This window comes from Bombina bombina, chromosome 1 (genome assembly GCF_027579735.1).
Source record: "Bombina bombina isolate aBomBom1 chromosome 1, aBomBom1.pri, whole genome shotgun sequence".
In the NCBI taxonomy this organism is placed as follows: domain Eukaryota; kingdom Metazoa; phylum Chordata; class Amphibia; order Anura; family Bombinatoridae; genus Bombina; species Bombina bombina.
In genome coordinates, this window is record NC_069499.1 from 1,092,855,738 (window position 1) to 1,092,927,826 (window position 72,089).

Sequence of the window (72,089 nt, forward strand, 5' to 3'; positions counted from 1 at the left end):
ATTCTTGCCAGTAAGTGAGCCCATTAGTAAAACAAGCAGGGGGCACTGCATTGCTTTCTGCTTACTTTGTTCAGGGGTTCATGGCTTTACCTTTTCTCCTCTCTTTTCCCTTTCCTTTACCCATTACACCTGGCCAAGCTCCAGAGCCTGCACTAAACAAAGGCAGCAATTCATGGTTGTCACACTCTAAACACAGCTGTGGAAAATGAAAGGTCCTGCACAAATCACAATACTGACTTTTTGTTTATAAGATGTTTTAACAGTGTCTGGCATTTTTAAATAGAAATAAAACCCAGTTTTTTATTTCACAATTCAGATAAACAATACAATTTAATTTTAAACAACTTTCCACTTTACTTCTGTTATCAACTGTGCTTCATTATCTTGGTTACCTTTGTTGAAGAAGCAGCCATGCACTATTGGGAGCTAGATGAATACACTGATGGAGCCACAGACAAAAGTGCAGCCATCAATCAGCAGCTATCTCCCAGTGGTGCATTGCTCCTTCAGAGCCTACCTAATTATGCTTTTAAAAAGATACCAAGAGAATGAAGCAAATTAGACAGGAGTCTAACTAGAAACCACAGGGCCCAGGTGCAAGAATCTAAGAAGGGCCACCCACCCCCACCCCAAAAAAGGGGATTTGATACATTTTTTTTCAACATAATAATGTCAAAATTAAACTTTCATGTTTTAGATAGAGCGTGCAATTTTAAACAAATGTCTAATTTACATCTATAATGTAATTTGATTTGTTCTCTTGGTATCCTTTATTGAAAAAGGCTCAGAAGCAGCAGCAGTGCACTGCTAGAACCTATGTGCTGATTGGTGGCTGTTCATATTGTCCATAAATTTGTTTTGCCCAGGGCTCCATGAATCCTAAGGGTTGCCCTTCCAGCTAGCTACCTTAGGCCTAGATTTGGAGTTTGGCGGTAGCCGTGAAAACCAGCGTTAGAGGCTCCTAACGCTGGTTTTAGGCTACCGCCGGTATTTGGAGTCATTCAAAAAAGGGTCTCACGCTCACTTTTCAGCCGCAACTTTTCCATACCGCAGATCCCCTTACGTCAATTGCGTATCCTATCTTTTCAATGGGATCTTTCTAACTCCGGTATTTACAGTCGTGTCTGAAGTGAGCGTTAGAAATCTAACGACAAAACTCCAGCCGCAGAAAAAAGTCAGTAGTTAAGAGCTTTCTGGGCTAACGCCGGTTCATAAAGGTCTTAACTACTGTGCTCTAAAGTACAATAACACCCATAAACTACCTATGTACCCCTAAACCGAGGTCCCCCCACATCGCCGACACTCGATTCAATTTTTTTAACCCCTAATCTGCCGACCGCCACCTACGTTATACTTATGTACCCCTAATCTGCTGCCCCTAACACCGCCGACCCCTATATTATATTTATTAACCCCTAATCTGCCCCCTTCAACGTCGCCTTCACCTGCCTACACTTATTAACCCCTAATCTGCCGAGCGGACCGCACCCCTATTATTATAAAGTTATTAACCCCTAATCCGCCTCACTAACCCTATAATAAATAGTATTAACCCCTAATCTGCCCTCCCTAACATCGCCGACACCTAACTTCAATTATTAACCCCTAATCTGCCGACTGGAGCTCACCGCTATTCTAATAAATGTATTAACCCCTAAAGCTAAGTATAACCCTAACACTAACACCCCCCTAAATTAAATATAATTTTAATCTAACGAAATTAATTAACTCTTATTAAATAAATTATTCCTATTTAAAGCTAAATACTTACCTGTAAAATAAATCCTAATATAGCTACAATATAAATTATATTTATATTATAGCTATTTTAGGATTAATATTTATTTTACAGGCAACTTTGTATTTATTTTAACCAGGTAAAATAGCTATTAAATAGTTAAGAACTATTTAATGGCTAAAATAGTTAAAATAATTACAAATTTACCTGTAAAATAAATCCTAACCGAAGTTACAATTAAACCTAACACTACACTATCAATAAATTAATTAAATAAAATACCTATAATTATCTACAATTAAACCTAACACTACACTATCAATAAATAAATTAAATACAATTCCTACAAATAAATACAATGAAATAAACGAACTAAAGTACAAAAAATAAAAAAGAACTGTTACAAAAAATAAAAAAATATTTATAAACATTAGAAATATATTACAACACTTTTAAACTAATTACACCTACTCTAAGCCCCCTAATAAAATAACAAAGCCCCCCAAAATAAAAAAATGCCCTACCCTATTCTAAATTACTAAAGTTCAAAGCTCTTTTACCTTACCAGCCCTGAACAGGGCCCTTTGCGGGGCATGCCCCAAGAAGTTCAGCTCTTTTGCCTGTAAAAAAAAACATACAATACCCCCCCCAACATTACAACCCACCACCCACATACCCTTAATCTAACCCAAACCCCCCTTAAATAAACCTAACACTAAGCCCCTGAAGATCTCCCTACCTTGAGTCGTCTTCACCCAGCCGAGCCAAATTCTTCATCCAAGCGGAGCAAGAAGAGGTCCTCCATCCGGTAGAAGTCTTCATCCAAGCGGGGCAGAAGAGGTCTTCCATCCGATTGAAGTCTTCATCCCAGAGGCATCTTCTATCGTCATCCATCCGGAGCGGAGCGGCAGCATCCTGAAGACCTCCGACGCGGAACATCCATCCTGGCCGACGACTGAACGACGAATGACGGTTCCTTTAAATGACATCATCCAAGATGGCGTCCCTCAAATTCCGATTGGCTGATAGGACTCTATCAGCCAATCAGAATTAAGGTAGGAATATTCTGATTGGCTGATGGAATCAGCCAATCAGAATCAAGTTCAATCCGATTGGATGATTGGATCATCCAATCGGATTGAACTTGATTCTGATTGGCTGATTCCATCAGCCAATCAGAATATTCCTACCTTAATTCCGATTGGCTGATAGAATCCTATCAGCCAATCGGAATTCGAGGGATGCCATCTTGGATGATGTCATTTAAAGGAACCGTCATTCGTCGTTCAGTCGTCGGCCAGGATGGATGTTCCGCGTCGGAGGTCTTCAGGATGCTGCTGCTCCGCTCCGGATGGATGACGATAGAAGATGCCTCTTGGATGAAGACTTCAATCGGATGGAAGACCTCTTCTGCCCCGCTTGGATGAAGACTTCTACCGGATGGAGGACCTCTTCTTGCTCCGCTTGGATGAAGAATTTGGCTCGGCTGGGTGAAGACGACTCAAGGTAGGGAGATCTTCAGGGGCTTAGTGTTAGGTTTATTTAAGGGGGCTTTGGGTTAGATTAGGGGTATGTGGGTGGGGGGTTGTAATGTTGGGGGGGGTATTGTATGTTTTTTTTTACAGGCAAAAGAGCTGAACTTCTTGGGGCATGCCCCGCAAAGGGCCCTGTTCAGGGCTGGTAAGGTAAAAGAGCTTTGAACTTTAGTAATTTAGAATAGGGTAGGGCATTTTTTTTATTTTGGGGGGCTTTGTTATTTTATTAGGGGGCTTAGAGTAGGTGTAATTAGTTTAAATTTGTTGTAAATATATTTCTAATGTTTGTGAATATTTTTTTATTTTTTGTAACTGAGTTCCTTTTTTATTTTTTGTACTTTAGTTAGTTTATTTAATTGTATTTATTTGTAGGAATTGTATTTAATTTATTTATTGATAGTGTAGTGTTAGGTTTAATTGTAGATAATTATAGGTATTTTATTTAATTAATTTATTGATAGTTTAGTGTTAGGTTTAATTGTAACTTCGGTTAGGATTTATTTTACAGGTAAATTTGTAATTATTTTAACTATTTTAGCTATTAAATAGTTCTTAACTATTTAATAGCTATTGTACCTGGTTAAAATAAATACAAAGTTTCCTGTAATATAAATATTAATCCTAAAATAGCTATAATATAAATATAATTTATATTGTAGCTATATTAGGATTTATTTTACAGGTAAGTATTTAGCTTTAAATAGGAATAATTTATTTAATAAGAGTTAATTAATTTCGTTAGATTAAAATTATATTTAATTTAGGGGTGTGTTAGTGTTAGGGTTAGACTTAGCTTTAGGGGTTAATACATTTATTAGAATAGCGGTGAGCTCCAGTCGGCAGATTAGGGGTTAATAATTGAAGTTAGGTGTCAGCGATGTTAGGGAGGGCAGATTAGGGGTTAATACTATTTATTATAGGGTTAGTGAGGCGGATTAGGGGTTAATAACTTTATAATAATAGCGGTGCGGTCCGCTCGGCAGTTTAGGGGTTAATAAGTGTAGGCAGGTGGAGGCGACGTTGTGGGGGGCAGATTAGGGGTTAATAAATATAATATAGGGGTCGGCGGTGTTAGGGGCAGCAGATTAGGGGTACATAGGGATAATGTAAGTAGCGACGGTTTACGGAGCGGCATATTAGGGGTTAATAATAATATGCAGGGGTCAGCGATAGCGGGGGCGGCAGAATAGGGGTTAATAAGTGTAAGGTTAGTGGTGTTTAGACTCGGGGTACATGTTAGAGTGTTAGGTGCAGAAGTAGGAAGTGTTTCCCCATAGGAAACAATGGGGCTGCGTTAGAAGCTGAACGCGTCTTTTTTGCAGGTGTTAGGTTTTTTTTCAGCTCAAACAGCCCCATTGTTTCCTATGGGGGAATCGTGCACGAGCACGTTTTTGAGGCTGGCCGCGTCCGTAAGCAACTCTGGTATCGAGAGTTGCAGTGGCGTTAAATATGCTGTACGCTCCTTTTTTGGAGCCTAACGCAGCCATTCTGTGGACTCTCAATACCAGAGTTATTTTAAAGGTGCGGCCAGAAAAAAGCCAGCGTTAGATACGCGGGTAGTTACCGACAAAACTCTAAATCTAGCCGTTAGTGTTGCTTCTGAGCCGATTGAGGCATGTCCTTTAACAAATAATACTAAAGAACAAAGAGAGCTCGATCTGAATCATAAACATTTTATTTTGACTTTACTGTCCCTTTAATACTTACATAACCGATATGTTTCTATAAAAAAAGACAATCTTCTGAACACAGTCATCAACTCACAATTCACAGAGTTTACCACAGAGGTATGTCTGATATAGGATCCCATTATGAATCAAGTAAAATCGCAAGACCAACGTCGTTGGTCTTTGAAAGCTGTGGAAGCGATCCTGATCCTTTCCAGCCACTTTCATGTTATTGCAGTAATGCCTCGATATCGAGGCATCCTGCAATAAAACTTTTTAGCCATCTGATGCAGAGAGAGACACTCTGTGGCACTCTCTACATCGGATATTGATGGCCGTGATCGTTGGTGGGTGGGAGCCGATTTGGGAGGCAGGGTGGCCATCGATGAGTTGCAGCATGAAGATGGGGGCTCGATCATGGACGGGGTCACCGGGGGTGTGCACGGATGCGTGCGCGTGCATGGGGGCGGCAAGCTGGCGGGCACGTGCACGGGGCGGGACTGGGTGGGAACCACTATACTATAGAACATTAACATTAAAACTACGGAACTAAAGTGGGAGAGAGGAGGGAGAGAATTGTGATCTAAGGCATCTAAGGGATCTGGGAGGGGGTGGGGGGTTGGTCTTTGGGGGGAGGGAAGCTACACTACAGAAAAATAGGGGGAACATTTTTTTTTTATTGTAAACTGGGTACCGGCAGACACAAGATGGCGCAAATTAGGTTGAGGGGGAGGGTTAGAGAGCTGTTTGGGGGGGGGGGATCCTACACAGCAGCATATGGCTTTTTTAAAAATAAAATAATAATAAAATAAAAAAAACTTTTATTTTAGTACTGGCAGACTTTCTGCCAGTACTTAAGATGGCAGGGACAATTTTGGGATGGGGGACGAAAGAGAGCTGTTTGGGAGGGATCAGGGGTTGTGATGTGTCAGGTGGGAGGCAGATCTCTACACTAAAGCTCCCTACAAGCTACCTAATTAACCCCTTCACTGCTAGATATAATACACGTGTGATGCGCAGCAGCATTTAGTGGCCTTATTATTACCAAAAAGCAATGCCAAAGCCATATATGTCTGCTATTTCTGAACAAAGGGGATTCCAGAGAAGCATTTACAACCATGTGTGCCATAATTGCACAAGCTGTTTGTAAATAATTTCAGTGAGAAACCTAAAGTTTGTGAAAAATTTTGTGAAAAAGTGAACGATTTTATTTATTTGATTGCATTTGGCGGTGAAATGGTGGCATGAAATATACCAAAATGGGCCTACATAAATAATTTGGGTTGTCTACTACACTACACTAAAGCTAAAATTAAACCTACAAGCTCCCTACAAGTTCTCTAATTAACCCCTTTACTGCTGGGCATAATACATGTGTGGTGTGCAGCAGCATTTAGCGGCCTTCTAATTACCAAAAAGCAATGCCAAAGCCATATATGTCTGCTATTTTTGAACAAAGGGAATCCCAGAGAAGCATTTACAATGATGTGTGCCATAATTGCACAAGCTGTTCGTAAATAATTTCAGTGAGAACCCTAAAATTGTGAAAAAATTAAAGTTTTTTTTAATGTTATCGCATTTGGTGGTGAAATGGTGGCATGAAATATACCAAAATGGGCCTATATCAATACTTGGGGTTGTGTACTATACTACACTAAAGCTAAAATTAACCCTACAAGCTCCCTAATTAACCCCTTCACTGCTGGGCATAATACACGTGTGGTGCACAGTGGCATTTAGCGGCCTTCTAATTGCCAAAAAGAAACAACAAAGCCATATATGTCTGCTATTTCTGAACAAAGGGGATCCCAGAGAAGCATTTACAACCATTTATGTCATAATTGCACAAGTTGTTTGTAAATAATTTCAGTGAGAAACCTAAAGTTTGTGAAAAACTTTGTGAAAAAGTGAACAATTTTTTTATTTGATCGCATTTGGAGGTGAAATGATGGTATGAAATATACCAAAATGTGCCTAGATCAATACTTTGGGATGTATTCTAAAATATATATATATATATATACATATCAAGGAATATTCAGGAATTCCTGAACAATATCAGTGTTCCAATGTAACTATCGCTAATTTTTAAAAAAGGTGGTTTGGAAATAGCAAAGTACTACTTGTATTTATTGCCCTATAACTTGAACATGTAAACCTTGGGTATTTCCAAACTCAGGACAAAATTTAGAAACTATTTAGCATGAGTGTTTTTTGGTGGTTGTAGATGTGTAACAGATTTTTAGGGTCAAAGTTAGAAAAAGTGTGTTTTTTTCAATTTTTTCCTCATATTTTATCATTTTTTTATAGTAAATTATAAGATATGATAAAAATAATGGTATATTTAGAGTCCATTTAATGGCGAGAAAACGGTATATAATATGTGTGGGCACAGTAAATAAGTAAGAGGAAAATTACAGCTAAACACAAACAACGCAGAAATGTAAAAATAGCCTTGGTCCTAAACGGACAGAAAATGGAAAAGTGCTGTGGTCCTTAAGGGGTTAAAGGGACACTGAACCCAATTTTTCTCTTTCATGATTCAGATAGAGCATGGAATTTTAAGCAACTTTCTATTTTACTTTCATTATCAATTTTTCTTTGTTCTCTTGCTATCTTTATTTGAAAAAGAAGGCATCTAAGCTAGGAGCTAGGGATGGGCAAATGTTTCACAACATTCAAAAAATGAAACTAGTTTTAACACATTTGTTCGTTCAAATCCAATTTCGAATGTTTACATAACATTCTAACATTCGATTTTCTAATGTTAGGTTTCAAATCTTACGATTACATTCGAAAATATTCATTTAGAAAAATTTGAATTTATATATTTGTAATAGTATTTCTAATGCTTTCTTTAAATGTAACATTCAAATTATGCAATATTCAAATTCGGAAAATTCGAATTTATATATTTGTAATAGTATTTTTATAATGCTTTATTTAAATGTAATATTCGAATTATGCAATATTCAAATTCGAAAAATTTGAATTTATGTATTTGTAATAGTATTTCTATAATGCTTTATTTAAATGTAATATTCGAATTATGAAGTATTCGAATTAAAAAAAATTGGAATTTATATGTTTGCAATAGTATTTATAATGCTTTCTTTAAATGTAATATTCAAATTATGCAATATTCAATCGAAATAGAAACATTCAAATTGATATATTTGTATCTATTATGTATCAATTTACTAGATTCTCTACCACATGATATATTTGTATCTATTATGTATCAATTTACTAGATTCTCTATCACATGAACTATTGAACTTCTGAATAGTATTTGTTAAATAGAATGTTAAATTCTAAATTTCGAATGTGGACATTCGATCTAATTATACACATTCAAATTCGAAAGTGACATTCAAAAACTGTAAATAGCATTCGATTATAGAATTTTTAAGAATATTCATTTGTATCAACATTCAAATTTCGGTAATAACATTCGTTTTAACATTCGAATTTGGAAATGTACACATTCGCCCATCTCTACTAGGAGCCAGCCCATTTTTGGTTCAGACCCATTGACAGCACTTGCTGATTGTTGGGTGAATTTATCCACCAATCAGCAAAAACAACCCAGGTTGTTCAACAAAAATGTGCCGGCATCTAAACTTACAATCTTGCTTTTCAAATAAAGATACCAAGAGAATGAAGACAATTTGATAATAGGAGTAAAATAGAAAGTTGCTTAAAATTGCATGCTCTGTCTGAATCACGAAAGAAAATTTGGGTTCAGTGTCCCTTTAATGTGAGGTATTTCTCAGGTATTCCATTAAAACTGGGACAATGAACGAATGGCTGATGGTGGTTAGGGTTCCAGGATGCAATGCACTGACTTATATTAGACATTATAATCTTATTTTACATGCCTATTATAAAAACAAGTAAAAAAAAATATTTGCTACAAATTAGTATTTGTATCTGTAAATTGAATATGTGGATGGACCCTCTATGGGTATAACAGCAAATAATTTTAGATGGATCAGTACAGTTTGTCTACTTTTGTAAATGTGCTTTTAAATTTTCAATATTAAGTATTTAACACAACCTGAAATGTATTTAATATTTCTTAAATGAAAAAACAGATATGATTAATGCCTATCACTTATCTTTTCAAATTATTGGTTAATAATGAGGTGTCATTGCCCAAAATATGTTAAGACTGCACCAGCAGCAAATTAACGGCTAGATTACGAATTTTGCGGTAAGAGCTGCTCTGTGTTAACTTGCAAGTTATTGCCACCGCTCACCTCCCTATAGCGCTGCTATTACAGGTTTTCATAAACCCGGCGTTAGCAGGCAATAAGTGAGCGTTGAGCAAAATTGAGCTCCATACCGCACTCCAATACCAGCAATAAAGGAGCGTAAAGCTCCATAACGCAGCCCTATTGATTCCTATGCGGAAACAAAATTTATGTTTACACCTAACACGCTAACATAAACCCCGAGTCTAAACACCCCCTAATCTGCCGCCCCTAACATTGCCAACACCTACATTACACTTATTAATCCCTAATCTGCTGCCCCCGACATCGCCGCCACCTACCTACATTTATTAACCCCTAACCCTAAGTCTAACCCTAACGTAACCCTAACCCTAACACCCACTAACTTTAATGTAATTAAAATAATTCTAAATAAAACCTACTATTAATAGCTAAATAATTCCTATTTAAAACTAAATACTTAAAATAAAAAAAAAAAAGTATAAAATAAACCCTAAGAAATCTACAATATAACTAATAGTTACATTGTAGCTATCTTAGGTTTTATTTTTATTTCACAGCTAAGTTTGTATTTATTTTAACTAGGTAGACTAGTTAGTAAATAGTTATTAACTATTTAATAACTACCTAGCTAAAATAAATACAAATTTACCTGTAAAATAAAACCTAACCTGAGTTATACTAACACCTAACCTTACACTACAATTAAATCAATTACATTTATTAGATACAATTAACTAAATTACAAAAAACCCACTAAATTACACAAAATAAAAAAGAAATTATCAAATATTTTAACTAATTAAACCTAATCTAATAGCCCTATCAAAATAAAAAAGCCCCCCAAAATAAAAAAAAAACCCTAGCCTAAACTAAACTGCCAGTAGCCCTTAAAAGGGCCTTTTGCGGGGCATTGCCCCAAAGAAATCAGCTCTTTTACCTGTAAAAAAACAAACACCCCCGAACAGTAAAACCTACCACCCACACAACCAAACCCCCCAAATAAAAACCAACCTAAAAAACCTAAGCTCCCCATTGCCCTGAAAAGGGCATTTGGATAGGCATTGCCCTTAAAAGGGCATTTAGCTCTTTTTCAGCCCAAACCCTAAGCTAAAAATAAAACCCACCCAGTAAACCCTTAAAAAAAACTAGCACTAACCCCTGAAGATCCACTTACAGTTTTTGAAGACCCGACATCCATCCTCAACGAAGCGGCAGAAGTCTTCATCCAAGCGGGCCGAAGTCTTCATCCAGACGGAATCTTCTATCTTCATCCATCCGGCATGGAGCAGCTCCATCTTCAAGACATCTGGCGTGGAGTATCCTCTTCTTCCGACGGCTCTTCTTGAATGAAGGTTCCTTTAAGTGACGTCATCCAAGATGGCGTCCCTTGAATTTGATTGAATGATAGTATTCTATCAGCCAATCGGAATTAAAGGTGAAAAAATCCTATTGGCTGATGCAATTAGCTAATAGGATTGAGCTTCAATCCTATTGGCTGATCCAATCAGCCAATAGGATTGAACTTGCATTCTATTGGCTGATTGTCTTGAAGATGGAGCCGCTCCGCGCCGGATGGATGAAGATAAAAGATAGAAGATAGACTTCTGCTGGCTTGGATGAAGACTTCGACCCGCTTGGATGAAGACTTCTGCCGATTTTGCTGAGGACTTCTGCCGCTTCGTTTAGGATGGATGTCGGGTCTTCAAAAACTGTAAATTGATCTTTGGGGGTTAGTGTTAGTTTTTTTTAAGGGTTTATTGGGTGGTTTTTATTTTTAGCTTAGGGTTTGGGCTGAAAAAGAGCTAAATGTCCTTTTAAGGGCAATGCCCATCCAAATACCCTTTTCAGGGCAATAGGGAGATTAGGTTTTTTAGGTAGGTTTTTATTTTGGGGGTTTGGTTGTGTGGGTGGTGGGTTTTACTGTTGGGGGGTGTTTGTTTTTTTACAGGTAAAAAAGCTGATTTATTTGGGGCAATGCCCCGAAAAGGCCCTTTTACGTGCTATTGGCAGTTTAGTTTAGACTAGGGTTTTTTTATTTTGGGTGGCTTTTTTATTTTGATAGGGCTATTAGATTAGGTGTAATTAGTTTAAATATTTGATACTTTCTTTTTTATGTTGTGTAATTTAATGGGGTTTTTTTTGTAATTTAGTTGTATTTAATAAATGTAATTTAGTAAGGTTAGGTTTTAGTGTAAGGCAGGTTAGGTTTTATTTTACAGGTAAATTTGTATTTATTTTAACTAGGTAGCTAGTAAATAATTAATAACTATTTACTAACTATTCTACCTAGTTAAAATAAATACAAACTTACCTGTGAAATAAAAATAAAACCTAAGATAGCTACAATGTAACTATTAGTTATATTATAGCTAGTTTAGGGTTTATTTTACAGGTAAGTATTTAGTTTTAAATAGGAATTAATTCGTTATTAACAGTAGGTTTCATTTAGATTTATTTTAATTACATTAAAGTTAGAGGGGTTAGGGTTAGACTTAGGGTTAGGTTTAGGGGTTAATAACTTTGGTCTAGTCTCAGCGATTTTGGGGGCAGCAGATTAGAGGTTAATAACAGTAATGTAGATTGTGGCGATGTTAGGGACAGCAGATTAGGGGTTAATAATATTTAACTAGTGTTTGGGATGCGGGAGTACGGTGGTTTAATATGTTTATTATAGTGGAGGCGATGTCCGGAGCGGCAGATTAGAGGTTAATAATTTTATTTTATTATTTGCGATGTGGGAGGGCCTCAGTTTAGGGGTTAATAGGTAGTTTATGGGTGTTAGTGTACTTTTTAGCACTTTAGTTATGAGTTTTATGTTACGGCGTTGTAGCATTAAACCCATAACTACTGACTTTCAGTTTACGGTATGGATCTTGACGGTATAGGGTGTACCGCTCACTTTGGCCTCCCAGGCAAGCTCGTAATACCGGCACAAAGGAAGTCTCATTGAAAAAGGACTTTTGGAAAACTGCGGTAGTTACGTTGCGTTACGGCCAAAAAGTGTGCGGTGCAGCTAAACCTGCAAGACTCGTAATACCAGTGGTAGTGAAAAAGAGCCTTAACACTGCTTTTTCACTCATACCGCAAAACTCGTAATCTACCCATAAGTTGTTTTTTTTGTTAAACAATATCTTGCTCTTCATCACAGTAGTAGATCTGCTCATACCTATCTATTTACTTGTGTCGTCCATATATTTACAGTTGTATGAGTTTTGAAATTTTGCTTGAACTCTTTACAGCATATATTGCACAGCAGAGTGCTTTCCTATATATATATATATATATATATATATATATATATATATATATATATATATATATATATATATATATATTTATATATATATATATATATATATATATATATAGTATAATATTAATTTTTATATATATATATATATATATATATATATATATATATATATAAAAATTGTTCATCTCAAGTATGGCAATACTTAGATGTGAATAATTATATTCTTTGGACACTAGGACAGTAGATGTGAGCAATGTTTTATGATTGATCAAATTAATCCAAATGTGAAAAATTGAAGAATAACTAAAAATGTGCAGCCAGACCCAGTCTCAATTTAATCCCCAACTGCTGATTTTGATAAAATAACTGCTTTATGCAATTTGTAGAGCATCTGTCAGCACCAGAGAGAAGATAGAGTGAGTGACAGGCAGCTGGCATTCTAGAGAATATTTACTTGTGATTGGCTGCAATAGACAATGTGCATTGCATTTCTAAAGCTTACAGGTCTTTTGTTTAGACATGGTCTGCATTTTCCCCCATCAGATCAGTATAGACGTATAGAGACCTGATATATTGAACTCCTTATTATGGGGCCTAATTATTATAGTGCAAGCGGACATGATCCGATATTGCGGATCATGTCGGCTGCACATAGATAAATGCCGACAGCATACGCTCTGGGCATTTATCATTGCGCCGCTAGCAGGGGGTGTCAAGAAAACCGATCATATCTGATCGGGTTGATTTCTGGCGATGTCTGTCCGTCGCCTCAGAGCAGGTGGACAGGTTGTGCTTCATAACTTCTGTTTCTGGCGAGCTGAAAAACGGGGCAACAGGCTCCGTATGAAGCTTGATAAATATGCCCCTATGAGTGTAAGTTTAGTGGTAGATTGTTGTGGCATTTGAAAAAAACAAAAATAAATGCTTAATACATTTGATCACAGGCTCAGAAATAATAGATTGTGTTATGGGTAATATCTAGACTGTCACTATCACAGTAATATTTAAGTGATGCTGTCATGCTGATTTCAGATGCCACTTTCCTGTCTCTCTCAGACGTTTGTTCATTGTCCCCATTTTAAGGGAATACCTGAGAAATACCTCACGTAATATCAGCTGTGCTACGGAGTTATGGGGTTGCAATGACCAAGTAGATTACAGCTAGGTTTAGCAATGCATTGCTAAACCTAGCTATAATCTTCTTAGTAATTGCGACCCCATATCTCCGCAGCGCAGCTGATATTAATGTGAGGTATTTCTCAGGTATTCCGTTAAAACTGCTGGGACAATAAATGAAAGGCTGATGGTGCCATGGTTAGGGTTCCAGGATGCAATCGCAATGCACTGACTTACCTCTTCCTGACTTCCTTCCACTTCACAGACAGTCCCTGTGTTACTGGCTACATTCACGCAGACAGCTCTTACCTCCTTCTTTCCTGTTCTGAACGCTCAGCAGCAAATGTTTCAGAGCGTTGCCATGGTAACCCGTGGCAACACTCTGATTTAAAACTGAAAAAAATTCTGAAAAAAATTAAGGTTGTTTGAAAAAAAAAAAGTTGTTAAAAAAAAAAGTTTGTTGTGCTGAAGATGGGACCCCCTTGAGGGTTGGACCTGCTGGGCCCGGTTGCAATTGAGACTTCTGCACCACCGGTGGTTACGTCCCTAAAATTAGATAATATAAGTAAATTGGAAAGTTGTTTAAAATTGTATTTTCTGTGGAATTAGGATAGACCCTGATATCAGCTTTTTACTTAACATAATAACATAGTAGATTATGTTAAAAGATGATAAAACCTCATTCAAGTTGACAGATCCTGCTTGATCCCTCATTTTTTCATAAAACTTTCAAGCAAACTGATGTCAATATCTTATAAATAGAATAGATGCAATGAAGTCTGAGCTTGCAACTAACCATTACTCTTAAGCTCAAAAGAGAAAGAGGCTGAATATAAGACTATGGGGCCTATCTATGAAGCTCCAAATGGAGCTTGATGCCCCGTGTTTCTGGCGAGCCTGCAGGCTCGCCACATACAGCAGTTATGAAGCAGTGGTCACAAAGACCGCTGCTCCATAACCTGTCCGCCTGCTCTGAGCCGCAATTAAACCCGATCGAGTACGATCGGGTTGATTGACACCCCCCCTGCTGGTGGCCAATTGTCCGCGAGTCTGCAGGGGCGGCGTATTGCTCTCCGTATTCAGCGAGGTCTGGCGGACCTGATCCGCACTGTCGGATCAGGTCCGCCAGACATTCATAAATAGGGGCCACTGTCTTCTGAGCTCAGTCTCAGAAACGCCATGAAATGGACTATAAACATGGAGATTTTAATTAAATGAAATGCTAAATTATGCATAGTAAAACAATTTTGAAGTACACATTCACTATTTATTTTCACCCTTTTTTGCAATTTAAGTCTGAAAATTGTGGAATTTCCAGTCCTGGAAATTGAAAGAGCACATGGCAGGCTTCACAAGCCTAAATTTGCCACATATCTCTCCCTAATTTGCAGTTTGATATCTTATCATTTCTGTTATTTAGACAATAGGGTCGATTTAACAAGGGCCGAATGGCCTCTGTTTCCCTTGAGCCTTCACGCTTGCCGGAAACAGGAGTTAAGAAGCAGCAGTCTTAAGACCTCATACACCACCTCTGAGGTACAGCAATCTGCATGATCCTAAACTATTTAGCTGATTGACACCCACTTCAGCGTATCATGTCCGCCAGGCATTGTTAAATCGGCCCCAGTGATTCCAGATAAGGAAAGTGGTGGGTGATATGTGACCATTGAAAAGAAATTGTGTCAAACAAGGTTTTGATCTGTTCTAATGATTTTCAGACTCTTCTGATATTTTAATCTATTGGAAGACTGCAAAAAAAGTTTAAATTACCAGATATTTACTGCCTTTTTAGGGGTTCAACTAGATTTTACTGGACCCCAGGCCAAAGGCTATTGCATCCCCCCTGCTTCAACTGCACCCTTTCTCCATTTGCAAAAGCTGAGCTGGCAGCCACATAGGATAAAGAGTTGCTTCTCTTTCACTATGAGTCGCCCTTGATGCCAAGGTATATGTGCATGCAAAGCCCTTCTGTATAAATATAGTGGCGTGTTTTTTGTTCAGTAACTCTATAATGGCCGTTTGGAAACCCTACAACTTTATTGTAAAGACAGATCAACACACTTTCCTTATATTGTGAGTTGTAGAGGGCATGCAGAGGGGCCAGGCATAATGCATAGTGCAACCCGAGCCCCACCAGGCTCACCTGATGTGATGCCACAACTGATTGCACTGCCAGATGGACACCTTGCATTGTGGGGCCAGTCTCAATTGCAACTTCAGAGACCCCTTTTGCTAAACATCTGTGTCCTTTCAAGCCTCCTACCCTTCATACCCTTCATACACCTTTAAGTTCCTATTATTTAAATTTATATACAAAACAAAAAGGGGGAATTTGTTAAACTATGAATGAATTTACAAACTATTTTTTATTTCTAATTATTATTAATATTATTATTATTATTTATATTATTAATATTACTATTCATTTTTAAAGTGCTGTAAATATCTTTGCACTGGGTACACAGGTATACAATAAAAAAGATTAGTGATATGATGCAAAAAACATTACAGACTAAATAAATTACAGGAGGAGGAGGGCCCTGCTCTGAAGGGCTTACAGTCTACAGGGGCAGAGACATAAGCTTTGGGATAGTTTTTCACATGGATTGTAATTGCAGCAGTAAGTCAAGGCAGTTCAAGACATAGGATGAAAAAAAAAAGAGTAGAGATTGTAAGCCTTTCTGAATAAATGGGTTTTCATAGAGAATCTGAAGCTATACAAGGTTGTAGACAGTCTGATGGGGTGGGGTAGAGAGTTCCAGAGGACAGGAGCAGCATGTGAAAATTCTTGAAGGTGAGAGAGGGAGGTAGAGATAAGAGGAGTGAAATGATGTAGGTCAGAGTTTGATCGAAGAAGACAGCTTGGGTAATATTTTGAGATGAGAGAGGAAATGTAATTGGGAGTGAGGCTGTTGAGTGCCTTATAAATTAAGGTTAATACTTCGATTTGTATTCTAGAGTGTATGGGGAGCCAGTGTAGAGACTTGCAGAGCAAAACAGTGGATGTAGATTGGTGTCTTAGGTAGATGAGTCTAGCTGAAATATTCTTAATAGATTGGAGGGAGGATAGGTAGTAGTGAGAAGGCCATTTAGAAGTAGATTTTTATTAAAAAAAAAAAAAAAAAAAAGCTTGACAAAATAAGGGAATGAATTAGTATTTTTAGAACAGCAAAAGCCAAACTTTTTGGAACCATAAAGGCACTTAAAGGGACAGTCTAGTCAAAATTAAACTTTCATGATTAAGATAGGGCATGCAATTTTAAACAACTTTCCAATTTACTTCTATTATCTAAATTGCTGAATTCTTTAGATATCCTTTGTTGATGAAATAGCAATGCACATGTGTGAGCCAATCAGCAGCTACTGAGTATATCTAGATATTCTTTTCAGCAAGTGATATCAAGAGAATGAAGAAAATTAGATAATAGAAGTAAATTAGAAAGTTGTTTAAAATGACATGCTCTTTCTAAATCACGAAATAAAAAATTGGGTTTCATGTCCCTTTAAAGGGACAGTCCAGTCCAAAAAAACCTTTCATGATTTAAATAGGGCATGCAATTTTAAACAACTTTCCAATTTACTTTTATCATCAATTTTGCTTTGTTCTGTTGTTATTCTTAGTTCAAAGCTAAACCTAGGAGGTTCATATGCTAATTTCTTAGACCTTGAAGACTGCCTCTAATCTGAATGCATTTTGACCACTAGAGGGCATTAGTTCACGTGTTTCATATAGATAACTGAGCTCATGCACGTGAAGTTACCCTGGAGTGAGCACCGATTGGCTTAAATGCAAGTCTGTCAAAAGAACTGAAATAAGGGGGCAGTCTGCATCGGCTTAGATACAAGTTAATCACAGAGGTAAAAAGTGTATTTCTATCACAGTGTTGGTTATGCAGAACTGGGGAATGGGTAATAAATGGATTATCTTTCTTTTTAAACAACAAAAATTCTGGTGTTGACTGTCCCTTTAAAGTCCCAGAGAGTTCAATAGCAGTTCTATATTAGGATCCAGATGAACAAAGTGAAGCTGCAGCAGCTTTATTCTATCTTCAAACAGAAATATTTAAAGAAATGCCTAGAAGACAGCAAGAAGGCACAGCATCATGTAATCCATATGCACATCAATGAATTGAGAATGGTAAGAAACACACAAGAATCTAAAAAGAAACTCCTGGTAGACCTATTATTGAAGAAATAAATAGTATTACAGATGAAAGGGGGTGAGAGAAAGCGCAAACAGAGTAGATTAAATACCTGGTAAGCTCCATGTACTTTTTACAAACTACTCACAAGATAGTAGGTGAAAATAAGCACATAAGTAAAGTTGTATCCTTGAGCAGCGTCCAATGAAGAGAACAGCTTCTGTGGTTATAAGCATTTTATTAATGTTTAAAACAAGCACTAGCTTTGTATATATTAGCAAGCCGGCTACAGCAGGTGGAACCTATAAATTGAGAACACACCTTGCCTAGCCGTATGGCAATACAATTTTAATACAATGTAAGCTGGTCAAGTATAAAGTACATAACACATATAAACCCCTTAGTTATATTGTTGCTGCAACACACTGCTAGCAAACAAAGCTTCACAGGAGATTATGTCTAAAAACTGTTAAAACTCAACGTACGTTTCATTGCATTACATAGGAACTTTTTCAAGAGTATGAACATGTGTTTGTATTCAATGTTTTTAAAGCCCTAAACAGGATGTGGAGGTATGGCTCAAAGGAAAGTTCTGATTGGGTTTCAACTGCCCAATCCGATGTTAGAAACATGATACAACATGATGACAGAGTGATTCACAATATACTGAACCTGCTAATAGCAAAAACAATAGTATGCCATTTACAATCCGGTTGAAATTTTAAAAGTGATTCGTTTTTTAAAAAACGTTGAAGCTATATTGTTAACATTATTATTGTATATTAAGAAATTGATATTACCATCAAGGCTAAAAACAACCAACCGTTTCTGTAGAATTCTTAAAAAACAATAATAAGCGTAGTCGTTAATATATAATAGTGATCAATAAGGAAATATTCTCCTGCACCCAAAAATTTTTTTACAGCTCAGCGGGTGTCAAGAGAATCATTGTTGCTATTATGAATGGACAAATTCTACCTAAGTAATATATATTGAATATGTGAATTATTACAACCTAAACGTAAATTGGAATCCCAATTATATTCAAGCTATGAAAAAATAACAATTAATACAAAAATATGTATATAACGCTTTTAAATAAACATATTTATATTTTCATGACAAATTAACTGATAATATATAAAATATGTGAACAAAATATAATAAAAATATGATACTAAGTTAAAATCTATATATGATAAAATATGTATTTAGTTATACTAAACTTATTGTTGTATAAAGGAATTAAGGGTTGAAATGTTAAAAATTAAAAAAACATTAGTTTATAGCAATATGAATTGTTTCCCCTTATGGTTTTTAACACTTAAAAAACTTTATCTGTATTAAGTAAAAAACGCTTGTATATCTAGGTCTACATTGAGACCATTTGGTTGGAGACTATTTAGTGTTTTTATCCAATAAGTTCTTGTTTCCTCAATTTTAACAATATATTGGTATCCCACTTGTCAATGGGAACCCATTCAACAACTTTAATTTTAAGACTTGTGGGGTCTTTATTATGAAAGAATTTAAAATGAGCTGATACACTATGGGTCTCTAATCCATTTTCTATATTATTTAAATGCTCTCTAAATCTATATTTTATTTTTATTTTTGTTCTCCCGATATAGATTAAATTGCACGAACAGGACAATTGATATACTACATGTGTTGTTATGCAAGTGCATCTATTTTTGCATTTAAATTCTTTACTTTTATTAAAATTATGGAAACTGGTATGATTGTTACTAATGTGAGGGCACATCACACAGTTTTTTACTTTACAACCATATAGGCCATGTACGCTTCCAAACCAATGAGTATTATTTTCTTTGGCTTTATTTTTTTAATTTTGTTGATGCCAAGTGGTTTATTTTCTAAAACAAACTTCAGGAGAAGGACCTAAAATATTCTTTAAAATTGGATCCAATAATAACACTTGCCAGTGTTTGTTTAAAATCTCTCTTATCTGGTGGTGTGCCATATTATATTTGGTTACAAATTTGGGTTTTGAATCTGTATATAAAGTGCTGGTGTTTTTCTTTTTATATTTAATAATACTGTCCCTATCCATTTTATCTACTTTGTCTTTAGGTTTGGACAAAAGTTGATTAGTGTAGCCTTTTTCACTAAATTTTCCTGTTCGTCTCCTTTGTGCAATTTCGTTTTTATTAGTTGATATTGGCCTGTCGGGATATTATTTTTCCAACATTTCAAATGGCCACTATGCACATTTAGGAGTCCATTGCGTTCTGTAGATTTCCTATAGTTTTTCACTGCCACTAAGTCATTTTCATTATTTACAAATAAGGTTAAATCTAAAAAATCTATTGATACATTTGAGAAATTATGTGTGAACTTTAAATTATAATTATTATTATTAATGTATTTGGTGAATTTTTCCACACTGTTAGTGTCTCCTTGCCAGATTATTACAATATCATCAATGCATCTATAAAACTTAATTATATGACTGCCATGGGGATTATTCGCCCATATATGATTTTCTTCAAAATCTGCCATATATAAATTGGCATACGAGGGTGCAAATGTAGTCCCCATGGCATTTAGAAAAAAAACAATTTTTCTAAATCCTCACAAACCAATTTATTATAAGTTTTTATATACTCACTCTGGCTGTTTTGAGGATAAAATTTGGATTTCCTTTTTAGGGAACAGTGTTGTTTAGTTCCATCAATGTCTTCATGAAGAGACAGATTAATTAATTCAGTATCATTTATCACTGTATTTTCATCTTCTAATTGTGATGGATTACTTACAATGAGATCCTGTAGAATTTGTATCGTACTAGAATTCTGTGTTCCTAAGGTTTTTAAATTTTTACAATTATTATATTCAAAGTATCGTTTTAGTGTAATGTTACGTATATATCTTTGGGGATCTATATATACTTCAAAATCATTTGGTCTTGTTTCTGGAGTGAAATTTAGACCTTTAGAGAGGAGCAGTACTTCAGTATCAGTGATTTTTTTACTTGATAAATTGAAAATTGGCACACTATTTTTTCTTAATTACATCTATTTCTGTTACTTTTGTCTATATTTTCTCCCCCTCTGTTCCCTCTATATCTTCTAGAGGACGCTTTGGTTTTCTTGGGGTCTCTAAAGTATACAGGGAGTGCAGAATTATTAGGCAAATGAGTATTTTGACCACATCATCCTCTTTATGCATGTTGTCTTACTCCAAGCTGTATAGGCTCGAAAGCCTACTACCAATTAAGCATATTAGGTGATGTGCATCTCTGTAATGAGAAGGGGTTGGGTCTAATGACATCAACACCCTATATCAGGTGTGCATAATTATTAGGCAACTTCCTTTCCTTTGGCAAAATGGGTCAAAAGAAGGACTTGACAGGCTCAGAAAAGTCAAAAATAGTGAGATATCTTGCAGAGGGATGCAGCACTCTTAAAATTGCAAAGCTTCTGAAGCGTGATCATTGAACAATCAAGCGTTTCATTCAAAATAGTCAACAGGGTCGCAAGAAGCGTGTGGAAAAACCAAGGCGCAAAATAACTGCCCATGAACTGAGAAAAGTCAAGCGTGCAGCTGCCAAGATGCCACTTGCCACCAGTTTGGCCATATTTCAGAGCTGCAACATCACTGGAGTGCCCAAAAGCACAAGGTGTGCAATACTCAGAGACATGGCCAGGGTAAGAAAGGCTGAAAGACGACCACCACTGAACAAGACACACAAGCTGAAACGTCAAGACTGGGCCAAGAAATATCTCAAGACTGATTTTTCTAAGGTTTTATGGACTGATGAAATGAGAGTGAGTCTTGATGGGCCAGATGGATGGGCCCGTGGCTGGATTGGTAAAGGGCAGAGAGCTCCAGTCCGACTCAGACGCCAGCAAGGTGGAGTTACAGTACTGGTTTGGGCTGGTATCATCAAAGATGAGCTTGTGGGGCCTTTTCGGGTTGAGGATGGAGTCAAGCTCAACTCCCAGTCCTACTGCCAGTTTCTGGAAGACACCTTCTTCAAGCAGTGGTACAGGAAGAAGTCTGCATCCTTCAAGAAAAACATGATTTTCATGCAGGACAATGCTCCATCACACGCGTCCAAGTACTCCACAGCGTGGCTGGCAAGAAAGGGTATAAAAGAAGAAAATCTAATGACATGGCCTCCTTGTTCACCTGATCTGAACCCCATTGAGAACCTGTGGTCCATCATCAAATGTGAGATTTACAAGGAGGGAAAACAGTACACCTCTCTGAACAGTGTCTGGGAGGCTGTGGTTGCTGCTGCACGCAATGTTGATGTGAACAGATCTAAACACTGACAGAATCCATGGATGGCAGGCTTTTGAGTGTCCTTGCAAAGAAAGGTGGCTATATTGGTCACTGATTTGTTTTTGTTTTGTTTTTGAATGTCAGAAATGTATATTTGTGAATGTTGAGATGTTATATTGGTTTCACTGGTAAAAATAAATAATTGAAATGGGTATATATTTGTTTTTTGTTAAGTTGCCTAATAATTATGCACAGTAATAGTCACCTGCACACACAGATATCCCCCTAAAATAGCTATAACTAAAAACAAACTAAAAACTACTTCCAAAACTATTCAGCTTTGATATTAATGAGTTTTTTGGGTTCATTGAGAACATGGTTGTTGTTCAATAATAAAATTAATCCTCAAAAATACAACTTGCCTAATAATGCTGCACTCCCTGTATAGATGAGTTTGTGATTTTTGGTGATTTTGATGTAAAATGGACTGTCTCCAAGGGGGAGTGGCTACAAATTTACTTCTATTACCAATACCTGTTTTTTTGGGGGGTTTGGTTTTATTTTTATATTGTTGTTTAAAGTAGTGATTAGTCTCTCTAGGTGGTTTTGGTTTTGCCCCTTGTTGGTACCAGCGAGGAGATTCTGAATTTTGATTCCTTAAAGGATCAAATCTATTTTCTGCATTATCAAAATTAAAATGTGTGTCATGTGAATTAATTTTGGGAGTATTTATCTTTTTGTCTGAGTAATCCTGAGTATTATATTGGTTTTTGTTATGATTTTTATTGTTGTTATAGGCATTTTGTTTTTCCTTTCTTTTACCTACTTTGGACGTTTCTATAGTGGTTGCTTGATGTTGAAAAGGTCCTGATTTTTTCCACTGAGTATTAGTATCTGGATTACTCTTATAATCAGGATGATTCTCAACTGAATGGTTTTGCTGTGTATTTTTGTTTTTATATGTATACACATGATATCTCTCCTCAATTTCTTTAATTTGTTAGTTTCCAATTTCTTATTGCTGATGTCAATTCTATTTTGAATATTGCTATTTAACTCCTTCCACTTTTCTATTGATTGAAAAGTCTGGAGAAACCTTGTGGATTTCAGAAACCTGACCTTCTATTTATCTACTAGAGACCGTACCAAAAACAAGTGTTTTACAATACAGATTGACTTTTATTTAATATTTTTCATATTAATGTGGTAAATGAGGTAAATGTGAATTGTTATATTTTATAACTTTTGATTTATTGCTCTTATTTCTAATATCTTTCGGCTAGATTACAAGTTGTGCGTTAGGATTAAAAAGCAGCGTTGAGAGGTCCCAACGCTGCTTTTTAACGCCCGCTGGTATTACGAGTCTTGAAATGACAGGCTCACCGCTCACTTTTTTGGCTAGACTCGGAAATACCGCAAATCCACTTATGTCAATTGCGTATCCTATATTTTCAATGGGACTTGCATAGCGCCGATATTACAAGTCTAACCAAAAAGTGAGCTGTAGACCCTCTCCTGTCAAGACTGATACCGCATTTAAAAGTCAGTAGTTAAGAGTTTTACACTACAATGCATAAAACTCTTAACTAAAGTGCTAAAAAGTACACTAACACCCATAAACTACCTATTAACCCCTAAACCGAGGCCCCCCCCACATCGCAAACACTAAAATACATTTTTTAACTCCTAATCTGCCGAACCGGACATCGCCGACATTATAATAAATATATTAACCCCTAAACCGCCACACTCCCGCATAGCAAACACTAGTTAAATATTATTAAACCTGAATCTGCCTGCCCTAACATCGCCAATACCTACCTACATTTATTAACCCCTAATCTGCTACCCCCAACTTTGCCGCCACTATAATAAAGTTATTAACCCCTAAACCTAAGTCTAACCCTAAACCTAACACCCCCTAACTGAAATATAATTTTAATAAATCTAAATAAAATTACTATCATTAACTAAATAATTCCTATTTAAAACTAAATACTTACCTGTAAAATAAACCCTAAGATAGCTACAATATAACTAATAATTACATTGTATCTAGTTTAGGGTTTATTTTTATTTTACAGGCAACTCTGTATTTATTTTAACTAGGTAGAATAGTTATTAAATAGTTATTAACTATTTAATAACTACCTAGCTAAAATAAAGACAAATTTACCTATGTTACAATTACACCTAACACTACACTATAATTAAATTAATTACCTAAACTAAATACAATTAATTACAATTTAAAAAAATTATCTAAAGTATGAAAACCCCCCACTAAATAACAGAAAATAATAAAATAATTACAAGAATTTTAAACTAATTACACCTACTCTAATCCCCCTAACAAAAGAAAAAATCCCCCCAAAATAAAAAAGCCCTACCCTACACTAAATTACAAATAGCCCTTAAAAGGGCCTTTTCCAGGGCATTGTCCCAAAGTAATCCGCTCTTTTACCTGCAAAAAAAAGTACAATACCCCCCCAACATTAAAACCCACCACCCAACCCTACTCTAAAACCCACCACCCAACCCTACTCTAAAACCCACCCAATACCCACTTAATAAAACCTAACACTAGCCCCTTGAAGATCACCCTACATTGAGAAGTCTTCACCCAACCGGGCCGAAGTTCTCAACGAAGCCGGGCGAAGTGGTCCTCCAGACGGGCAGAAGTCTTCATCCAAGCTGGGAAGAAGAGGTCCTCCAGACAGGCAGAAGTCTTCACCCAGGCGGCATCTTCTATCTTCATCCATCCGGCGCGGAGCGGCTTCATCTTCAAGACATCTGACGCGGAGCATCCTCTTCAAACAACGTCCAACTGAAGAATGAAGGTTCCTTTAAATGATGTCATCCAAGATGGCGTCCCTTCAATTCCGATTGGCTGATAGAATTCTATCAGCCAATTGTAATTAAGGTAGAAAAAATCCTATTGGCTGATGCAATCAGCCAATAGGATTGAAATTCAATCCTATTGGCTGATCCAATCAGCCAATAGGATTGAGCTGGCATTCTATTGGCTGATTGGATCAGCCAACAGAATGCAAGCTCAATCCTATTATCTGATTGCTTAGATTAGATACAGGCTTCTAAGAAGCATGCCCCCTTTCCCTATACTTGTCATTGTATTTTGCTAATAAAGTTGCACGGTGATGTCATCACGTCATTGCGTGTTACATCACCACGAAAAACGTGAAGCCCCAGTGATGCCTGTCACTGTAGAGGGCTGATCACCTGGGTAGGAGGCTCTGAGACGTCGTTAGCACCAGAGTGGGAAACTCTACGATGGCTCAGAGCCATCGTTAGCACTCAAGGGGTTAAAAAAGTGAACAGCAACAACTTTTTGAATTACAGGAGTTGTCATCTTATCGGGTGGAAAAGGAACATTCCTTTCAGCCAATTTAGGAGAGTTAAATGCAATTGCTCTGAAATTGGAAAGCTTGATCTTCAGAGTTTGATTTTTAATGAAGGATATGCTCCTAATTTGGTTAAAAAAAATAGTTATCTCAGAGCTAAGAAACTTGACAGGGAGTCTATGATTTCTAATACTTCCAAGGTAAATTAGAGGATGAATGGTAACTCATTTTTTATCACTTAATATAACATAAGTTACAGACAAATTCAAATAGTACTGGAAAAACATTGGCACATTTAATTAAGGGACCCTATACTAAAGGAGGTATTAGAAGTCAAACCTAAATGTGTGTTTAATAGAGTTACAACTATTTAAAATAAAATAGCTCTGAGTAAAATAGTCAAAGAATTACACACATAAAAGGGGTAATGGTAAAATCGGTCTCATAGGGGCATATCTATCAAGCTCCATATGGAGCTTGAAGCTCAGTGTTTCTGGAAGCCTTCAGGCTCGCCAGAAACACAAGTTATGAAGCAGCGGTTTAAAGGCAGCTGCTCCATAACCTGTCCACCTGCTCTGAGGAGGCGGACAGAGATTGCCATAATTCAACCCAACCGAATACGATCGGGTTGATTGACACCCCCTGCTAGTGGCCGATTGGCCGTAAATCTGCCAGGAGGCGGTGTTGCACCAGCAGTTCACAAGAGCTGCTGGTGCAATGCTGAATGCGGAGAGCGTATTCCTCTCTGCATTCAGCGAGGTCTGTCAAATATGATCCGCAATGTTGGATCATGTCCGCCAGGCCTTTCATAAATTGTCCCCATAGGGTTTATAGATATGGACACAAAATATGTAGTATGTGTCCATATATAACTCTTAAGGCAACATAATTTTAGTCTGATACTACTAAGGGAAACTTCCAAATACAGCAATATTTGTCAAGAAGTTCCAAAATATGTAGTTTACCTCCTCACTTGTAAATGCAGAAAGCAATATATTGCTCACTCTTGTCAGCCCGTGAGGCATAGGTGGGGTGGACACTGGAGAAATATTGTCAAGGGATTGAGTAAACATAGTATCTCTAGACACAGTAGTACCTCCTGTTTGCACCCCACCCGCAGCTTAAGTATTACACCTATAAAAAGTTTTGAGGGCAGTAGTGGGCATGAGAGGTTCTCGATAAATAGGAAGACCTATTAGATATATAGATTTGTATCTATTTTTCCCTCTGGGAATAAAAAGGTCATGGACACTGCTGCATTCCTTCAACAGAGACATTTGGTTATTTTTGTTGCCACTTGATCTTTGATTTTGGTAGTAACATTATTTGGTGTGGAATGATTGTCATATGTGATTTTATGGAGCTTTTGGGAATAATGAATATTAGAGTAATCGTACAAGCTCACTATTATTTTATTTATATTGACATGTAGGGGCATTAAAAAAGGTTAATTGTTTTATTCTAGAAGATATTCACATTATAGGATATTTTTATTATTTGATTAGCTGGAATCTTGTAGAGCCGTAGGCATTTTGTATTTTATTTTTTCATTCAATTTATATAGTGAACACTTAACAAATATTTTCTATTTAGAGAGTGATTTTCACCATAAATACTAGTAGAAAAGCAATTACTCATTTTGATTAACATGATATAATTCTTTATTACCATGAATAGGGTAGACTTAGGGTACTAATTTTGTTCTAATGGTCTTAGATTCATTCATATAATTGGTCTGTGGGAGTAGGCAAAGTTTTTTATTTTGTCATTGGTTGTTGGGCATGTTTTGTGACACAGATGTTTCTAAGAATTGTTTATGGTGAGCTATGTCTTGTTATGAGGATTTGAGTCATATAGAGAATGAGAACGAATCTCCAGTTTTAATATTCATTTAGAATTTAGCATGAATATAGACCAATAATGGTGAGAATAGTTTTGGCTACCAATGGGGTGATCAATATTTCTGTTGGCCAGTAAGTTGGAGTTTTTATAGTGGACCTGCCCCTGATGGGCAGATTTCCTGACATGTATGTCTTCCAAATGCTACACTATAATTCATTTTACCATAGCGAATTAGTAAGAGCCATCAAGTTTTTAAATTTGTGTTACATCATTTGTAAATTGAGTGTTTGCTGATCGTGGGGGAGGGAGGTATATTGGTTACCTTTTTCATATAGAGTGGAATTAACTTAGTAAGGGGCAAAACACTGAATTGGATACATTTCACTATGACTAATCATCTACACCTGATTATTAATTAATTTGTTTGTATCAGTATTGGGCTACTATGTGACCTTAGGGATTGGGATCTGACATTTTATGTAATATGATTGGTTAAATATGTATATATAAATTCAATGTGTGCTTTTATTATTATGCCTCATGAAACGGCAGGATGACCACTGAGAAACGCATCGCACATTTTAAGGGCTCACATGCTGAGTTCCTTTTTTACTGATGTTTTAGTAAATATTAATAATTAATTAATCATTTATCAACGTTATTGCTACAGTTTGTACTATTCCAGTTTGGGAGTTGTATCACACCCTATGGAGGGTCCTTAGTTCTTAAGGCTGCTATTCAGTAAGCTGATCCATTGTAGAGAAGCCAGTCTGCTCCTACTAGCGTATAAGACTGGGTAAAGAGATGAGTTAGGGCAGGGGTTAAAGAAGCAGAAAAAGCAGAAGAAGTTGTAAAGTGATAGGGTTAAGTGGACAGGTTGTGAGATGAGCAGAAGAAGAGTATTAGGTCTTCTTTCTCTGTTACAGGAGAAAAGTAACAACAATTTTTGTTATTAGAAAGGAAAAGTAGGATGGCTAGGGAGATATGTCTTTTCTAATTGTTTCAATTTTATTTTTGATGTGATCGGAATAGCCTGAGTTTGGTAGTGGGTGGAGGCGCAGAGAGACATAGAAGGGAATTAAAGGTTGAAAACAGTATTCTAGAGTTGGATGCGTGATTTGACACGAGGGAGGAGAAAGAGGTGTATTTGGTCAGGCTGAGGGCAGAGTTGTATGACCTGGGAATGAATTTTGAATGCAGGAAATCATCAAGGGTGCATGATTTTCTCTACTAATGCTCAGCAGTCTGTGAACTTTGCTAAAGATAGCGTGTCTGTTTGGTGTGCCATGGTTGTCGTTGAGTGCATGATGCATGGTGACTAGTGATTTCGCAAACCTAAAATTTTCGGTTCGCGAACGGCGGACTCGAACTTCCAGTATTGTTCGCGAACGTGCAAACCGCCATTGAATTCAATAGGCAGGCGAACTTTAAAACCTACAAGGACTCTTTCTGGTCACAATAGTGATGGAAAAGTTGTTTCAAGGGTACTAACACCTGGACTGTTGCATGCTGGAGGGGGATCCCCGGCAAAACTCCTATGGAAAATTACATAGTTGATGCAGAGTCTGCTTTTAAGCCATAATGGGTCTAAATCAACTAACATTCCCAAAGTCGCTGTCTCAAAACATCCCGGACAGAAGATTGATAGTGATAGATAGGATAGATAGATATACATAGATTGATAGTTAGATAGAATCGATAGAAGAGAAATAGATAGATTTGTTAGATATATAATTACCCTAATAAATTCTAATAATCAAACATGCGTTCTTGGACCCAACTAGCTTGTGTCAATTAGTACTTTTCTTAGCACTTTAATCCCTGTTCCCCCCCCCCCCTATCGGGGGAGTTCTATATGGCCTGCCAGATTACCCTGAAAAATTATAATAATAAGACATGTGGTCTGCTACCTATTTTAACGAGGTTGTGTTTTAAGTACTACCATTCTTAGCACTTTAATCTCTGTAACTCCCCCTATTTGGTGAGGTCTATATGGCCTGGATGATTACCCATACAAAATATAATAATAAGACATCTGCTCTTGGTCTGTGACCCATGGTAACTATGTTGTGTTAATTAGTAATGTTCTTCACATTTTAATAGCTGTTACTCATACTCACCCTATCGGTGGAGGTCTATATGGCCTGCATGATTACCCTTACAAAATATAACAACCAAACATATGCTCTGGGACCCATGGTAAGTAGGTTGTGTTAAGTAGTACTGTTCTTTGCATTTTCATACCTGTTACAACACCAAATGGTGGCAGGTCTATCTGGCCTTCATGATTAGCTGCACCCAAACCCAAAAAAAAAGCCGAGTGGTCTTAGACTAACACCCATGGCTAACTCGGTTGTTTCAATTAGTACTATTCTTAGCACTTTCATCCCTGTTACGGGCGGTCTACATGGCCATCATGATTAGCCGAACAAAATACTACAATCCAACCTTTGCTCAGTCTTCATAGGCCCTTCATTGTCTGTATTTTGATAGTACAGTTCTTATTATTTTTATAGCTGATACAACACCGAATGGTGGCAGCTCTATATGGCCTGCATGATTAGCCGCACCCAATACAAAAATAAATCCAAGCGGTCTTGGATTAACACCCATGGCTAACTCTGTTTTTTCAAGTAGTACTATTCTTAGCACTTTCATCTCATCATCCCTGTTACTTCCAGGACTCTCGGTGGTGGTGGTCTACATGGCCATCATGATTAGCCTAACCAAATACTACAATCCAACCTTGGATCAGTCTTCCTAAGGCCCTTCATTGGCTGTATTTTGGTAGTACTGTTCTTATTAGTTTAATAGCTGATAAAACACCGAATGTTGTAAGCTCTATATGGCCTGCATCAATAGCCGCACCCAAAGCCAAAAAAAAGCCAAGCGGTTTTGCACTAACACCCATGGCTAACTCTGTTGTTTCAAGTTCTACTATTCTTAGCTCTTTTATCTCATCCCTGTTACTTTCAGGACTCTCGGTGGTGGTGGTCTACATGGCCATCATGATTAGCCTAACCAAATACTACAATCCAACCTTGGCCCAGTCTTCCTAAGGCCCTTCATTGGCTGTATTTTGGTAGTACTGTTCTTATTAGTTTAATTGCTGATACGACACCGAATGTTGTCAGCTCTATATGGCCTGCATTAATAGCCGCACCCAAAGCCAAAAAAAAGCCAAGCGGTTTTGCACTAACACCCATGGCTAACTCTGTTGTTTCAAGTTCTACTATTCTTAGCTCTTTCATCTCATCCCTGTTACTTCTAGGACTCTCGGTGGTGGTGGTCTACATGGCCATCATGATTAGCCTAACCAAATACTACAATCCAACCTTGGCTCAGTCTTCCTAATGCCCTTCATTGGCTGTATTTTGGTAGTACTGTTCTTATTAGTTTAATAGCTGATACGACACCGAATGTTGTCAGCTCTATATGGCCTGCATGAATAGCCGCACTCAAAGCCAAAAAAAAGCCAAGCGGTTTTGCACTAACACCCATGGCTAACTCTGTTGTTTCAAGTTCTACTATTCTTAGCTCTTTAATCTCATCATCCCTGTTACTTCCAGGACTCTCGGTGGTGGTGGTATACATGGCCATCATGATTAGCCTAACCAAATACTACAATCCAACCTTGGCTCAGTCTTCCTAAGGCCCTTCATTGGCTGTATTTTGGTAGTACTGTCTTCCTTTTGAATAATAGATTACAGGAAAGGCATTGATTTTAGAATCCCAGAGATCATTTATATGACCCGTGAAATAAAAAAAAAAAATCATTAGATATCCGTTACACAATTATTTATCCTCAGGCCTTTTAAATACGAGGGTCCCGGAGCCTCAAACGAAACAACAGCATGAAAGAGGAGATATGTCATCCTTTTGAATAAAAGATTACAGTAAAGGCATTGATTTTAGAAACCCACAGATCATTATTTGCAACCGTGAAATTAGAAAAAAACATTGATTACACACCCGTGACACTTATTTATGCTCAGGCCTTTTTAATACGAGGGTCCCGGAGCCTCAACCGAAACAACAGCATGAAAGAGGAGATATGTCATCCTTTTGAATAAAAGATTACAGTAAAGGCATTGATTTTAGAAACCCACAGATCATTATTTGCAACCGTGAAATTAGAAAAAAACATTGATTACACACCCGTGACACTTATTTATGCTCAGGCCTTTTTAATACGAGGGTCCCGGAGCCCCAACCGAAACAACAACATGAAAGAGGAGATATGTCATCCTTTTGAATAAAAGATTACAGTAAAGGCATTGATTTTAGAAACCCACAGATCATTATTTGCAACCGTGAAATTAGAAAAAAACATTGATTAGACACCCGTGACACTTATTTATGCTCAGGCCTTTTTAATACGAGGGTTCCGGAGCCTCAACCGAAACAACAGCATGAAAGAGGAGATATGTCATCCTTTTGAATAAAAGATTACAGTAAAGGCATTGATTTTAGAAATCCACAGATCATTATTTGCAACCGTGAAATTAGAAAAAAACATTGATTACACACCCGTGACACTTATTTATGCTCAGGCCTTTTTAATACGAGGGTCCCGGAGCCTCAACCGAAACAACAACATGAAAGAGGAGATATGTCATCCTTTTGAATAAAAGATTACAGTAAAGGCATTGATTTTAGAAACCCACAGATCATTATTTGCAACCGTGAAATTAGAAAAAAACATTGATTAGACACCCGTGACACTTATTTATGCTCAGGCCTTTTTAATACGAGGGTCCCGGAGCCTCAACCGAAACAACAGCATGAAAGAGGAGATATGTCATCCTTATGAATAAAAGATTACAGTAAAGGCATTGATTTTAGAAACCCACAGATCATTATTTGCAACCGTGAAATAGAAAAAACATTGATTACACACCCGTGACACTTATTTATCCTCAGGCCTTTTTAATACGAGGGTCCCGGAGCCTCAACCGAAACAACAGCATGAAAGAGGAGATATGTCATCCTTTTGAATAAAAGATTACAGTAAAGACATTGATTTTAGAAACCCACAGATCATTATTTGCAACCGTTAAATTAGAAAAAAACATTGATTAGACAGCCGTGACACTTATTGATGCTCAGGCCTTTTTAATACGAGGGTCCTGGAGCATCAACCGAAACAACAGCATGAAAGAGGAGATATGTCATCCTTTTGAATAAAAGATTACAGTAAAGGCATTGATTTTAGAAACCCACAGATCATTATTTGCAACCGTGAAATTAGAAAAAAAAATTGATTAGACACCCGTGACACTTATTTATGCTCAGGCCTTTTTAATACGAGGGTCCCGGAGCCTCAACCAAAACAACAGCATGAAAGAGGAGATATGTCATCCTTTTGAATAAAAGATTACAGTAAAGGCATTGATTTTAGAAACCCACAGATCATTATTTGCAACCGTGAAATTAGAAAAAAACATTGATAACACACCCGTGACACTTATTTATGCTCAGGCCTTTTTAATACGAGGGTCCCAGAGCCTCAACCGAAACAACAGCATGAAAGAGGAGATATGTCATCCTTTTGAATAAAAGATTACAGTAAAGGCATTGATTTTAGAAACCCACAGATCATTATTTGCAACAGTGAAATTAGAAAAAAACATTGATTACACACCCGTGACACTTATTTATGCTCAGGCCTTTTTAATACGAGGGTCCCGGAGCCTCAACCAAAACAACAGCATGAAAGAGGAGATATGTCATCCTTTTGAATAAAAGATTACAGTAAAGGCATTGATTTTAGAAACCCACAGATCATTATTTGCAAACGTGAAATAGAAAAAACATTGATTACACACCCGTGACACTTATTTATCCTCAGGCCTTTTTAATACGAGGGTCCCGGAGCCTCAACCGAAACAACAGCATGAAAGAGGAGATATGTCATCATTTTGAATAAAAGATTACAGGAAAGGCATTGATTTTAGAAACCCACAGATCATGATTTGCAACCGTTAAATTAGAAAAAAACATTGATTAGACACCCATGACACTTATTTATGCTCAGGCCTTTTTAATACGAGGGTCCCGGAGCCTCAACCGAAAAAACAGCATGAAAGAGGAGATATGTCATCCTTTTGAATAAAAGATTACAGTAAAGGCATTGATTTTAGAAACCCACAGATCATTTATATGACCGTGTAATAGAAAAAAACATTCATTAGACACCGGTTACACTTATTTATCCTCAGGCCTTTTTAATACGAGGGTCCCGGAGCCTCAACCGAAACAACAGCATGAAAGAGGAGATATGTCATCCTTTTGAATAAAAGATTACAGTAAAGACATTGATTTTAGAAACCCACAGATCATTATTTGCAACCGTTAAATTAGAAAAAAACATTGATTAGACAGCCGTGACACTTATTGATGCTCAGGCCTTTTTAATACGAGGGTCCTGGAGCGTCAACCGAAACAACAGCATGAAAGAGGAGATATGTCATCCTTTTGAATAAAAGATTACAGTAAAGGCATTGATTTTAGAAACCCACAGATCATTATTTGCAACCGTGAAATTAGAAAAAAACATTGATTAGACACCCGTGACACTTATTTATGCTCAGGCCTTTTTAATACGAGGGTCCCGGAGCCTCAACCGAAACAACAGCATGAAAGAGGAGATATGTCATCCTTATGAATAAAAGATTACAGTAAAGGCATTGATTTTAGAAATCCACAGATCATTATTTGCAACCGTGAAATAGAAAAAACATTGATTACACACCCGTGACACTTATTTATCCTCAGGCCTTTTTAATACGAGGGTCCCGGAGCCTCAACCAAAACAACAGCATGAAAGAGGAGATATGTCATCCTTATGAATAAAAGATTACAGTAAAGGCATTGATTTTAGAAACCCACAGATCATTATTTGCAACCGTGAAATTAGAAAAAAACATTGATTACACACCCGTGACACTTATTTATGCTCAGGCCTTTTTAATACGAGGGTCCCGGAGCCTCAACCGAAACAACAGCATGAAAGAGGAGATATGTCATCCTTTTGAATAAAAGATTACAGTAAAGGCATTGATTTTAGAAACCCACAGATCATTATTTGCAACCGTGAAATTAGAAAAAAACATTGATTACACACCCGTGACACTTATTTATGCTCAGGCCTTTTTAATACGAGGGTCCCGGAGCCCCAACCGAAACAACAACATGAAAGAGGAGATATGTCATCCTTTTGAATAAAAGATTACAGTAAAGGCATTGATTTTAGAAACCCACAGATCATTATTTGCAACCGTGAAATTAGAAAAAAACATTGATTAGACACCCGTGACACTTATTTATGCTCAGGCCTTTTTAATACGAGGGTCCCGGAGGCTCAACCGAAACAACAGCATGAAAGAGGAGATATGTCATCCTTATGAATAAAAGATTACAGTAAAGGCATTGATTTTAGAAATCCACAGATCATTATTTGCAACCGTGAAATTAGAAAAAAACATTGATTACACACCCGTGACACTTATTTATGCTCAGGCCTTTTTAATACGAGGGTCCCGGAGCCTCAACCGAAACAACAGCATGAAAGAGGAGATATGTCATCCTTTTGAATAAAAGATTACAGTAAAGGCATTGATTTTAGAAACCCACAGATCATTATTTGCAACCGTGAAATTAGAAAAAAACATTGATTAGACACCCGTGACACTTATTTATGCTCAGGCCTTTTTAATACGAGGGTCCCGGAGCCTCAACCGAAACAACAGCATGAAAGAGGAGATATGTCATCCTTATGAATAAAAGATTACAGTAAAGGCATTGATTTTAGAAATCCACAGATCATTATTTGCAACCGTGAAATAGAAAAAAACATTGATTACACACCCGTGACACTTATTTATCCTCAGGCCTTTTTAATACGAGGGTCCCGGAGCCTCAACCGAAACAACAGCATGAAAGAGGAGATATGTCATCCTTTTGAATAAAAGATTACAGTAAAGACATTGATTTTAGAAACCCACAGATCATTATTTGCAACCGTTAAATTAGAAAAAAACATTGATTAGACAGCCGTGACACTTATTGATGCTCAGGCCTTTTTAATACGAGGGTCCCGGAGCCTCAACCGAAACAACAGCATGAAAGAGGAGATATGTCATCCTTTTGAATAAAAGATTACAGTAAAGGCATTGATTTTAGAAACCCACAGATCATTATTTGCAACCGTGAAATTAGAAAAAAAAATTGATTAGACACCCGTGACACTTATTTATGCTCAGGCCTTTTTAATACGAGGGTCCCGGAGCCTCAACCGAAACAACAGCATGAAAGAGGAGATATGTCATCCTTTTGAATAAAAGATTACAGTAAAGGCATTGATTTTAGAAACCCACAGATCATTATTTGCAACCGTGAAATTAGAAAAAAACATTGATAACACACCCGTGACACTTATTTATGCTCAGGCCTTTTTAATACGAGGGTCCCAGAGCCTCAACCGAAACAACAGCATGAAAGAGGAGATATGTCATCCTTTTGAATAAAAGATTACAGTAAAGGCATTGATTTTAGAAACCCACAGATCATTATTTGCAACAGTGAAATTAGAAAAAAACATTGATTACACACCCGTGACACTTATTTATGCTCAGGCCTTTTTAATACGAGGGTCCCGGAGCCTCAACCGAAACAACAGCATGAAAGAGGAGATATGTCATCCTTTTGAATAAAAGATTACAGTAAAGGCATTGATTTTAGAAACCCACAGATCATTATTTGCAAACGTGAAATAGAAAAAAACATTGATTACACACCCGTGACACTTATTTATCCTCAGGCCTTTTTAATACGAGGGTCCCGGAGCCTCAACCGAAACAACAGCATGAAAGAGGAGATATGTCATCATTTTGAATAAAAGATTACAGGAAAGGCATTGATTTTAGAAACCCACAGATCATGATTTGCAACCGTTAAATTAGAAAAAAACATTGATTAGACACCCATGACACTTATTTATGCTCAGGCCTTTTTAATACGAGGGTCCCGGAGCCTCAACCGAAAAAACAGCATGAAAGAGGAGATATGTCATCCTTTTGAATAAAAGATTACAGTAAAGGCATTGATTTTAGAAACCCACAGATCATTTATATGCACCGTGTAATAGAAAAAAATATTCATTAGACACCCGTTACACTTATTTATCCTCAGGCCTTTTTAATACGAGGGTCCCGGAGCCTCAACCGAAACAACAGCATGAAAGAGGAGATATGTCATCCTTTTGAATAAAAGATTACAGTAAAGACATTGATTTTAGAAACCCACAGATCATTATTTGCAACCGTTAAATTAGAAAAAAACATTGATTAGACAGCCGTGACACTTATTGATGCTCAGGCCTTTTTAATACGAGGGTCCCTGGAGCGTCAACCGAAACAACAGCATGAAAGAGGAGATATGTCATCCTTTTGAATAAAAGATTACAGTAAAGGCATTGATTTTAGAAACCCACAGATCATTATTTGCAACCGTGAAATTAGAAAAAAACATTGATTAGACACCCGTGACACTTATTTATGCTCAGGCCTTTTTAATACGAGGGTCCCGGAGCCTCAACCGAAACAACAGCATGAAAGAGGAGATATGTCATCCTTATGAATAAAAGATTACAGTAAAGGCATTGATTTTAGAAACCCACAGATCATTATTTGCAACCGTGAAATAGAAAAAAACATTGATTACACACCCGTGACACTTATTTATCCTCAGGCCTTTTTAATACGAGGGTCCCGGAGCCTCAACCGAAACAACAGCATGAAAGAGGAGATATGTCATCCTTTTGAATAAAAGATTACAGTAAAGGCATTGATTTTAGAAACCCACAGATCATTATTTGCAACCGTGAAATTAGAAAAAAACATTGATTACACACCCGTGACACTTATTTATGCTCAGGCCTTTTTAATACGAGGGTCCCGGAGCCTCAACCGAAACAACAGCATGAAAGAGGAGATATGTCATCCTTTTGAATAAAAGATTACAGTAAAGGCATTGATTTTAGAAACCCACAGATCATTATTTGCAACCGTGAAATTAGAAAAAAACATTGATTACACACCCGTGACACTTATTTATGCTCAGGCCTTTTTAATACGAGGGTCCCGGAGCCTCAACCGAAACAACAGCATGAAAGAGGAGATATGTCATCCTTTTGAATAAAAGATTACAGTAAAGGCATTGATTTTAGAAACCCACAGATCATTATTTGCAACCGTGAAATTAGAAAAAAACATTGATTACACACCCGTGACACTTATTTATGCTCAGGCCTTTTTAATACGAGGGTCCCGGAGCCTCAACCGAAACAACAACATGAAAGAGGAGATATGTCATCCTTTTGAATAAAAGATTACAGTAAAGGCATTGATTTTAGAAACCCACAGATCATTATTTGCAACCTTGAAATTAGAAAAAAACATTGATTAGACACCCGTGACACTTATTTATGCTCAGGCCTTTTTAATACGAGGGTCCCGGAGCCTCAACCGAAACAACAGCATGAAAGAGGAGATATGTCATCCTTTTGAATAAAAGATTACAGTAAAGGCATTGATTTTAGAAACCCACAGATCATTATTTGCAACCGTGAAATTAGAAAAAAACATTGATTACACACCCGTGACACTTATTTATGCTCAGGCCTTTTTAATACGAGGGTCCCGGAGCCTCAACCGAAACAACAGCATGAAAGAGGAGATATGTCATCCTTTTGAATAAAAGATTACAGTAAAGGCATTGATTTTAGAAACCCACAGATCATTATTTGCAACCGTGAAATTAGAAAAAAACATTGATTAGACACCCGTGACACTTATTTATGCTCAGGCCTTTTTAATACGAGGGTCCCGGAGCCTCAACCGAAACAACAGCATGAAAGAGGAGATATGTCATCCTTATGAATAAAAGATTACAGTAAAGGCATTGATTTTAGAAACCCACAGATCATTATTTGCAACCGTGAAATAGAAAAAAACATTGATTACACACCCGTGACACTTATTTATCCTCAGGCCTTTTTAATACGAGGGTCCCTGGAGCCTCAACCGAAACAACAGCATGAAAGAGGAGATATGTCATCCTTTTGAATAAAAGATTACAGTAAAGACATTGATTTTAGAAACCCACAGATCATTATTTGCAACCGTTAAATTAGAAAAAAACATTGATTAGACAGCCGTGACACTTATTTATGCTCAGGCCTTTTTAATACGAGGGTCCCGGAGCCTCAACCGAAACAACAGCATGAAAGAGGAGATATGTCATCCTTTTGAATAAAAGATTACAGTAAAGGCATTGATTTTAGAAACCCACAGATCATTATTTGCAACCGTGAAATTAGAAAAAAACATTGATTACACACCCGTGACACTTATTTATGCTCAGGCCTTTTTAATACGAGGGTCCCGGAGCCTCAACCGAAACAACAGCATGAAAGAGGAGATATGTCATCCTTTTGAATAAAAGATTACAGTAAAGGCATTGATTTTAGAAACCCACAGATCATTATTTGCAACCGTGAAATTAGAAAAAAACATTGATTACACACCCGTGACACTTATTTATGCTCAGGCCTTTTTAATACGAGGGTCCCGGAGCCTCAACCGAAACAACAGCATGAAAGAGGAGATATGTCATCCTTTTGAATAAAAGATTACAGTAAAGGCATTGATTTTAGAAACCCACAGATCATTATTTGCAAACGTGAAATAGAAAAAAAATTGATTACACACCCGTGACACTTATTTATCCTCAGGCCTTTTTAATACGAGGGTCCCGGAGCCTCAACCGAAACAACAGCATGAAAGAGGAGATATGTCATCCTTTTGAATAAAAGATTACAGGAAAGGCATTGATTTTAGAAACCCACAGATCATGATTTGCAACCGTTAAATTAGAAAAAAACATTGATTAGACACCCATGACACTTATTTATGCTCAGGCCTTTTTAATACGAGGGTCCCGGAGCCTCAACCGAAAAAACAGCATGAAAGAGGAGATATGTCATCCTTTTGAATAAAAGATTACAGTAAAGGCATTGATTTTAGAAACCCACAGATCATTATATGACCCGTGTAATAGAAAAAAACATTCATTAGACACCGGTTACACTTATTTATCCTCAGGCCTTTTTAATACGAGGGTCCCGGAGCCTCAACCGAAACAACAGCATGAAAGAGGAGATATGTCATCCTTTTGAATAAAAGATTACAGTAAAGACATTGATTTTAGAAACCCACAGATCATGATTTGCAACCGTTAAATTAGAAAAAAACATTGATTAGACAGCCGTGACACTTATTGATGCTCAGGCCTTTTTAATACGAGGGTCCTGGAGCGTCAACCGAAACAACAACATGAAAGAGGAGATATGTCATCCTTTTGAATAAAAGATTACAGTAAAGGCATTGATTTTAGAAACCCACAGATCATTATTTGCAACCGTGAAATTAGAAAAAAACATTGATTAGACACCCGTGACACTTATTTATGCTCAGGCCTTTTTAATACGAGGGTCCCGGAGCCTCAACCGAAACAACAGCATGAAAGAGGAGATATGTCATCCTTATGAATAAAAGATTACAGTAAAGGCATTGATTTTAGAAATCCACAGATCATTATTTGCAACCGTGAAATAGAAAAAACATTGATTACACACCCGTGACACTTATTTATCCTCAGGCCTTTTTAATACGAGGGTCCCGGAGCCTCAACCGAAACAACAGCATGAAAGAGGAGATATGTCATCCTTTTGAATAAAAGATTACAGTAAAGGCATTGATTTTAGAAACCCACAGATCATTATTTGCAACCGTGAAATTAGAAAAAAACATTGATTAGACAGCCGTGACACTTATTTATGCTCAGGCCTTTTTAATACGAGGGTCCCTGGAGCCGTCAACCGAAACAACAGCATGAAAGAGGAGATATGTCATCCTTTTGAATAAAAGATTACAGTAAAGGCATTGATTTTAGAAACCCACAGATCATTATTTGCAACCGTGAAATTAGAAAAAAACATTGATTACACACCCGTGACACTTATTTATGCTCAGGCCTTTTTAATACGAGGGTCCCGGAGCCTCAACCGAAACAACAGCATGAAAGAGGAGATATGTCATCCTTTTGAATAAAAGATTACAGTAAAGGCATTGATTTTAGAAACCCACAGATCATTATTTGCAACAGTGAAATTAGAAAAAAACATTGATTACACACCCGTGACACTTATTTATGCTCAGGCCTTTTTAATACGAGGGTCCCGGAGCCTCAACCAAAACAACAGCATGAAAGAGGAGATATGTCATCCTTTTGAATAAAAGATTACAGTAAAGGCATTGATTTTAGAAACCCACAGATCATTATTTGCAAACGTGAAATAGAAAAAAAAATTGATTACACACCCGTGACACTTATTTATCCTCAGGCCTTTTTAATACGAGGGTCCCGGAGCCTCAACCGAAACAACAGCATGAAAGAGGAGATATGTCATCCTTTTGAATAAAAGATTACAGGAAAGGCATTGATTTTAGAAACCCACAGATCATGATTTGCAACCGTTAAATTAGAAAAAAACATTGATTAGACACCCATGACACTTATTTATGCTCAGGCCTTTTTAATACGAGGGTCCCGGAGCCTCAACCGAAAAAACAGCATGAAAGAGGAGATATGTCATCCTTTTGAATAAAAGATTACAGTAAAGGCATTGATTTTAGAAACCCACAGATCATTTATATGCAACCGTGTAATAGAAAAAAACATTCATTAGACACCGGTTACACTTATTTATCCTCAGGCCTTTTTAATACGAGGGTCCCGGAGCCTCAACCGAAACAACAGCATGAAAGAGGAGATATGTCATCCTTTTGAATAAAAGATTACAGGAAAGGCATTGATTTTAGAAACCCACAGATCATTATTTGCAACCGTGAAATTAGAAAAAAACATTGATTAGACAGCCTGTGACACTTATTTATGCTCAGGCCTTTTTAATACGAGGGTCCTGGAGCGTCAACCGAAACAACAGCATGAAAGAGGAGATATGTCATCCTTTTGAATAAAAGATTACAGTAAAGGCATTGATTTTAGAAACCCACAGATCATTATTTGCAACCGTGAAATTAGAAAAAAAATTGATTAGACACCCGTGACACTTATTTATGCTCAGGCCTTTTTAATACGAGGGTCCCGGAGCCTCAACCGAAACAACAGCATGAAAGAGGAGATATGTCATCCTTTTGAATAAAAGATTACAGTAAAGGCATTGATTTTAGAAACCCACAGATCATTATTTGCAACCGTAAAATTAGAAAAAAACATTGATTACACACCCGTGACACTTATTTATGCTCAGGCCTTTTTAATACGAGGGTCCCGGAGCCTCAACCGAAACAACAGCATGAAAGAGGAGATATGTCATCCTTTTGAATAAAAGATTACAGTAAAGGCATTGATTTTAGAAACCCACAGATCATTATATGACCGTGTAATAGAAAAAAACATTCATTAGACACCGGTTACACTTATTTATCCTCAGGCCTTTTTAATACGAGGGTCCCGGAGCCTCAACCGAAACAACAGCATGAAAGAGGAGATATGTCATCCTTTTGAATAAAAGATTACAGTAAAGGCATTGATTTTAGAAACCCACAGATCATTATTTGCAACCGTGAAATTAGAAAAAAACATTGATTAGACAGCCGTGACACTTATTTATGCTCAGGCCTTTTTAATACGAGGGTCCCTGGAGCCGTCAACCGAAACAACAGCATGAAAGAGGAGATATGTCATCCTTTTGAATAAAAGATTACAGTAAAGGCATTGATTTTAGAAACCCACAGATCATTATTTGCAACCGTGAAATTAGAAAAAAACATTGATTACACACCGGTGACACTTATTTATGCTCAGGCCTTTTTAATACGAGGGTCCCGGAGCCTCAACCGAAACAACAGCATGAAAGAGGAGATATGTCATCCTTTTGAATAAAAGATTACAGTAAAGGCATTGATTTTAGAAACCCACAGATCATTATTTGCAACCGTGAAATTAGAAAAAAACATTGATTACACACCCGTGACACTTATTTATGCTCAGGCCTTTTTAATACGAGGGTCCCGGAGCCTCAACCGAAACAACAGCATGAAAGAGGAGATATGTCATCCTTTTGAATAAAAGATTACAGTAAAGGCATTGATTTTAGAAACCCACAGATCATTATTTGCAACCGTGAAATTAGAAAAAAACATTGATTACACACCCGTGACACTTATTTATGCTCAGGCCTTTTTAATACGAGGGTCCCGGAGCCTCAACCGAAACAACAGCATGAAAGAGGAGATATGTCATCCTTTTGAATAAAAGATTACAGTAAAGGCATTGATTTTAGAAACCCACAGATCATTATTTGCAACCGTGAAATTAGAAAAAAACATTGATTAGACACCCGTGACACTTATTTATGCTCAGGCCTTTTTAATACGAGGGTCCCGGAGCCTCAACCGAAACAACAGCATGAAAGAGGAGATATGTCATCCTTTTGAATAAAAGATTACAGTAAAGGCATTGATTTTAGAAACCCACAGATCATTATTTGCAACCGTGAAATTAGAAAAAAACATTGATTACACACCCGTGACACTTATTTATGCTCAGGCCTTTTTAATACGAGGGTCCAGGAGCCTCAACCGAAACAACAGCATGAAAGAGGAGATATGTCATCCTTTTGAATAAAAGATTACAGTAAAGGCATTGATTTTAGAAACCCACAGATCATTATTTGCAACCGTGAAATTAGAAAAAAACATTGATTAGACACCCGTGACACTTATTTATGCTCAGGCCTTTTTAATACGAGGGTCCCGGAGCCTCAACCGAAACAACAGCATGAAAGAGGAGATATGTCATCCTTTTGAATAAAAGATTACAGTAAAGGCATTGATTTTAGAAACCCACAGATCATTATTTGCAACCGTGAAATAGAAAAAAACATTGATTACACACCCGTGACACTTATTTATCCTCATGCCTTTTTAATACGAGGGTCCCGGAGCCTCAACCGAAACAACAGCATGAAAGAGGAGATATGTCATCCTTTTGAATAAAAGATTACAGTAAAGGCATTGATTTTAGAAACCCACAGATCATTATTTGCAACCGTTAAATTAGAAAAAAACATTGATTAGACAGCCGTGACACTTATTTATGCTCAGGCCTTTTTAATACGAGGGTCCTGGAGCGTCAACCGAAACAACAGCATGAAAGAGGAGATATGTCATCCTTTTGAATAAAAGATTACAGTAAAGGCATTGATTTTAGAAACCCACAGATCATTATTTGCAACCGTGAAATTAGAAAAAAACATTGATTACACACCCGTGACACTTATTTATGCTCAGGCCTTTTTAATACGAGGGTCCCGGAGCCTCAACCGAAACAACAGCATGAAAGAGGAGATATGTCATCCTTTTGAATAAAAGATTACAGTAAAGGCATTGATTTTAGAAACCCACAGATCATTATTTGCAACAGTGAAATTAGAAAAAAACATTGATTACACACCCGTGACACTTATTTATGCTCAGGCCTTTTTAATACGAGGGTCCCGGAGCCTCAACCGAAACAACAGCATGAAAGAGGAGATATGTCATCCTTTTGAATAAAAGATTACAGTAAAGGCATTGATTTTAGAAACCCACAGATCATTATTTGCAACCGTGAAATAGAAAAAAAATTGATTACACACCCGTGACACTTATTTATCCTCAGGCCTTTTTAATACGAGGGTCCCGGAGCCTCAACCGAAACAACAGCATGAAAGAGGAGATATGTCATCCTTTTGAATAAAAGATTACAGGAAAGGCATTGATTTTAGAAACCCACAGATCATTATTTGCAACCGTTAAATTAGAAAAAAACATTGATTAGACACCCGTGACACTTATTTATGCTCAGGCCTTTTTAATACGAGGGTCCCGGAGCCTCAACCGAAAAAACAGCATGAAAGAGGAGATATGTCATCCTTTTGAATAAAAGATTACAGTAAAGGCATTGATTTTAGAAACCCACAGATCATTTATATGACCCGTGTAATAGAAAAAAACATTCATTAGACACCGGTTACACTTATTTATCCTCAGGCCTTTTTAATACGAGGGTCCCGGAGCCTCAACCGAAACAACAGCATGAAAGAGGAGATATGTCATCCTTTTGAATAAAAGATTACAGTAAAGGCATTGATTTTAGAAACCCACAGATCATGATTTGCAACCGTTAAATTAGAAAAAAACATTGATTAGACAGCCGTGACACTTATTGATGCTCAGGCCTTTTTAATACGAGGGTCCTGGAGCGTCAACCGAAACAACAGCATGAAAGAGGAGATATGTCATCCTTTTGAATAAAAGATTACAGTAAAGGCATTGATTTTAGAAACCCACAGATCATTATTTGCAACCGTGAAATTAGAAAAAAACATTGATTACACACCCGTGACACTTATTTATGCTCAGGCCTTTTTAATACGAGGGTCCCGGAGCCTCAACCGAAACAACAGCATGAAAGAGGAGATATGTCATCCTTTTGAATAAAAGATTACAGTAAAGGCATTGATTTTAGAAACCCACAGATCATTATTTGCAACAGTGAAATTAGAAAAAAACATTGATTACACACCCGTGACACTTATTTATGCTCAGGCCTTTTTAATACGAGGGTCCCGGAGCCTCAACCGAAACAACAGCATGAAAGAGGAGATATGTCATCCTTTTGAATAAAAGATTACAGTAAAGGCATTGATTTTACAAACCCACAGATCATTATTTGCAAACGTGAAATAGAAAAAAACATTGATTACACACCCGTGACACTTATTTATCCTCAGGCCTTTTTAATACGAGGGTCCCGGAGCCTCAACCGAAACAACAGCATGAAAGAGGAGATATGTCATCCTTTTGAATAAAAGATTACAGGAAAGGCATTGATTTTAGAAACCCACAGATCATGATTTGCAACCGTTAAATTAGAAAAAAACATTGATTAGACACCCGTGACACTTATTTATGCTCAGGCCTTTTTAATACGAGGGTCCCGGAGCCTCAACCGAAACAACAGCATGAAAGAGGAGATATGTCATCCTTTTGAATAAAAGATTACAGTAAAGGCATTGATTTTAGAAACCCACAGATCATTTATATGACCGTGTAATAGAAAAAAACATTCATTAGACACCGGTTACACTTATTTATCCTCAGGCCTTGTTAATACGAGGGTCCCGGAGCCGCAACTGAAACAACAGCATGAAAGAGGACATATGTCATGTTTTTGAATTATAGATTACAGGAAAGGCATTGATTGAGATAATTACTTGCAACCGGGAAATAAAAAAAAACATTGAACAGACACCCAGTACACTTTATTATCCATAGGCCTTTTCAGCAGAGGCTCCAGGACCCTCAACAAAAACAAGAGCAGGGAGCTGGGCATAGGTGTACAATGGAGTGTGACAATAATAATCTGAAGGTGAAGATTGCATAGTTGTGGCATTTTAATTTTGTTATCGTGGAAACTTAGTACTTGCAATGACCTTGCTCTGGTGAATCCATATCGCAAATGTGTTATTTAAGGCACTGTTTGTCTTTTTTTTGAATATCAGCATTTGGTAAATGAAGCTCAACTTAAGGCTGGTGAGAAATGACCTTTCTTCTGGCTGTTTGCAAATGTTGTGGCTCTGGACAAACATGTGAATAAGGGGCCATGAGCCATATTCTGCACGCAACCCCTTTGATGATTGACAATAAACATGTGTCACCTGCAAGCAGAGCTCGTTACTTCTGTCTAAATCATCTTCCTGGTATGGACAGGCCACTGTTTCCCACAGCAAGTACGAATTTTGAAATACAAGATTGTCTTGAGTATGGTAGGAAACCAAAGTTTATTTAATTCTGTACTATCTATCACCACAAAAAATGAACTTCTTGAAGCAACGAAAATGCCAGCAATTTCATGTGCTTATGGATGACAAGGACGTCCTGTCCTGTGGTGCACAGAGATGGAGATGATTTTTGCCCTCCCTGTACACTACCCAGATGTCTCAAACATCACCAGAAACACAATACAGCCACTCTTGTGAAGTTCCTGGCGTGTTCCGGTAGCCATCTCTTTGCGCTCCTAAAGGAATACTTTATCAGTGTTTTTGTATACATCCGACAACAGCTTCAGAGACTGTGGTGACGTACATGTTATTTACTGTTGTTCCAGCTGTGGCAATATCAATTGGCATGAAAAAGTTAAGATTTGTGGGTTGGGGAGCCTATAGCTGTTGCGGTAGGACGTGTGTTTGAGGAGCTCCAGGTCTTACAAGTTACTTTGGAGTTAGTTTTCAACCTTAATTTAATTTTCTTTTTGGGATCATAGTCACACTTTCTGGGGCTATCCAAGAGGAGCCTGGTAAAAGCAGTAGTAGTCACCCCTTATATCAACGGGTACGGAGACCTGTTTTTTGCCTTTCCAATATTGCGCCGGTCCACAAACTAATCCTGAATGAAAAAAAAAACCTTAAAATTTGGGCTAGTGACGCACATTTTATGCACGCTGTGGCAATTGCAATTTGCAATAAAAATAATCTGCTAACAACAACCACTACCTACGACCACACCTGACTCCTGAAGTCATGCTTCAGTTATTAAGTCAAGTTAAATAAAAAAAAAAAAAATTATGCTCAGCAGAGGCTCCAGGACCGTCGACAAAACCAGCAGCAGGAAAGAGGACATATGGCATCCTTTTGAAAAAATGATTATAGGAAAGGCATTGATTTCAGAAACACAGAGATCATTAGTTGCAAATGGTAAATAGAAAAAAACATTAATTAGACACCCAGTACACTTATTTTTCATTAGGCCTTTTTAATAAGATTAAGAGGCTCCCGGAGCCTCAACAGAAACAACAGCATTAAAAAGTATGTATGGCATCCTTGTGAATAATAGATTACAGGAAAGGCATTGAATTTAGAAACCCGTGGATAATTTTTTTGCAAACCATGAAATCTAAAAAAACATAGATTAGACACCCAGTACACTTCTTTATCCTTAGGCCTTTTAAGCATAGGCTCCAGGACCCTCAACAAAACCAGCAGCAGGAAAGAGGACATATGGCATACTTTTGTAAATTAGATTACAGGAAAGGCATTGATTTTAGAAACACAGAGATCATTTATATGACCAGTGAAATAGAAAAAAAAATGATTGGACACCCAGTACACTTCTTTATCCTTAGTCCTTTTTAATACGAGGGTCCCGGAGCCTCAACAGAAACAACAGCATGAAAGAGGACATATGTCATCCTTTTGAATAATAGATTACAGGAAAGGCATTGATTTTAGAATCCCACAGATCATTTATATGACCCGTGAAATAGAAAAAAACATTGATTAGACACCCAGTACACTTATTTATCCATAGGCCTTTTTAGCAGAGGCTCCAGGACCCTCAACAAAAACAAGAGCAGGGAGGTGGGCATAGGAGTACAATGGAGTGTGACAATAATAATGTGAAGGGGAAGATTGCGGAGTTGTGTCATTTTAATTTTGTTATTGTGGGAAATACTTGCAATGACCTTGCTCTGGTGAATCCATATTGCAAATGTGTTTTTTAAGGCACTGTTTGTCTATTTTTTGAATATCAGCATTTGGTAATTGAAGCTCAACTTAAGGCTGGTGAGAACCGACCTCTCTTCTGGCTGTTTGCAAATGTTGTTGCTCTGGACAAACATGTGAATAAAGGGCCATCAGCCATATTCTGCACGCAACCCCTTTGATGATTGACGATAAACATGTGTCACCTGCAATCAGAGCCCGTTACTTCTGTCTAAATCATCTTCCTGCTATGGACAGCCCACTGTTTCCCACAGCAAGTCCGAAGCTTGAACTACAAGATTGTCTTGAGTATGGTAGGAAACCAAAGTTTATTTAATTCTGTACTATCACCACAAAAACTGAACTTCTTGAAGCAACGAAAATGCCAGCAATTTCCTGTGCTTATGGATGACAAGGACGTCCTGTCCTGTGGTGCACAGAGATGGAGAGGATTTTGCCCTCCCTGTACACTACCCAGATGTCTACAACATCACCAGAAACACAAGACAGCCACTTTTGTGAAGTTCCTGGAGTGTTCCGGTAGCCATCTCTTTGCGCCCCAAAAGGAATTCTTTATTGTTGTTTTTGTATACATCCGACATTAGCTAAGGAGACTGTGGTGACGCACATGTTAGTTACTGTTGTTCCAGCTGTGGCAATATCAATTGGCATAAAAAAGGTAAGATTTGGGTGGGCGGAGCCTATACCTGTTGCGGTAGGACATGTGTTTGAGGAGCTCCAGGTCTTACAATTTACTTAGGAGTAATTTTTCAACCTTAATTTAATTTTCTTTTTGGGATTCATACTCACACTTTCTGGGGCTATCCGAGAGGAGCCTGGTAAAAGCACTAGTAGTCTCCCCTTATATCAACGGGTACGGAGACCTGTTTTTTGCGTTTCCAATATTGTGCCGTACCCCAAACTAATCCTGAATGGAAAAAAAAAATTTAAATTTGGACTAGTGACGCACATTTTATGCACGCTGTGGCAATTGCAATTTGCAATAAAAATAATCTGCTAACAACAACCACTACCTACGACCACACCTGACTCCTGAAGTCATGCTTCAGTTATTAAGTCAAGTTAAATTAATTTTTTTTTTCTTTATTATGCGCAGCAGAGGCTCCAGGACCGTCGACAAAACCAGCAGCAGGAAAGAGGACATATGGCATCCTTTTGAAAAAATGATTATAGGAAAGGCATTGATTTCAGAAACACAGAGATCATTAGTTCCAACCGGTAAATCGAAAAAAAACATTGATTAGACACCCAGTACACTTATTTTTCATTAGGCCTTTTTAATAAGAGGCTCCCGGAGCCTCAACCGAAACAACAGCATCAAAAAGTACATATGGCATCCTTGTGAATAATAGATTACTGGAAAGGCATTGATTTTATAAACCCATGGATAATTTTATGCAAACGTGAAATCTAAACAAACATAGATTATACACCCAGTACACCTCTTTATCCTTAGGCATTTTTAGAAGAGTCTCCCGTAGCCTCAACAGAAACAACAGCATGAAAGAGGACATATGGCATCCTTGTGACTAATAGATTACAGGAAAGGCATTGATTTTAGAAACCCAGAGATAATTTGTTGCAACCAGGAAATCTAAAAAAAAAATGGATTAGACAACCAGGACACTTATTTATCCTTAGGCCTTAGTAGCAGAGGCTCCAGGACCCTCAACAAAACCAGCAGCAGTAAAGAGGACATATGGCATCCTTTAGAAAAATAGATTTCTGGAAAGGCATTGATTTTAGAAACACAGAGATCATTAGTTGCAACCGTGCAATCTCTAAAAAATTGGATTATACACCAAGTACACTTATTTATCCTTAGGCCTTTTTCACAGAGGCTCCAGGACCCTCCACAAAACCAGCAGCATGAAAGAGGACATATGGCATCCTTTAGAAAATTAGATTACAGGAAAGGCATTGATTTTAGAAACACAGAGATCATTAGTTGCAACCGTGAAATCGCAAAAAACTTCGATTATACACCAAGTACACTTATTTATCCTTAGGCCTTTTTCGCAGAGGCTCCAGGACCCTCCACAAAACCAGCAGTATGAAAGAGGACATATGGCATCCTTTAGAAATTTATATTACAGTAAAGGCATTGATTTTAGAAACACAGAGATCATTAGTTGCAACCGTGAAATCTAAAAAAACATAGATTATACACCCAGTACACTTCTTTATCCTTAGGCCTTTTTAGAAGAGTCTCCCGTAGCCTCACCAGAAACAACAGCATGAAAGAGGACATATGGCATCCTTGTGACTAATAGATTACAGGAAAGGCATTGATTTTAGAAACCCGGAGATAATTTGTTGCAACCGGGAAATCTAAAAAAAAATGGATCAGACAACCAGGACACTTATTTATCCTTAGGCCTTAGTAGCAGAGGCTCCAGGACCCTCAACAAAACCAGCAGCAGTAAAGAGGACATATGGCATCCTTTAGAAAAATAGATTTCTGGAAAGGCATTGATTTTAGAAACACAGAGATCATTAGTTGCAACCGTGAAATCGCAAAAAAGTTCGATTATACACCAAGTACACTTATTTATCCTTAGGCCTTTTTCGCAGAGGCTCCAGGACCCTCCACAAAACCAGCAGCATGAAAGAGGACATATGGCATCCTTTAGAAAATTAGATTACAGGAAAGGCATTGATTTTAGAAACACAGAGATCATTAGTTGCAACCGTGAAATCTCAATAAACTTTGATTATACACCAAGTACACTTATTTATCCTTAGGCCTTTTAGCAGAGGCTCCAGGACCCTCCACAAAACCAGCAGCATGAAAGAGGACATATGGCATCCTTTAGAAAATTAGATTACAGGAAAGGCATTGATTTTAGAAACACAGAGATCATTAGTTGCAACCGTGAAATCACAAAAAACTTCGATTATACACCAAGTACACTTATTTATCCTTAGGCCTTTTTAGCAGAGGCTCCAGGACCCTCCACAAAACCAGCAGCATGAAAGAGGACATATGGCATCCTTTAGAAAATTAGATTACAGGAAAGGCATTGATTTTAGAAACACAGAGATCATTAGTTACAACCGTGAAATCTAAAAAAACATAGATTATACACCCAGTACACTTCTTTATCCTTAGGCCTTTTTAGAAGAGTGTCCCAGAGCCTCAACAGAAAGAACAGCATGAAAGAGGACATATGGCATCCTTTTGAAAAATAGATTACAGGAAAGGCATTGATTTTAGAAAGACAGAAAAAATTTGTTACAAACGGGAAATCTAAAAAAACATTGAATAGACACCCAGTACACTTCTTTATCCTTCGGCCTTTTCAGCAGAGGCTCCAGGACACTCAACAAAACCAGCAGTAGGAAAGAGGACATATGGCATCCTTTGTGAAAAAAAAGATTATAGGAAAGGCATTGATTTTAGAAACCCGGGGATAATTTTTTGCAACCGTGAATTTGAATAAAAAAAATGATTGGATGGACACCCAGTACAATTCTTTCTCCCTAGGCCTTTTTATAAGAGGGTCCAGGACCCTCAAACAAAACACCAGCAGGAAAGGGGACATATGGCATACTTTTGAACAATAGAGTAAGAGTACAGGAAAGGCATTGATTTTAGAAACCCATAGATAATTTTTTGCAAATGTAAATTTGAATCAAAAAATGATTCGATGGACACCCAGTACACCTCTTTCTCCTTAGGCCTTTTTATAAGAGGGTCCTGGACCCTCAAAAAAAACACCAGCAGGAAAGAGGACATATGGCATACTTTTGAAAATTAGATTACAGGAAAGGCATTGATTTTAGAGACACAGAGATCAGTTATATGACCCGGGAAATAGAAAAAAAACATTGATTGGACACTCAGTACACTTCTTTATCCTTAGTCCTTTTTATAAGAGTGACCCGGAGCCTCAACAGAAAGAACAGCATGAAATAGGACATATGGCATCCTTTTGAAAAATAGATTACAGGAAAGGCATTGATTTTTGAAAGACAGAAAAAATTTGTTACAACCAGGAAATCTAAAAAAACATTGAATAGACACCCATTACACTTCTTTATCCTTAGGCCTTTTTAGCAGAGGCTCCAGGACACTCAACAAAACCAGCAGTAGGAAAGAGGACATATGGCATCCTTTGTGAAAAAAGATTATAGGAAAGGCATTGATTTTAGAAACCCGGGGATAATTTTTTGCAACCGTGAATTTTAATTAAAAAAAATGATTGGATGGACACCCAGTACAATTCTTTATCCATAAGGCCTTTATATAAGAGGGTCCAGGACCCTCAAACAAAAAACCAGCAGGAAAGAGGACATATGGCATACTTTTGAACAATAGAGTACAGGAAAGGCATTGATTTTAGAAACCCATAGAATTTTTTTTTTAAATGGAAATTTGAATAAAAAAAATGATTCGATGGACAGCCAGTACACCTCTTTCTCCTTAGGCATTTTTATAAGAGGGTCCTGGACCCTCAAAAAAAAACACCAGCAGGAAAGAGGACATATGGCATACTTTTGAACAATAGAGTACAGGAAAGGCATTTATTTTAGAAACCCATAGATAATTTTTTGCAAATGGAAATTTGAATCAAAAAAATGATTCGATGGACACCCAGTACACCTCTTTCTCCTTAGGCCTTTTTATAAGAGGGTCCTGGACCCTCAAAAAAACACCAACAGGAAAGAGGACGTATGGCATCCTTTTGAACAATAGAGTACAGGTACAGCATTGATTTTACAAACCCAGAGATCATTTTGGTTAATTGTTAAATTGAAAAATAAAAATGAGTGGCCAACCAGTACACCTCTTTCTCCTTAGGCCTTTTTACAAGAGGGTCCTGGACCCTCAAAAAAAACACCAGCAGGAAAGAGGACGTATGGCATCCTTTTGTACAATAGAGTACAGGTACAGCATTGATTTTACAAACCCAGAGATCATTTTGGTCAATTGTTAAATAGAAAAATAAAAATGAGTGGCCAACCAGTACACCTCTTTCTCCTTAGGCCTTTTTATAAGAGGGTCCTGGATACTAAAAAAAAAACACCAGCAGGAAAGAGGACGTATGGCATCCTTTTGAACAATAGAGTACTGGTATGACATTGATTTTACAAAACCAGAGATAATTTTGGTCAAATGAGAAATAGAAAATAAAAATGAGTGGACACCCAGTACACCTCTTTCATCTTAGGCCTTTTTATAAGAGTGTCCAGGACCCTCAAACAAAATACCAGCAGGAAAGAGAACATATGGCATACTTTGGAAGAATAGAGTACTGGTACGGCATTGATTTGTGAAACCCACAGATAATTGTTTGTAAAAGTGAAATAGCCCCAAAAACCATGCTTGGACTCCCACTCCAGGTCGTTCTCCTTTAGCTTTTTTATAAGAGGGTCCAGCACCCTCAACAGAAACAACTGCAGGAAACACCACCATATATGCCATCCTTTTGCACAAGCGAGTACAGGTATGGCATCCATTATAGAAACCCAAAGATAATTGAGAGGAACCAGGAACATTTTTCTAAAAACTGGATGGGGCACCCATTACTACAGGTCGTTCTCCTTCAGCCTTTTTATATCATGGGCCACGACCCGCAACAGGCACAACAGCATGAAACACAACATATGCCACCCTTTTGCACAATAGAGTACAGGTATGGCATAGATGGAACACGGAGATAATTTAGAGCAACCAAGAGACAGATAAAGATGCTTGGTCGGTCCTACTCTTTCAAATTTGTTGCATTTTGCGTTCAATTGAATGGTCCACCGGATATGAGTGGTGTGTAAAGTTGTACAATTCGTAACAGTTTAATCACTAGTGTTATGTGCCTTATTTTTTTTATTTGAGTTTTGTACCCACAGAGATGCAGCAGAGGTCAGAAAAATTAGGAATGAACAAATGACTGAAAAATTGGGGTATTGTTGTAGCAACTGCTGTAGCAGTGGCCAGAAAAATCGATGTTTGTAAAACATTTATAAAGTGCCCTAAAAGCTTGTGGCTTGAACACTAGTTGTTGGCGGATAAGTCAAGCAAGTCCTCCGTCTTTATAACCAAAAAAAAAAGGCCAGCCTGTGTACCAGTTGTAGCCCAAGCCAGCTCATATCATCATCAGTAGTTTTTTATTCAAATGTATCGCCCAATGTCAGTCCCTTCGGGATCCAGCCCTCATTCATTTTTATAAAAGTGAGATAGTCAAGGCTTTTTTGACCTAGGCGACTTCTCTTCTCAGTGACAAAACATCCTGCTGCACTAAAAGTCCTTTCGGACAGGACACTTGAAGCGGGGCAGGCCAGAAGTTCCATTGCAAGTTGGGATAGCTCAGGCCACAAGTCCAGCCTGCACACCCAGTAGTCAAGGGGTCCATCGCTCCTGAGAATGTCGAGATCCGCAGTTAAAGCTAGGTAGTCTGCTACATGTCGGTTGAGTCTTTCTCTAAGGTTGGATCCCGAGAGGCTCTGATGGTGCATGGGAGTTAAAAGGGTATGCATGTCCTCCATCAACAAGATGTCAGGAAAGCACCCGGTCGTGGTCATGGGAGGAGGAGGATTAATTTCATCTCTTCCCCTGTTACATTCCCGTGGTGCTGTGACATCACCCTTATACGCTGTGTAAAGCATAGTTTTTAATTTATTATGAAAATGCTCCATCCTTTCCGACTTGCGGGAATTTGGTAACATTTCAGGCACTTTATGCTTATACCGGGGGTCGAGGAGCGTGGACACCCAGTACAGGTCGTTCTCCTTCAGCTTTTTTATACGAGGGTCCCTCAACAGGCACGACAGCATGAAAGAACCCATTTGAACAAGGTTGGATGCTGAGCTAATAATGTCGCGTTCCTCCTCCTCACTGATCTCACTGATGGTATCTTCTTGCCCCCAGCCACGAACAACACCACGGGTACCAGAGAGGTGACAACAACGAGCACCCTGGGATGACTGTTGTGCTCGGTCTTCCTCCTCATCCTCCCCAAAGCCACATTCCTCCTCTGACTCCTCTTCCTCACAATACTCTTCCTGCATTACCGCAGGTCCAGCAAAAAATGCTGATTCGGCTGTTTGCGGGGGTGATGGACACCACAACTCTCCCGCTTCCTCTTCACGCTCATCTGCTGCCTGATCCAGCACTCTTCGCAGGGCACGCTCCAGGAAGAAAACAAATGGTATGATGTCGCTGATGGTGCCTTCGGTGCGACTGACAAGGTTTGTCACCTCCTCAAAAGGACGCATGAGCCTACAGGCATTGCGCATGAGCATCCAGTAATTTGGCAAAAATATCCCCAGCTCCCCAGAGGCTATCCTAGCACCCCGGTCATACAAATACTCATTAACAGCTTTTTCTTGTTGGAGCAGGCGGTCAAACATTAGGTGTGTTGAATTCCACCGTGTCAGGCTGTCGCAAATCAAGCGCCTCACTGGCAGGTTGTTTCAACGCTGGATATCAGACAAGTGCGCCATGGCCGTGTAGGAATGCCTGAAATGGCCACACACCTTCCTGGCCTGCTTCAGGACATCCTGTAAGCCTGGGTACTTATGGAAAAATCTTTGTACAATTAGATTACACACATGTGCCATGCACGGCACATGTGTCAACTTGCCCAATTTCAATGCCGCCACCAAATTACTTCCATTGTCAGAAACAACCTTGCCAATCTCCAGTTGGTGCGGAGTCAGCCACTGATCCACCTGTGTGTTCAGGGCGGTCAGGAGTGCTGGTGCGGTGTGACTCTCCGCTTTCAGGCAAGTCAACCCCAAGACGGCGTGACACTGCCGTACCCGGGATGTAGCATAGTACCTGGGGAGCTGGGGGGTCCCATAGATGTGGAGCAAGATGCAGAAGTTGAAGAGGACTCAGCCGAGAAAGAGGTTATGGAAGAGGATGGAGTAGGAGGAGTAGAGGAGGTAGCAGCAGGCCTGCCTGCAAGTCGTGGCGGTGTCACCAACTCTTCTGCAGAGCCACGCATTCCATGCTTGTCAGAAGTCAGCAGGTTTACCCAATGCGCAGTGTAGGTGATATACCTGCCCTGACCATGCTTTGCAGACCAGCTATCCGTGGTCATATGGACCCTTGCCCCAACGCTGTGTGCCAGACATGCCATAACTTCCTTTCTCACAACAGAGTACAGGTTTGGGATTGCCTTTTGTGAAAAGAAATTTCTACCAGGTACCTTCCACTGCGGTGTCCCAATAGATACAAATTTTTTGAAAGCATCAGACTCCACCAGCTTGTATGGTTAAAGCTGGTGGGCTAAGAGTTCAGACAAGCCAGCTGTCAGACGCCAGGAAAGGGGGTGACTTTGAGAAATTGGCTTCTTACGCTCAAACATGTCCTTGACAGACACCTGACTGTGGGCAGATGAACAGGAACTGCTACGTAAGAGGGACTGAGTGGAGGATGGTTGAGAGGGGGCAAGGAGGACAGCACTGGTTGACGTGGCTGAAGATGCTGGAGCAGGAGGAGGAGGGCGGCTTTCACTTTGTGTGCTGCTTCTACTCATGTGTTCTTCCCATCGGCCTTTGTGATGGGAGACCATGTGCCTTCGCAAAGCAGTTGTACCTAGGTGGCTGTTGGACTTCCCACGACTCAGTTTCTTTTGGCACAGGTTGCAAATGTCATCGCTGTTGTCAGAGGCAGACTCACAAAAAAAATGCCACACTGCTGAGCTCTGCGATGACGGCATTCTGGTGGTGGCAACAGCATGCGTTAATGGGCGTCGGCGGGCTGTCTGGCTGACCCCTGGTGACCATGCATGCTGTCTGACTGTGCCACTAGCTCCTTGAGACGACCTCCCCGTGCCTCCAAATCGTCTCCTCCTCCTCCTCCTCTCTGTCTCCCCATCTGAACTTTCCCCCTCTTCTTCTTCTCTTCTAGCAGGCACCCACGTGACATCCACTGACACATCATCATCAACCGCTTCACTTGTATCTGAAACAACAAGAAAGGAAGCAGCAGCGGGTACAACATCATCATCATCATCATCATCACACCGTACCTCCATGTCGGTAATGCTGCCTGACTGAGACTGATCACTATTATCTACATCCTCTGTCAATGATGGTTGCGCATCACTCATTTCTTCCAAATGATGTGTCAATAACTCCTGTGACAGATCAAGTGAAGCGGCTGTGGTGCTAGTGTTGGTGGTGGCAACAGGCGGCGGAGTGGCACTGGTCACTTGAGACCTGCCCAAAGCACAGCTGGAATTAGATGGTGCGTCAAGGTTAGGAGGACTAGCTGCGGAAGCTGAAGAAGATTGGGTTTCCTGTGTTAGCCATTCAACTAGGTCCTCCTCAGAAGTTTTTGCATCCCCCCTGGCACCCGGCCTCTGAACAATGTGCATATTTGTAGGGTCTAAAGGAATCACGGCACCACGACCATGACCACAGAACCTGCGGGGTGGCCTGCCTCTGCCTGTCATTTTTTTTTAAATGGACACTAACAATACTATTACACCAATTGAGTGGTGGCACTGTGAAAGTGGGCACAGTATACGCTGTGAGACTGACAACAGCAAAAAAGACAGATGTTTTAAAAATCACAAATTGTTATTTTTTTTAAATATTACTAGTACTGTGGCAACAAATATGATTGTTTGGCACTATTTGGCAAATGGGCCTGTCTGGCACACATGCTGGGAGAAAGGAAACTGAAATTCAATGGCACTAGGAGACTGAAGAATCACAGTCAAAACAGTTATGATTAACAAAAATTCCAATCCTGTTACAATAAATATGAGTGGTGGCACTAATTGGCTAGTTGGGACTGGTACACAGGCAGGCAGGCAGGAGGAAAATGCAATTCAAGGGCACTAGTAGACTGCAGATTGACAGTCAAAACAGTGTTGATTGACAAATTTTGCAATACTGTTAAAAGAAATATGATTGCTAGCACTAATTGGATAGTTGGGCCTGGCACACAGGCTGGCAGGCAGTAGAGAAGTGCAATTCAATGGCACAAGCAAAATGAGGATTAAGATCAACAATCATGATTTTTTTAATTTTAATTAGTAACTATACTGTGACAACAATTAGGATTGGTGTAAATAGTTGGCAAGACGGCCTGGCACAAAAGGATGGCAGGCAGGAGGTAGATGCAATTCAAGGACACTAGGAAACTGATTAATGACAGTCAAAACAGTGATGATTGACAATTACCAAAAATTTTAATTTTTAATTATTAGAATACTGTCACAACAAATATGATTGGTGTAAATATTTTTTAAGTAGGCCTGGCACACAGGCTTGGAAGGCTGCAGAAAAGTGCAATTCAATGGCACAAGCAAAATGAGGATTAAGATCAACAATCAAGATTTTTTTAATTTTAATTAGTAACTATACTGTGACAACAATTAGGATTGGTGTAAATAGTTGGCAAGACGGCCTGGCACAAAAGGATGGCAGGCAGGAGGTAGATGCAATTCAAGAACACTAGGAGACTGATTACTGACAGTCTAAACAGTGATGATTGACAATTTTTGCAATACTGTTAACAGAAATATGATTGCTGACAACAATTGGCTAGGTGGGCCTGGCTCACAGCAGGCTGCAAGGCAGGAGGAAAGTGCTATTCAATGGCACCAGCAAAATGAGGATTCAAATCACAGCAACTATTAACAAAAATATTAATTTTTAATTATTAGAATCCTGTCACAACAAATATGATTGGTGTAAATATTTTTTAAGAAGGCATGGCACACAGGCTTGGAAGGCTGTAGAAAAGTGCTATTCTAGGGCACGAGCAAACTGAGGATTAAGATCATCAACAATAAAGATTTTTTTAATTGTAATTAGTAACTATACTGTGATAAAAAATTAGGATTGGTGTAAATAGTTGGCAAGACGGCCTGGCACAAAAGGATGGCAGGCAGGAGGTAGATGCAATTCAAGGACACTAGGAGACTGATTACTAACAGTCTAAACAGTGATGATTGACAACTTTTGCAATACTGTTAACAGAAATTTGATTGATGACAACAATTGGCTAGGTGGGCCTGGCTCACAGCAGGCTGCAAGGCAGGAGGAAAGTACTATTCAATGGCACCAGCAAACTGAGGATTCAAATCACAGCAACTATTACCAAAAATTTTAATTTTTAATTATTAGAATACTGTCACAACAAATATGATTGGTGTAAATATTTTTTAAGTAGTCCTGGCACACAGGCTTGGAAGGCTGTAGAAAATTGCTATTCTAGGGCACGAGCAAACTGAGGATTAAGATCCTCAACAATAAAGATTTTTTTAATTGTAATTAGTAACTATACTGTGACAAACAATTAGGATTGGTGAAAATAGTTGGAAAAACGGCCTGGCACAAAAGGATGGCAGGCAGGAGGTAGATGCAATTCAAGGACACTAGGAGACTGATTACTGACAGTCTAAACAGTGATGATTGACAATTTTTGCAATACTGTTAACAGAAATATGATTGCTGACAACAATTGGCTAGGTGGGCCTGGCTCAAAGCAGGCTGCAAGGCAGGAGGAAAGTGCTATTCAATGGCACCAGCAAACTGAGGATTCAAATCACAGCAACTATTGCCAAAAATTTTAATTTTTAATTATTAGAATACTGTCACAACAAATAGGATTGGTGTAAATATTTTTCAAGTAGGCCTGGCACACAGGCTTGGGAGGCTGTAGAAAAGTGCAATTCTAGGGCACGAGCAAACTGAGGATTAAGATCATCAACAATCAAGATTTTTTTAATTTTAATTAGTAACTATACTGTGACAAAAAATTAGGATTGGTGTAAATAGTTGGCAAGACGGCCTGGCACAAAAGGATGGCAGGCAGGAGGTAGATGCAATTCAAGGACACTAGGAGACTGATTACTGACAGTCTAAACAGTGATGATTGACAATTTTGCAATACTGTTAACAGAAATATGATTGCTGACAACAATTGGCTAGGTGGGCCTGGCTCACAGCAGGCTGCAAGGCAGGAGGAAAGTGCTATTCAATGGCACCAGCAAACTGAGGATTCAAATCACAGCAACTATTACCAAAAATTTTAATTTTTAATTATTAGAATACTGTCACAACAAATATGATTGGTGTAAATATTTTTAAGTAGGCCTGGCACACAGGCTTGGAAGGCTGTAGAAAAGTGCAATTCAAAGGCACGAGCAAACTGAGGATTAAGATCATCAACAATAAAGATTTTTTAAATTGTAATTAGTAACTATACTGTGACAAAAATGAGTATGGGTGTAAATAGTTGGCAAGACGGCCTGGCACAAAAGGATGGCAGGCAGGAGGTAGATGCAATTCAAGGAAACTAGGAGACTGATTACTGACAGTCTAAACAGTGATGATTGACAATTTTTGCAATACTGTTAACAGAAATATGATTGCTGACAACAATTTGCTAGATGGGCCTGGTTCACAGCAGGCTGCAAGGCAGGAGGAAAGTGCTATTCAATGTCACCAGCAAACTGAGGATTGAAATCACAGCAACTATTACCAAAAATTTTAATTTTTAATTATTAGAATACTGTCACAACAAATATGATTGGTGTAAATATTTTTTAAGTTGGCCTCGCACACAGGCTTGGAAGGCTATAGAAAAGTGCAATTCAAAGGCACGAGCAAATTGAGGATTAAGATCATCAACAATCAAGATTTTTTTAATTTTAATTAGTAACTATACTGTGACAAAAAATTAGGATTGGTGTAAATAGTTGGCAAGACGGCCTGGCACAAAAGAATGGCAGGCAGGAGGTAGATGCAATTCAAGGACACTAGGAGACTGATTACTGACAGTCTAAACAGTGATGATTGACAATTTTTGCAATACTGTTAACAGAAATATGATTGCTGACAACAATTGGCTAGGTGGGCCTGGCTCACAGCAGGCTGCAAGGCAGGAGGAAAGTGCTATTCAATGGCACCAGCAAACTGAGGATTCAAATCACAGCAACTATTACCAAAAATTTTAATTTTTAATTATTAGAATACTGTCACAACAAATATGATTGGTGTAAATATTTTTTTAAGTAGGCCTGGCACACAGGCTTGGAAGGCTGTAGAAAAGTGCAATTCAAAGGCACGAGCAAACTGAGGATTAAGATCAACACTAAAAAATGTTTTTATTTAAATTAATAACTATACTGTCTGACTGTGACAACAATTATGATTGGTGTAAATAGTTGGCTAGACGGCCTGGCACAAAAGGCAGGAGGTAAATGAAATTCAATGGCACTAGGAGACTGAATATTTGCAGTCCAAAAAATTATGATTTTTTTTTTATTACTGTTACAAGAATTGTGATTGGTGCCACTAATTGGCTACTTGGGCCTGGCAGACAGGCTGGCAGATATGAGTCGTGGATGGTAGGTAGGGCAGTAATTTAACACAGTATGCTGTGTAAGTGACAAAAACACAGGACTGAGTTACTGAGGACTAAGTTACATTACACTAGCAAAATATTTGAAAATTTTAGATTTTAATATTAAATTTATGTTAAGAAGTGCAATGCACATATGACTCTATGAGTGGTCCCACTGGCTGGCTGCTACGTAGGGCAGCAATTATAACAACAGTATGCTGTGTAAGTCAGATAGACAGTTAGACACAGGCCTGTTTGAAAATACAATTAGATTACACTAGCATAATGATTTAAAGACTTTTTTTTGGAAATTTTAAGAAAAAGGTTAAGCACATACATATGAGTCGTGGCTGATAGCCTTGGAAGGGCAGCTATTAAAAACAGTAGGCTCTGTATGTCGGATACACACACGCCTGATAGAAAATACTATTAGATTACACTAGAAAAATTATTGAAATTATTTTTTGGGGGGGGGAATTAAAAAAAGGTTAAACACATATGAGTCGTGGCTCATAGACTAGGGAGGGCAGCAAGTAAACACAGTAGACTCTCTATGTCAGCAAAACACACAGGCCGGATAGAAAATTATATTAGATTACACTAGCAAACAAATTTAAACTTTTTTTTTATATATATATTAAAATTAAGGTGAAAGAAAAATAGATATGAGTGCTGGGTGGCTGCCTGGCACAGACGAATTAACCAAAAGACTGAAAAAAAGAGGTATATTAATGCTGAGTGAGCCTGACAGACACAGGCATGATAGTAAATGTAATTAGATTACACTAGCAAAATATTTTTTTTTTTTATTTTTTTTTTTTTATTTAAAATAATGTTATAAACGGATATTAACACTGGTGGCTGCTGGCTGGCACAGAGCAATGAACCAGAGTATATGCTGTGTTACACTGGCCTAATAGAAAATGAAAAAAAATGTACACTAGAAAAATAATTATATTTTTGGATTAGTTAAATTTAAACTAATGTTGTTAGGGAGATATCAGTGGTGGCAGTAGTCACAGCATATGCTGTGAGCCTTAAACACACAGCTGAAAGCCAGGCAAATGCTAATAAAAAAAAAACGAAAAAAAAAAAAAACGGCACGAAATATAGCCCTAAAAAGGGCTTTTTGGGGTGCTGTGCTTGCAGCAGAGATGAGTGGAGAGAGATGAGTGGAGTCCTTCTGGACTGTAATTACACTAGCCTAGCTATGTTTTTCCTATTAATGTCAGGAGCAAAAACACAACACGTCCTCTCATTAAAAAAGCAAGGTCATTATGAGTCTAAAATGGCGGATTCCGAGTAGCTGGGAGTGTCTGTGAGGGAGTGTCTGATGTTGATTGGCTCTAATGTGTCAGGCGGCTGTGACATAAAGGGTCAAAGTTTCCACAATGATGACACATAGGGGCGGATCGAACATCGCCATGTGTTCGCCCACAAACGCGAACGCTAACAAGCTATGTTCGCTGTGAACCGTTCGCGGGCGAACAGTTCGGGACATCACTAATGGTGACAAGTGGAGGGTGCAGCTTTGACAAGTGTTGATTTTAGTGCTGAATTATAATGTAAGGCCACAATTTCTGGGCAAGAATGGGATTAAATTTTTTTAGAGTAGAGGTTTAAGTTGAGCAGAAAAGTCTGTGAGATCCAAGTAATTTAAATTCCTGTAAGGTACCAGTTTTTGGGGGGTCTGCTACATTGATTATATGTTAAAATAAGATTTTCTGTTTAATTTAAGGAGTTACCTAAGCAAGGAAACTTTTAAATTGTTTGATGTGTAAAGGGTGCATTTTAAAAAAATAACTTTTAATTTAAGCTTGTTTCCTGTGTGGGAAATTAAGGAAAGGGATTATTTTCTCCTGTGTAGGCCTACCTAGACTTATTAAGTTAAACCTTTTAGTAAGAATGTGTGAGAATCTCATTCAGTGTACAGCTTGCCATATGTTTGCATCACTGGAACAGCCACTTCAGGGATTATATGTCTGTGGCAAGTGTGAGTATATTGTCTCTTTAGAAACTCGTATTGGAGTTCTGGAGGAACAAATTGTAATAATGCATGAAATTCAGACCCTTGAAAGGGAAATGGATAGGACTGAGTAAGTTGTTAATGGTTTTAGCAGTGGGAATGGGGATAATTAGGATGAGGAGACTCCAGGATGTAGCTGGGTCACAGTTAGAGGGCGAAGTAAAAGTAAGCGGAAGAGACAGGCCAGTTCTGAGCTGGTACACCCCAATAAATTTGCCAGATTAAGTGAAGATGTTGGGAAATCAGTTCAGGGGTGTCAGTGTCAGAGAGGACTGTTTTGCCTAGTATAGTGAACAGTCATTTAGTCGTGGAAGAGGAGCATACTATGTGGGGCTGTCCTTCAGACATGGTAGGGGGGCATACTATATTTAACAGTCCTTCAGTCATGGAAGAGGGGCATACAAGTCAGAGCCTGAGGCAGATGTTGGTGGTAGGAGACTCCTATTAGGAAGGTTGATAGGGTAATTTGTCATCCAGACCCTTTAAATAGAACAGTTTGCTGTCTTCCAGGGGCTCGCGTTAGGCATATTGTTAGAGGGATGTGGGTCTGATCCGGCAGTCATGGTACATATGGCCCAATATTGTATGGAACAAAGATAATGGTATATGTGACTCACATATGTGACTCACATGTGGTAAGACACCCCTAGTTGTGTGGATGGAACAATCTGGGATCAAATGCAGTCACCCAGAAGACTGGCCCATTGTGGATATTCAGATATCTGTAGAAAAGTATATAGAACACAAGGGTGCCTATATGGCCTAGTAGTGTTGGAACAAGCGGTGAGAAGTAAAGTAATATATACACTCACATTTAGTAGAGCACTTCCCTTGGTGCTATAGAGGCAAGCTGGGATCAATAAAGTCACCCAGTAGACTTATTCTCCAATCTCAGAGTGATTGTTACACATCCTCACAAATTAGCCAAAATAGAAAATGAAAGATTAATTACAAAGAATTCTAAGTCTAACCCTGAAAGGTTCTTTAAGTACATAAATAGCAAAAAAATTTAAGAAGGACAATATAGGTACATTAAAATGTGTTTAGGGTAGTATGATTAACAGAGACAGGGAGAAGGCTGAGGTACTAAACCAGTTCTTTTATACACAAGGGATGAACCAATGGATGATACTTTGGAACAAGCTAGAACACGCCAGCCCATACCATTAACTGGGTTATGTCTAGAGGATATCAGGAAAAAATTATAATATTAAGTTAAAACTCCAGGCCCAGATGGAATACACCCAAGGGTGTTACGGGAATCTAGCACTGTTATAGACAAACCACTACTCTTAATTTTTCATGATTCATTATCTTCAGGCATAGTACCCCATGGTTGGCGTAAAGCTGATGTGGTGCCACTCTTCAAAAAAGTAAGCAGGGATGATCCAGGCAGCTATAGACCAGTTAATCTGAGATAAAAAGTGGGGAAGATATTTGAAGGGATTATAAGGGATTATATTGATGAGCATATTCGTGTAATCAAGATTATGAGTTCAAATCAGCATGGTTTTATGAGAAATAGATCATGTCAAACTAATCTAATAAGATTCTACGAGGAAGTAAGTAAAAATATAGATAAAGGGGAATCAGTTGATGTGATATACTTATACTTTGCAGAGGCGTTTGATACAGTGCCACATGAGAGATTAATGCACAAAATTAAGGGACTGGGAATAGCTGAAAATGTTAGCTCATGGATAAATAACTGGATAAAAAATATGGAGCAACGAGTAGTAGTGAATGGATAATACTCAGATTGGACAAAGGTAATCAGTGGAGTCCCCCAGGAATCAGTACTGTTCTTTTTAATATTTTTATTAATGACTTGGAGCAAGGATTAAATAGTGACATCTCTATTTTTGCAGATGATACTAAGTTAAGTAAGGTCATTAGGTCAGAGCAGGATGAACTTTCGTTACAAAGGGATCTGCAAAAATTAGAGGTATGGGCAGGTAAATGGAAAATTAGATTTAATACTGGAAAATGCAAGGTTCTACATTTTGAAAGTAAAAATAAGCAGGCAATGTATTATTTAAATGTGCGAAGACTTAGCCAAACAGAGGAGGAACAGGATTTGGGAGTAGTAATAGATAACATAATTTATGTAAGAACTTACCTGATAAATTAATGTCTTTCATATTGGCAAGAGTCCATGAGTGACACATGGGATATACAATCCTAGCAGGAGGGGTAAAGTTTCCCAAACCTCAAAATGCCTATAAATACACCCCTCATCACACCCACAATTCAGTTAAACAAATAGCCAAGTAGTGGGGTGATAGAAAAAGAAGTAGAAAGCATCAAAAGGAACTGGAAATATAATTGTGCTTTATACAAAAAATAATAACCACCAAAAACAAGGTGAGTCTCATGGACTCTTGCCAATATGAAAGAAATTAATTTATCAAGTAAGTTCTTACATAAATTATGTTTTCTTTCATGTAATTGGCAAGAGTCCATGAGCTAGGGACGTATGGGATATTAATACCCAAGATATGGTACTCCACAGAAGAGTCACTAGAGAGGGATAAAATAAAAACAGCTATTTTTCGCTGAAAAAATTAAATCCACAACCAAAAAATAAGTTTTCTCATATTTGAAAAGAAAAAACTTAAAACATAAGCAGAGGAATCAAACTGAAACAGCTGCCTGAAAAACTTTTCTACCAAAAACTGCTTCCAAAGAGGCAAACACATCAAAATGGTAGAATTTAGTAAATGTATGCAAAGAAGACCAAGTTGCTGCTTTGCAAATCTGATCAACTGAAGCTTCATTATTAAAAGATCACAAAGTGGAGACTGATCAAGTAGAATGAGCTGTGATCCTCTGAGGCGGGGCCTGACCCAACTCCAAATAAGCCTGATGAATCAAAAGCTTTAACCAAGATGCCAAGGAAATGGCAGAAGCATTCTGACCTTTCCTAGAACCAGAAAAGACAACAAATAGACTGGAAGTCTTCCTGAAATCTTTAGTAGCTTCAATATAATATTTAAAAACTCTAACATTATCCAAAGAATGTAAGGATCTCTCCAAAGAATTTTTAGGATTAAGACACAAAGAGGGAACAACAATTTCCCTAATAATAGGCTAGATGATGAGTTTTGCAGAGGCTGTGCGGTGCTAACGAGCAGTTTATGTTCACCACTCACTTACAGACAGCGCTGGTATTACGGTTTTACAAACCCGGCGTTAACCGCAAAAAAGTGAGCGTAGAGCAAAATTTTGCTCCACAACTCACCTCAATACCAGCGCTGCTTACATTAGCGGTGAGCTGGCTAAACGTGCTCGTGCATGATTTCCCCATAGGAATCAATGGGGGAAAGCCGGCTAAAAAAACCCCCTAACACCTGCAAAAAAGCAGCGTTAACTCCTAACGCAGCCCATTTGATTCCTATGGGGAAAATACATTTATGTCTACACCTAACACCCTAACATGAATCCTGAGTCTAAACACCCCTAATCTTACAGTTATTAACCCCTAATCTGCTGCCCCAACATTGCCGACACCTACATTATATTATTAACCCCAAATCTGACGCTCCGGACACTGCCGCCACCTACATTATACTTATGAACCCCTAATCTGCTGCCCCCAACATCGCCGCCACCTAAATTATACTTATTAACCCCTAATCTGCTTCCCCCAACATCGCCGCTACCTACATTATAGTTATTAACCCCAAATCTGCTGCCCCCAATGTCGCCACTATATTAAAGTTATTAACTTAACCTGTCTAACCCTAAACCTAACACCCCCTAACTTAAATAAAATTTAAATAAATCTAATTAAATATTCCTATCATTTAATAAATTATTCCTATTTAAAACTAAATACCTATAAAAAAACCCTAAGCTAGCTGCAATATAACTAATAGTTACATTGTAGCTAGCTTAGTGTTTATTTTTATTTTATAGGCAAGTTTGTATTTATTTTAACTAGGTAGAATAGTTATTAAATAGTTATTAACTATTTAATAACCACCTAGCTAAAATAAATACAAAAGTACCTGTAAATTAAAACCTAACCTATTACAATTACACTTAACACTACTCTATAATTAAATTAATTCCCTAAATTAAATACAATTATCTAAAGTACAAAAAAAAACACTACTTTACAGAAAATAATAAACAAATTACAAGAATTTTAAACTGATGTCATGAAGATGGACCCACTCTGCGCCGGATGGATGAAGATAGAAGATGCCGTCTGGATGAAGATTTCTGCACGTCTGGAGGACCACTTCGCCCGGCTTGGGTGAAGACTTCTCCTGGCTTCGTCGAGGACTTCGGCCCAGTTGGATGAAGACCTCTCCCGGTAAGGTGATCTTCAAGGGGTTAGTGTTAGGTTTTTTTAAGGGGGGATTGGGTGGGTTTTAGAGTAGGGTTGGTTGTGTGGGTGGTGGGTTTTAATGTTTAAGGGCTATTTGTAATTTAGTGTAGGGTAGGGCTTTTTTTATTTTGGGGGGAAAAGCGACAAATTGGTAATGCGTGTCTAGAAAAGAGAATCTCAGAAACCGATAGTGGTCTGGATGAATCGGAATATGAAGCTATGCATCCTGTAAGCCTATCGTAGACATATAATGACCTTGCTGAACAAAAGTCATAATAGTCCTTATAGTTACCATTTTAAAGATGGCACTCTTACAAAACGATTCAAAATTTCAGATCCAGAACTAGCCTACATTTTATTTTCTTTCTTTGGGACAATGAATAGATTTGAATAAAACCCTGTCCAAATGTCTTGGAAAAAATTTCAATCTGCCCCCAACCAGCTGAGCTGAAATGAGGGCCGCACCTTCATGCAGACTTGGGGGCTAGCTTTGGTATCTTAAAGGGCTTGGATCTATTCCAACTTGAAGAAGGATTCCAATTGGAACCAGATTCCTTGGGGGAAGGATTAGCTTTCTGTTCCTTATTCTGTCATAAAGAATAAAAACAATTAGAAGGTTTTAGATTTACCCTTAGGTTTATATTCTGAGGCAAAAAAAACTTCCTTCCCCCAGTGATAGTTGAGATAATTGAATCCAACTGAGGACCAAATAAATTATTACCTTGGAAAGAAAGACGCCTAGATTTAGAGTTTTGCGGCCAAAGGGGTGCGTTAGCTAAGCTGGCTTTTTTCTGGCCGCACCTTTTAAATACCGCTGGTATTTAGAGTTCACAGAATGGCTGCGTTAGGCTCCAAAAAAGGAGCGTATAGCATATTTACCACAACTTCAACTGTCACGGACGCGGCCAGCTTCAAAAACGTGCTCGTGCACGATTCCCCCATAGAAAACAATGGGGCTGTTTGAGCTGAAAAAAAACCTAACACCTGCAAAAAAGCCACGTTCAGCTCCTAACGCAGCCCCATTGTTTTCTATGTGGAAACACTTCCTACGTCTGCACCTAACACCCTAACATGTACCCCGAGTCTAAACACCCCTAACCTTACACTTATTAACCCTAATCTGCCGACCCCGCTATCGCTGACCCCTGCATATTATTTTTAACCCCTAATCTGCCGCTCCGTACACCCCGCCACCTACATTATAGCTATGTACCCCTAATCTGCTGCCCCTAACACCGCCGACCCCTATATTATATTTATTAACTCCTAATCTGCCCCCCTCAACGTCGCCTCCACCTGCCTACACTTATTAACCCCTAATCTTCCGAGCGGACCGCACCGCTACTATAATAAAGTTATTAACCCCTAATCCACCTCACTCCCGCCTCAATAACCCTATAATAAATAGTATTAACCCCTAATCTGCCCTCCCTAACATCGCCGACACCTAACTTTAATTATTAACCCCTAATCTGCCGACCAAATCTCGCTGCTACTGTAATAAATGGATTAACCCCTAAAGCTAAGTCTAACCCTAACACTAACACCCCCCTAAATTAAATATAATTTAAATCTAACGAAATAAATTAACTCTTATTAAATAAATTATTCCTATTTAAAGCTAAATACTTACCTGTAAAATAAACCCTAATATAGCTACAATATGAATTATAATTATATTATAGCTATTTTAGGATTTATATTTATTTTACAGGTAACTTTGTATTTATTTTAACCAGGTACAATAGCTATTAAATAGTTAAGAACTATTTAATAGCTAAAATAGTTAAAATAATTACAAAATTACCTGTAAAATAAATCCTAACCTAAGTTACAATTAAACCTAACACTACACTATCAATAAATTAATTAAATAAACTACCTACAATTATCTACAATTAAACCTAACACTACACTATCAATAAATAAATTAAATACAATTCCTACAAATAAATACAATTAAATAAACAAACTAAAGTACAAAAAATAAAAAAGAACTAAGTTACAAAAATAAAAAAATATTTACAAACATTAGAAAAATATTACAATTTTAAACTAATTACACCTAATCTAAGCCCCCTAATAAAATAACAAAGACCCCCAAAATAAAAAATGCCCTACCCTATTCTAAATTACAAAGGTTCAAAGCTCTTTTACCTTACCAGCCCTGAAAAGGGCCCTTTGCGGGGCATGCCCCAAAGAATTCAGCTCTTTTGCCTGTAAAAAAAAAACATACAACACCCCCCCCAACATTACAACCCACCACCCACATACGCCTAATCTAACCCAAACCCCCCTTAAATAAACCTAACACTAAGCCCCTGAAGATCTTCCTACCTTGTCTTCACCTCACCGGGCTCGCCGATCGGTCCAGAAGAGGGTCCAAAGTCTTGATCCAAGCCCAAGCGGGGGGCTGAAGAGTGACGTCCATCCTCGGGCTGAAGTCTGGATCCAAGCGGCAAATGAAGAAGTCCATCTTCGGGAAGAAATCTTCATTCTATCCGGGCAGAAGAGGACATCCGGACCGGCAAACATCTTCATCCAAGCCGCATCTTCTATGATCGGAACGGCCAATAGAATGCGAGCTCAATCTGATTGGCTGATCGGATCAGCCAATCGGATTGAACTTGATTCTGATTGGCTGATTCCATCAGCCAATCAGAATTTTCCTACCTTAATTCCGATTGGCTGATAGAATCCTATCAGCCAATCGGAATTCAAGGGATGCCATCTTGGATGACGTCCCTTAAAGGAACCTTCATTCTTCAGTTGGACTTCGAACGAAGAGGATGGATCCGCGCCGGAGGTCTTCAAGATCAGCCGCTCGTCATCCGATGGAACAACATAGAAGATGCGGCTTGGATGAAGATGTTTGCCGGTCCGGATGTCCTCTTCTTGCCGGATAGGATGAAGATTTCTTCCCGAAGATGGACTTCTTCATTTGCCGCTTGGATCCAGACTTCAGCCCAAGGATGGACGTCACTCTTCAGCCCCCCGCTTGGGCTTGGATCAAGACTTCGGACCCTCTTCTAGACTGATCGTTGAACCCGGTGAGGTGAAGACAAGGTAGGAAGATCTTCAGGGGCTTAGTGTTAGGTTTATTTAAGGGGGGTTTGGGTTAGATTAGGGGTATGTGGGTGGTGGGTTGTAATGTTGGGGGGGGTATTGTATGTTTTTTTTTTACAGGCAAAAGAGCTGAATTCTTTGGGGCATGCCCCACAAAGGGCCCTTTCAGGGCTGGTAAGGTAAAAGAGCTTTGAACTTTTGTAATTTAGAATAGGGTAGGGCATTTTTTTATTTTGGGGGTCTTTGTTATTTTATTAGGGGGCTTAGAGTAGGTGTAATTAGTTTAAAATTGTTGTAATATTTTTCTAATGTTTGTAAATATTTTTTTATTTTTTGTAACTTAGTTCTTTTTTATTTTTTGTACTTTAGTTTGTTTATTTAATTGTATTTATTTGTAGGAATTGTATTTAATTTATTTATTGATAGTGTAGTGTTAGGTTTAATTGTAGATAATTGTAGGTAGTTTATTTAATTAATTTATTGATAGTGTAGTGTTATGTTTAATTGTAACTTAGGTTAGGATTTATTTTACAGGTAATTTTTTAATTATTTGAACTATTTTAGCTATTAAATAGTTCTTAACTATTTAATAGCTATTGTACCTGGTTAAAATAAATACAAAGTTACCTGTAAAATAAATATAAATCCTAAAATAGCTATAATATAATTATAATTTATATTGTAGCTATATTAGGGTTTATTTTACAGGTAAGTATTTAGCTTTAAATAGGAATAATTTATTTAATAAGAGTTAATTTATTTTGTTAGATTTAAATTATATTTAACTTAGGGGGGTGTTAGTGTTAGGGTTAGACTTAGCTTTAGGGGTTAATCCATTTATTACAGTAGCGGCGAGATTTGGTCGGCAGATTAGGGGTTAATAATTGAAGTTAGGTGTCGGCGATGTTAGGGAGGGCAGATTAGGGGTTAATACTATTTATTATAGGGTTATTGAGGCAGGAGTGAGGCGGATTAGGGGTTAATAACTTTATTATAGTAGCGGTGCGGTCCACTCTGAAGATTAGGGGTTAATAAGTGTAGGCAGGTGGAGGCGACGTTGAGGGGGGCAGATTAGGGGCTAATAAATATAATATAGGGGTTGGCGGTGTTAGGGGCAACAAATTAGGGGTACATAAGGATAACGTAGGTGGCGGTCGGCAGATTAGGGGTTAATAAGTGTAGGCAGGTGGAGGCGACGTTGAGGGGGCAGATTAGGGGTTAGTAAATATAATATAGGGGTCGGCGGTGTTAGGGGCAGCAGATTAGGGGTACATAAGGATAACGTAGGTGGCGGTCAGCAGATTAGGGGTTAAAAAAATGTAATCGAGTGGCAGGGATGTGGGGGGACCTCGGTTTAGGGGTACATAGATAGTTTATGGGTGTTAGTGTACTTTAGAGCACAGTAGTTAAGAGCTTTATAAACCGGTGTTAGCCCAGAAAGCTCTTAACTACTGACTTTTTTCTGCGGCTGGAGTTTTGTCGTTAGATTTCTAATGCTCACTTCAGCCAC